Source organism: Poromitra crassiceps (assembly GCF_964638095.1).
Source record: "Poromitra crassiceps genome assembly, chromosome: 23".
Taxonomy (NCBI): domain Eukaryota; kingdom Metazoa; phylum Chordata; class Actinopteri; order Beryciformes; family Melamphaidae; genus Poromitra; species Poromitra crassiceps.
The window spans coordinates 14,787,326-14,857,233 of NC_139639.1; the positions used below are offsets into that span (position 1 = coordinate 14,787,326).

At 44.1% G+C, this 69,908-nt stretch overlaps 7 protein-coding genes, 1 long non-coding RNA gene and 1 pseudogene across 11 annotated transcripts in view; 3 read left to right on the top strand and 6 right to left on the bottom strand.

Moving 5' to 3' along the window:
* Window positions 1–7,670, top strand: part of LOC310796679 (Y+L amino acid transporter 2) — a gene marked incomplete at both ends in the record, with an annotated part of 8,917 nt that extends 1,247 nt beyond the window's left edge. The window contains 8 exons of the mRNA XM_083658924.1: window positions 1–88; window positions 205–349; window positions 1,855–1,978; window positions 2,215–2,318; window positions 2,427–2,523; window positions 3,307–3,456; window positions 4,424–4,607; window positions 7,576–7,670. The exon at window positions 1–88 is cut by the window's left edge and continues 38 nt beyond it. Of these exons, the coding sequence (XP_083515050.1) occupies window positions 1–88; window positions 205–349; window positions 1,855–1,978; window positions 2,215–2,318; window positions 2,427–2,523; window positions 3,307–3,456; window positions 4,424–4,607; window positions 7,576–7,670 (987 nt within the window). The remainder of the gene's footprint in view (window positions 89–204; window positions 350–1,854; window positions 1,979–2,214; window positions 2,319–2,426; window positions 2,524–3,306; window positions 3,457–4,423; window positions 4,608–7,575) is intronic.
* Window positions 7,671–9,294: 1,624 nt separating this feature from the next.
* On the bottom strand, window positions 9,295–10,932 carry LOC310796640 (phosphoacetylglucosamine mutase pseudogene; annotated as a pseudogene). Its single transcript has one exon. The product of its transcript is annotated as a phosphoacetylglucosamine mutase pseudogene (transcript).
* A 3,600-nt stretch (window positions 10,933–14,532) lies between these two features.
* LOC310796759 (next to BRCA1 gene 1 protein-like) lies at window positions 14,533–17,145 on the bottom strand (the record flags this gene model as incomplete). The annotated part of the gene is made up of 2 exons (XM_083658995.1): window positions 14,533–16,100; window positions 16,236–17,145. The coding sequence occupies 2 exons, from the start codon at window positions 17,143–17,145 to the stop codon at window positions 14,533–14,535; spliced, it is 2,478 nt and encodes an 825-aa protein (XP_083515121.1).
* Window positions 17,146–23,512: 6,367 nt separating this feature from the next.
* LOC310796897 lies at window positions 23,513–24,960 on the bottom strand. The gene is made up of 4 exons (XR_014553698.1): window positions 24,879–24,960; window positions 24,144–24,260; window positions 23,966–24,042; window positions 23,513–23,810 (listed from the first exon to the last, which is right to left on the bottom strand). It is a non-coding gene; the product is annotated as an uncharacterized lncRNA (long non-coding RNA).
* Window positions 24,961–26,394: 1,434 nt separating this feature from the next.
* ccdc39 (coiled-coil domain 39 molecular ruler complex subunit) lies at window positions 26,395–39,518 on the bottom strand (the record flags this gene model as incomplete). The annotated part of the gene is made up of 20 exons (XM_083658996.1): window positions 26,395–26,575; window positions 26,719–26,807; window positions 29,655–29,834; window positions 30,702–30,842; window positions 31,062–31,168; window positions 31,737–31,896; window positions 32,023–32,146; window positions 32,712–32,920; window positions 33,115–33,252; window positions 34,088–34,252; window positions 34,514–34,708; window positions 35,175–35,307; window positions 35,539–35,642; window positions 36,193–36,384; window positions 37,127–37,255; window positions 37,380–37,472; window positions 37,912–38,070; window positions 38,558–38,704; window positions 39,168–39,287; window positions 39,429–39,518. 20 exons carry the CDS (start codon window positions 39,516–39,518, stop codon window positions 26,395–26,397), a joined length of 2,856 nt encoding a protein of 951 aa, XP_083515122.1.
* Window positions 39,519–40,180: 662 nt separating this feature from the next.
* Window positions 40,181–46,648, bottom strand: dcun1d1 (DCN1, defective in cullin neddylation 1, domain containing 1). 3 transcript variants are annotated; one of them, XM_083658880.1, is made up of 7 exons: window positions 46,596–46,648; window positions 45,650–45,863; window positions 44,593–44,761; window positions 42,815–42,945; window positions 42,642–42,724; window positions 42,424–42,520; window positions 40,181–40,863 (listed from the first exon to the last, which is right to left on the bottom strand). In XM_083658880.1, exons 1-7 carry the CDS (start codon window positions 46,596–46,598, stop codon window positions 40,787–40,789), a joined length of 774 nt encoding a protein of 257 aa, XP_083515006.1. In that variant the 5' UTR covers window positions 46,599–46,648; the 3' UTR covers window positions 40,181–40,786. The 3 variants fall into 3 exon arrangements, with proteins under 3 accessions (XP_083515006.1, XP_083515007.1, XP_083515005.1); XM_083658881.1 differs by having other exon boundaries at window positions 40,181–41,641; XM_083658879.1 differs by having other exon boundaries at window positions 42,340–42,520.
* Window positions 46,649–47,362: 714 nt separating this feature from the next.
* Window positions 47,363–48,558, top strand: setd9 (SET domain containing 9; the record flags this gene model as incomplete). The annotated part of the gene is made up of 1 exon (XM_083659128.1): window positions 47,363–48,558. One exon carries the CDS (start codon window positions 47,363–47,365, stop codon window positions 48,230–48,232), a length of 870 nt encoding a protein of 289 aa, XP_083515254.1. The 3' UTR covers window positions 48,233–48,558.
* Window positions 48,559–50,533: 1,975 nt separating this feature from the next.
* eif4a2 (eukaryotic translation initiation factor 4A2) lies at window positions 50,534–55,502 on the top strand. Its single transcript, XM_083659344.1, has 11 exons — window positions 50,534–50,576; window positions 51,458–51,509; window positions 51,654–51,786; window positions 52,109–52,248; window positions 52,684–52,852; window positions 52,952–53,061; window positions 53,355–53,498; window positions 53,901–54,038; window positions 54,186–54,275; window positions 54,585–54,664; window positions 54,748–55,502. Exons 1-11 carry the CDS (start codon window positions 50,548–50,550, stop codon window positions 54,890–54,892), a joined length of 1,230 nt encoding a protein of 409 aa, XP_083515470.1. The 5' UTR covers window positions 50,534–50,547; the 3' UTR covers window positions 54,893–55,502.
* A 9,391-nt stretch (window positions 55,503–64,893) lies between these two features.
* Window positions 64,894–69,908, bottom strand: part of LOC310797300 (lactosylceramide 1,3-N-acetyl-beta-D-glucosaminyltransferase A-like) — a 5,983-nt gene continuing 968 nt past the window's right edge. Inside the window, exons 2-3 of the mRNA XM_083659667.1 lie at window positions 67,074–67,702; window positions 64,894–66,623 (exon numbers count right to left, since the gene is read on the bottom strand). Coding sequence (XP_083515793.1) covers window positions 65,794–66,623; window positions 67,074–67,410 — 1,167 coding nt within the window. The 5' untranslated portion in view covers window positions 67,411–67,702 and the 3' untranslated portion in view covers window positions 64,894–65,793. The remainder of the gene's footprint in view (window positions 66,624–67,073; window positions 67,703–69,908) is intronic.

Genomic DNA, 69,908 nt, shown 5'->3' on the forward strand with positions numbered 1-69,908 from the left:
GGCACTCTGGTCCAGGACCTCTTCACTTTCACTAAGCTCATGGCACTCCTCCTCATCATCAGTATAGGAATCCTGAAGATATACAACGGTAAGTTAAAAAAAAGGGCCGTGATATGAGGAACAAAACTAAGGATGCATTATTAGAGTAAACAAGCTTGAATAAATGATAAATATGACTGTGTGTGTATCATGTTCTCTGTCTAGGAGAAACAAAGAACTTCCAGAGTCCGTTTGAAGGCTCGTCCACGGAGCCCGGGGCCATCGCTCTGGCTCTCTACTCGGCTCTCTTCTCCTACTCCGGCTGGGACACACTCAACTTCGTCACTGAGGAGATTCAGAATCCAGAGAGGTAACACACACACACACACACACACACACACACACGGGGACATGCAAAGGCAAATACTGTGGCACAGTTGAAGTGTAGGAATCAGAGGTTATGTTCCAAACTGCGGAACTCTCTCCCACTGAACCTTTGATGAACTTTAAAATATATCTATATATCTAAAACATAATTTATGTTTATTATTGCTTTTAATTAGCCACAGTTTTTTTCTTTTCATTTTGTAACCTGCTAATCTGCTTTTTGTTTCTGTCTCACTGTCTTTTAACGTGTCTTACATTATTTCTAAACTGTTTTAAATGTGTCAGTTTGTTCCTCTCACTGTGTTTGTGTTTTCCTCTATTTGTCGTAAAGCACTTTGAGCTGCATTTTATGTACGAGGGGTGCTATATAAATAAAGTTTTATTATTATATTATATTACATTATATTATATTATAAAAGACAACAAACAGCAAGGGGACCGGTCTTGTCACTATGCAGGTGAGGTGAGGTCAGAGCATCCTCTATTATTGTCTCCTCTTCACTTGTCACTTCCTCTTCCCTCTCCTCTGCTTCCACTTCTCTTTTCGGACAGTGAGGCTGGTAAATGTGGCTGAAGGGTTTTCAGTCCAGAACAGGTTAGACGTGATAGTGCAACTTGTGAAAAAGTGGAAAGCAGGGTTCCCACGGGTCCTTGAAATATACAGTGTGTGTATATGTATGTATGTATGCCTATATATATGTATATATATATATATATATATATATATATATATATATATATATATATACTGTATATATATATATATATATATATATATATATACATATACATACACACACACACACACACCTGTGCGTGCCAATAGGGCAGGCGAGGCTGATATATATATACGGTATATCAATCATGAGAGCCCAGTTGGTCAGATTTAACAAGCGGCTTTATTTAGCAAATGGCAACTACTTTGGCGTATGACTCCATTGTAAGGAGGCGTTCCCTCTTGAGGTGAGAGGAGGGCATCTGTATAGGCTATAGGCTAAAGTCATACCAAAGACTATAAAAATTGGACCCATTGCCTCACTGCTTGGCACTCAGCATCAAAGGGTTGGAATTGGGGGGTTAGATCACCAAATGATTCCCCCCCCGTAAAACCCTTGCTATATGTACTTAGGATGAACTGACGTCATACTTGACTGACGTCACAGGCTGATCAGAATATGGAGGCCTACAGTGATTGAAATTTGGTCTCACCACACACACACACACACACACACACACACACACACACACACACACACACACACACACACTATTGTATACATGTTACAGTATGTGTATATTATACACATACTGTATATGTAATGTAATCTGTTGTCTTCCTCCTACTCAGTACCATAATCTTATTATATCTTATATCTTATATCTTGGATAACCTAATTTACTATATATTGGAATCGGTTGGAATTGTAATTTGTGTAAAATCATGATTTCTATCATAACTATAATTTTGTGTTTGTCTTTCTGTCACAGGAATCTTCCCCTGGCCATTGCCATTTCCATGCCGATAGTGACCATCATCTACCTGCTGACCAATGTGGCGTACTATGTGGTTCTGGACATGCCCTCTCTGCTGGCCAGTGACGCCGTGGCTGTGGTAAGAGCCTGCATGTCACCTGACCTGGACGCTTCACTCTCCACTGTGGCTAAATATAGGAAGGACTGCCCTGCTTGGAGTTTTGCCCTCTTAGACACTGACATAAAAACAACAATGCAGAAACCTCAGTGGAAGTTGATTGATGAATGCGAGGCATTTATATTTGTATTTGTGTCCTCTTTATATTCTCTCTGAAACACAGATCTGATAAAGCTTCTCCAATTTGATCCCCACAGACATTTGGGAACGCAGTCCTGGGGCCGTTCAGGTGGATCATCCCAATTTCAGTAGCTATGTCTTGCTATGGAGGACTCAACGCCTCTGTTATTGCTGCCTCACGGTAATCAAGAAACACACCGTCATTCCCTGTCATATATCACGATGTAACGTCATGATCAAAAGACAGGAGCGTAACCTGTTTATCCTCTCCTCTCCATTGTTGACCCAGGTTGTTTTTCGTGGGGGCCAGAGAGGGCCACCTCCCCAACAGCCTGAGTCTGATCCACATGAAGCGCTTCACACCTATCCCTGCACTCCTATTCAACGTGAGAGGCATTTTACCTTCCTCTCAAACTCATATGCACCTATTTTGATCTCAGACACCTTATGCAGGAACAAATATATTGTGGCCGGCACCATGGGTCCGGCGTTACATCGCTGGCTTGCTAGGGATGCTAAGCGGGTCTGTGGTTAGTCCTGGGATGGGAGACCATCTGGTGCTAGAAGTGGTTTTGGAGCACCAGTAGGAGGTGCTCTTCCCTCTGGTCTCATGAATAATATCCCCATCACCAATGCCCCCAGGGCAGACAGGCACTCTGTCCTGGGAGTGAGCACCGTCCTTCAGATGAGACGTTAAACCGAGGTCCCAACACTCTGTCCGCAGTCAATAAAGAAATTGGCACTCTTCACGAGGGTAGGGGTGTAACCCCGGTGCCCGGGCTAAATTCCCACACAGGCCTTCCTTCCATCATGGCCACCTAATCATCCCTCGATATCTAATTGGCTCTTTCACTCCTCAACTCTCCACCGTGATAGGCTGATGTGTGGTGAGCGTTGTGGCGCAAACTGGCTGTCGTGCATCACCCAGGTGCTACACCTCATCGGTGGTGGATGAGTTGAGTCCCTCCCCATCACACGCACGCACACGCGCACACACACACGCACACACACACACACACACACACACACACACACACACACACGTAAAGCGCTTTGGGTGCCTTGAACAGCGCTATATAAATCCAAAGCCAATCCATTATATGATTCTACTTTGTGCATCATTCTCTATGATAATAAGGAGTAACTTTGTATGTGTTGTGTGCTTGCAGGGTTTAATGGGCCTGATCTTCCTGTGTGTGGAGGACGTGTTCCAGCTCATCAATTACTTCAGCTTCAGCTACTGGCTCTATGTGGGCGTGTCTGTGGCCGGCCTCATCTACCTCCGCTACACGCAGCCAGACAGACACAGGCCTGTCAAGGTACTGCACACACATTTCATATTGTAAAGGAAGTGACGTCAGAGAGCCAACATTCCCAGTACTTTCTCTCTTTGTCCACATGCAAACATGTCCGAATATTTTTCTCTACGTTTTTTTTGCGCTCGTCTTTGTTCTTTTTGTGTTATCGCAGAGTGCCTTGACAGCAGCGTTCTTATCTGTAATCCTGTTTTAAAGAAGCAGATACAATTGTGCACTTTGTGACATTTCATTCTATCCATTACAAAAAGGGAGTCTGACTCAAACCTTTGCCTGCCCCAATAAATCAAAAGATTGAAGACAAATCTATGTGTAATGATTATGTTATGCTTACAAATGCAGGGGCAGACTTAGTGATTTGGGGGCCCTAGTCAAGCATGCCCCCCCCCCCCCCCCCCCCCCCCCTGAATTCAGGCCAGGTTTAATGCACGGGCTTACTGGGGCTAAGCCCCGGGGCCCGCCGTCTAGGGGCCCTAAAAAAACAAAACCTTTTTTTTACAGTGCACCTGAATAGTAAATAATGAGTAAATAATTAATTTGTTTGGTTTTGGATTTATTTAGCTTCAAGAGTGCATTTTTGTTCTTGTGTGACCATTAACACATCGGGGGGGGGGGGGCTTAGAAAATGATTAGCCCCGGGGCCCATGGTAGTATTAATCTGGCCCTGCCTGAATTCCAGCCGTCATCCCTTTCATAAAAGTAAAGGTGGCAGTATGCCTGAAAAGGCAGCTGTCGATAACACTGGAGCTGACACACTCACTCGCCATGCTTCCATGCTTGTTATCACATTATCATCACTATTTCTATGTACTTGCCCTTGGCTCTGAGCATCACTTCGCACGGCAACACATTCACCACCATTGTTGTTGTTGGAGTTAACGTTTGCTCCACTAGAGGCAATGGGAATACTGCTAGTATTGATTTCACAGACTATTAAACTAACCAGAGTTACTGTCTCCCCTGTCCACAGCTGTCCCTGTTCTTCCCCTTCGTCTATTGCCTGTGCAGCCTGTTCCTGGTCATCGTCCCTCTGTACTCGGACACCATCAATTCCCTCATCGGAATCGGCATCGCCTTGTCTGGTGTGCCGGTCTACTATCTGGCCATTTACCTCCCTGACGAGAGGAGGCCCGGATTCCTAAGCAGATTCAACGGTAAGGTTCACACGCTATCCAAATATCACAACAGGCTTGACACGTTTCATATGAATCAGTGCATTAGTACCTAGTTGGAGTTTTGTGAGGCATGTTCAGACATGTTAGGGGACATTCAGACCAAAAGCGTTTTTGGAGCTGCCAGCGTCTTTCTGCAATTCATTCTCTATGTAAGGACGCGCTAGACGTGCTCCTCTTTTAATGAACGCACCTGGCGTTTCAGCGCTGGTGGCGTCTGTTGTTTTTGGAGGAGCGCTGAGGGCTTTTTAAAGATGAAAAAAGTTGAACATTAGAGGAAAAGCGCCCTGCTCGTCTTTTTCACTCATCCTACCTTTTCTCCTCCCGAGGGATTTTCAACCTCCACTGCTGCCAGACTTGGCAATAATCTGGCTTTCATGTTGACAGTGAACAACATCAAACAGACAAAACTAGCTGGCTACCATCCTTGTGGTCCTTGTGTTCTGATCTGTACTGCACAGGGGAAAACAAATGGAGCAGAAAAAAAAACACTCCGTGCGCTGTGTTTTGTGCACAATGGAAGCGCTCTCAACATGATTTTCATAGCGTTCTGACTGAAAAAAAAATGCTTTTGGTGTGAATGTCCCCTTAGCGCATTAAAGTAGCCTGACATCGCAAGACAATTTGCAAATGCCCGCAAAACATGAGCTCGGAGATTTCGTCAGGTTCCCAGGTTAGTAGTATTAAAGAGGAAGTTATATAAACAAAACAGGAAACCACTCTCTTGTGAATTCCTTTCATTGAACCCAATGACCTGGTAAGAGATTAGTGCAGGGACAGATGTAACAGCACTCACAAGTTGTTGGATGTTTTAATAGGGGTAAAAACAGGCCGTTTCAGCCTTAAGCCATCATCAGTGTATCATCAGTGTTGTTGATGTCCTGAAACGGGTTGTTTTTTCCACTATTAAAACCTCAAGAACTACTTCTAATGTGAGTGCTGTTGCATACCTCACATTCGTGTTCGTCTGATCTCCTAGCCTAATATTCCGACCGAATCGTCAAATCGTAAACTAATTTCCTCTTCCACAACTGTGTAGTGGGCGTGGTCTGGAGCCAAGCTAGTGATCTCCCTGCAACCTGCACCAATTAAAGGATGATTTCAGGGTTTTTTTTCAATCTGGACCCTATTTTCCACACTGTATGTGTCTAATAAACTCATCGTAACACTTTTTTAAAATAATTGGTTGAGTACTCGCTGAGATAGCCTTGCTGGAGCAATGTGCTCAAACAACTACACAGAAGGGTAGGAAATTAACTTTTTTAAACAAGGGCTATTTTTCCCCCTCTGAAATATATTTCGGGGGCATTTTGGATCATTTCCAGGGCAATTTTAAATGTTGGAAATTCAATTCATAAACAATCACAGTTAAAGATCCCCATTTCCTATCTCAACAACACCGTTGATTGTCCGGCATGTTTTTTTTTTTTTTTTTTTTTTTTTTTTTACCTTTATTTATACAGGGGGAGTCTCACTGAGAGCAATGCTCTCTTTTTCAGGAGTGCCCTGTTCACATTCACACACACACATTCACACCTGGAAGCAGAGCAGTCCATGGGTCAGAGTCAGTATACCCTGTGAAAAAAGGTAGACTACACCACTGGGTGCGAGGCCATGTGCGAACCTCGCGTGTGAAGCCCTGCTCATCAACATGCACACGCAAGAATCACATGCACGCACATAGCAAATCTAAACCTACTACACAGTGGACAGTGAACACAGTCTCTCAGCCACAGCTGCAGAGCACACAGACACAAACTCAAGCTGAGCGAGGCACCGCGAGGCAGAACATGACTGCTTTGACCTGGTATGACCTGTTTTTTCAAACACCCGTCCCCTAATGCTTACTGTGACGTTGAACTCTATATCACTTCCTAGCCTGGATGGAAAAACCTTGCTCTGAGTTTTCCGGCTATGGGCGGAAGACCGTGCTGTCCTCCAGGAAAAATATTCCGCTCAATTCTTGCGTTCCGTTTAGAAAACATGGGCAACGTGAGTAACTAGCGTTAGCTAAAAAGAAACACTTTGTTTGGTATGTCCATGCTTCTTATTGTTTCTCTAACTCGTAGCGACTGCCTACTGTTGCATTTCTGCGGGGGAACGAAAACACTGCAGCACAGGCCAGCGGAAGACGGGGGCGGGTCTTCTTCTGTCTTCCTGCCTCAGTAACGCATACCAGGCTCTCTCCCCTCGTGACGCGAGGTTAATCACTTCCAAGATGCAACATATCCATCAGCATGGCTTATCAGCGCAAGCTCAAGGCCGGATTAACCATAGGGCAACCTGGGCACGTGCCCAGGGGCCCTCGGTGTGAAGGGGCCCTCCAAATTTATTTATTTTTTCTTTGGTCGGGCTCATGTTGGGCTCCACAGAACTATGACACAAATCTAAGACCAATCAGGACAAAATAAAATTTGTTTCCAAGAAGATTAAGTCTGATGATTTAGTCTCATTGGATGCCTGTGGGCAAGTGGTGGGGAAGTGGGGGTGCTTGTGGTGCTGCGGCACCCTCTGCTGTTTTGTATTGGAAATGTAATGTCAATTAAAATATATATATATATATGATTAAAATGTGTTTTATATGTTTTATACTGCGATATTTAGGGTTTAGTTGAAGACTATAAGCAAAGCATGTTATTTTTGAGGTTTGGTTTATAATAAGATATATTAATTATAAGACTTATAAGAAATATAAGACTAAATCATTTCAGTGTTTCTGCCTCTGTTGCTGTCTGTTGTAGTGTAAAACAACCTAAAGGGAGAGCAGGTGGTGACATGAACGATGGGTAGGGGGGCCCCTGGGAGCTTCAGTGCCCAGGGGCCCCTGGGGGTCTTAATCTGGCTCTGCGCAAGCTAACCGACCTCTCATATAACCTTCCACTCTATCTCTTTCTATTCCTCCTCCTCTCTCCGTACATCTTCCCTTCTTCCACCTCTTTTCCTGCCCCAGCCTTCGCCACCAAATACACCCAGATCCTCTGCTACTGCTGCCTGACCGAACTGGACCTCGAGACAGAACCTCCAGCAGGCGGTAAAACACAGTGAGCTACAACACTCGTCTCAGACGAACCTCCTCCCCACGTGCCTGGAGCGAGGCCCTGCGAGGACAGACTGCCAAGGCACAGGCTCACCCTCGTCCCACTGGGCATTGGTGAGAGGGGTACTCATGCCAGGCTGAGGTTACAAAAAAAAATGCCCCGCCGCCATCTCAAATGTCTTGTGATGAAGAGGTGGGCGCTTGAGAAACTGCACACTGTTGCTTTCTTTCGCGAACATGGAATTCTTCTCTACTCAAATATCGAGTTGGGGAGTATCTTGGAAACAGTGAAGAGGATTTCAATAAAACTAGCGGGGGATATGTAGCTCGTACATTTTTTTTTTAATATTTGTGTGAATAAGTGGATTATTTAATACAGCTCACATTTTACATATTTTGTGATTTTCCTCATTGTACAGTTGGAGATTGTCTCAGTCAGAGTTTCTTTCAGTTTGTCCTCACTGTCAAACGATTATAGACCAACACACAGTATGGTGCCATTTATGTTACAATATGTACCATTTACTGTGTTGTGTTCTTTGTGTCTCTTTTTCTAAATGACTTAGAATACAATCCTATTTAAACACCCAATCAATACTACCTTATTCTCTGCTTCTCTGACCCTTGTGTGTTGTATCTTCTCGGTAGCTTGTCTTTCCCTATCAATCCATCTCCTGCAGGTGTCACAATTTATTAAATCAAATCTCATTTTTATGGGGTGTTTTATGTACTTATAGTCTGCTAACTGAATCACCTCTCAGTCTTCTGCAGTCAGTGTTCTTTTATAGGTTTAGGAACATTTTCTAACCACATTTGGTCTCGAGTGAATGATTTATTATGAATGTTATGTTTGTTTTCTTCATTATTTTGTGCTATCATTAAACTGCATATCTTTATTATGCATCATGTGCCTTTCCCATTTTTTCAGTGACAATTATTTTGTTTTGATTTGAGAGGTTAGAACACGTATTAACAGTGGGACATATATTGTTATTTTTTTGCCAGCTGATTACAGACACGATTTGGCAATTGGCTGGTTGGAGGGTTTGTCCACTCACAGAGCTGACATGGCTCTGGGGCAAGTGTTCGAAATGAGCTAAGGTGTAGAATTCACTGACATGTGTGGACAAGAACACTGGCATTGTGTTATCTTTAGTCTCGGCTCCCGGACGTTTGGTGAGCGGCGCCAACAGCGCCACCTACAGCGACGCGGATAGAGACTGAGAACTGAGTCTATGTTATCTTTAATAGTCATGGCTAAATTAACACAATTTTGCAGTGTACCGCAGTCCCACTCATAAAATAAAAATATGCGTCTTTTTTTGGCCAGGGAAGGCCACTCTAAATTAAACCATCTGCGATCTTACCGCGAGGAGCCTTATTACCACTTGCAACTCAGGTGCCTCAATTCATATCTACTTAGGCTACAGCCAATTCACTACAACTGTTGCTCTCTGTGCCCTGCAATTAAAACAGTGCCTGTGTGCGCCTTCAGGCTGTTAGTGACGCACATGGTTGTAATGCCGCAAAGTCAGGCTTTGCACACTCAGTGGGCCTGTCTGCTGTGTGTGTGTGTGTGTGTGTGTGTGTGTGTGTGTGTGTGTGTGTGTGTGTGTGTGTGTGTGTGTGTTTCTAGTGCAAAGGTTTGGGTTCGTCACCCACTCCCCCAGCAAGGCGATACACTGCCAGGCTGACTTCTTGTGCCAGGTCGTCTGCAATCTGCTGGGTCTCTGCCTCGGCGTACACACGCACCACATCCTCGGTCCCAGAGGGTCTCACGAAGGAACGGGCCGGTCTGTACCGGTTCACCAGGCTGTCGATGGCCTCCTGCAGTCCTGCTGGGCTCACCGCTCGCCTCTCTGCGTCAGTTGTGTCGATCACCCTGCGCTCTGACACCTTGACTTTGAGCTGCCTGTTGGGCAGGTCGGTGTAGACGGAGTCCCACTGCTGGACAGTCATACCCTTGATGGCTAGAATTGCTTCAATCAGCAGCATGTCAGACATGGCGTCACCCACCGTCTGGTTGATGAGGTTGACGGTGTTCTGCAGCAGGAGAGCTGCTCTCTTCCTCCCATCGTTGGAGTCGGGGTCCTTAGCTAGCTGCTGGATCTTCTGCTCAGCTGTCTTACTGAACAACACAGTTCCATGGCCGTTGGCCTCGAAGTACACGCCTATGTCAAACTCCTGGGCTGCACGGTGAAGATGCTTCACTCCAGTCTTAGTACACGTCACTATTACCTTCATAGTGTCCTCCAGATAGTGTGTTGAGCTGCCGTTAGCATACGCTGTTTGCACCACCGCTATGTTGGAGTCTAGGCCAGCCTGTGCGAGCAGCTCCTTGAGGAAGGTGCTGATGAGTGTAGCGATCTTGTCTCCATCCAGCAGATGAAACTGTCCTGCAGAGTCGCTGTAGTAATACACTATGCGGTCGGCATCGCCGTCAAATGAACAGCAACGCTCCCCCGTGTTCATCGTAATACCTGACGGAGCTTTTTGCTGCTCTTTGACGTGGTCGGCCCCGCACAAGTGGTTGAGCTTTCCGCTGGTGCCGTCATTGAAGAGTGATATCTGCAGCTCCCCCTTCAGGTGTCCCTCCATCTCACGCACCTTCAGCGCCCCGACGCCATTGGCACCGTCCACAGAGAGGTGCTTCTGGTCATCTGTACGGTTCGGCACGTTCTTGGTGAGCTGAACGAAGGCTTGAGACAGTTTGTGGTAGTATCCCTCCACTGTGGCCTCCCCATATCGACCCTGTGTGTTCTGACAGCACACCATGTAATGGAGCTGTGGGGTCGTCACCAAGCCATAGTCTTTGCTGTGACCACCGAGTGCGGACACTCCATTCAACACGGCTTCTGACAGCCTGGCACTGCTGCTCCTGGTGTCTTTGCCCACAAAAACATCAGCTTCCTGGTTCATGTTTATGGCCTCCCTCTCGATAATGTCCTTCATAGCAGCGAGCAAATCTTCCTGCTCTGTGTTGGCCAACTGGGTGGCGTAGCCCTCCCATGCCGGGGTCACCATATCACCCATGGGGTCGATCAGCTTAACCCCGTTGTCCTCCTCAGGGTTATGTGATGCGGTGACCATGACTCCGGTGGTGGCTTTGGTCTTTTTGGAGCGGAGTGTGGCCAGCAGTCCCATCCGGAACATGATGTGGTCCAGCTGTTTGGCATTGGTTCTGAAACCAGCGGTACCATACTGCAGAACCAGTCCTGTGGGCTTCGGGTGCAGTGTGGACTTCAGGGACACGTCCTGAAACTCGACCATGTTTTCTATTTTCTTCAGAGGTTCAGTAATACTGACTGATACGCTTCCTGTTCCTCTGCTGACGACGTGGCTGGATGTCCCGTCCGCGTATGTCACATGACACAGTCCGTTGAATTTATCATGCCATAGCATAGGACAAACAAAGGACACAGATGAAAAGAAACAAGACAGAGTCTAATAACGCCATGTTATTGGACTTGGGGCTTGATCGATAGAAACTGTTTTTGTCGCAGGTTAAGGCTTTATTGGCTGGGCTATGAGCAAGACTCATCCAATCTAACCTCAGCAGGGAAGGATTTATGACATGACTGAAGATGTCACAATGTCTAAGACATCATCAATGGGTATGACATCATTATTGATTTATGACATCACTGATGATGTCACTGATTATTGCAAACTTACTGGAAACACTGATAGAGGTTTTCTGTCCTCAAACCGAGAAGTACCTGATTCATCTGGATGTTTGCTGGAAGATGCACAGAGAACCCCTTTTAGCTCCGGCCAGCGTGGCCAGCAGCTTTGTAAGTCCCTCTCTGTTGGTTGGTTGGTCCACAAATCAATGTCAATAGAGTGGATGACATCACAGTGGAGTGGCATATCGTGAATTCTATGTCACTGATGATGTCACACCGATCACATCATCACTGACATCATAATTGCTTGAGTGACATCACTGATGACATCACCGATGACGTCACAATCACTTGGTTTCATCTGTGTCTTTCCTTTGTGGGGACATAGAACTGTATGACATTATCGGCGACCTGGCCTCTTTAGGTGACTTGGCCATTTTCTTTCTGCAGTGATGTCACTCGAGCAATTGTGAGTCATCGGTGATGACATGGCTACAGCAGCTCTATAAGCCACTCTGTTGGTTGGTCAGTCGGTAGGTCCACACACACAAAAATTGGTCCTCAAAATCAATGGTTGGTCAGTCGGTAGGTCCACACACACAAAAATTGGTCCTCAAAATCAATCAATTGACTTCAGTAGTGAAGTCAGACTTTCTGCATTAGTGACTTCATCACCAATCATACCTCCTAGGGCAGTGTTTCTCAACTGGTGGGTCAGGACCCAAAAGTGGGTTGCGGGGCCGTCTTGAGTGGGTCGCGGATGTATGCATGAGAAGAAAAAGAAAAAAAATCTACTCATTGAGGATGCTGCCGTCCGTGGCCAACATTACGGTCTTTCAGAGTCTGTAGTTCATTTTTAAATCCAGAGTGAAGATACTGGTACCATGAAACTAGAAGACCTAAGGCATCCATTGGTAGCAACATGCCATGCTAGTGTTACGGGTACCAGGCACGGGGTGTGCCGTAACAGGTAATTATTCCTGTTTTTAACAGGGAAAAGCAGACGGGAGATATTAGTGGTGTTCGTGTCACGCAGGCTCTTATCTGTCTTTATTAAACAGTTATTTTTCTCATTAAACCATTTGGGTTCTCTTTTCTTTTCTTTTCTTCATCAAAATAATCTTTAACAAAACACATACTAGATACTAATCATTAACTAATGACTACCTACTCATTAACTATGATTAACTAGTGATTGACTAATGACAAATTATTCCTTAGCTACTCATTAACTAACTATTAGTTAATGATTAGTTTACTAGTAACTACTACAGTATTTGTGTACGTTATTGTAAAGTGTTACCCAGTACTCTGATACAGAAAGATTGCATTGTTTAGGGCGGACCGGACAACCCACGACAACCAGGTAAGTGTCAAAAAGTCAACAGTGTTTTATTAATGGATCAAGGTGGGGCACTCCGTGTGCTCAGTGGGGGAACAGGCAAGCAGGCAGAGGATCCTGGGAACACAGAGGAAAGATGGATCAGGCAAGCAGGCCGAGGATCCTGGGAACACAGAGGAAAGATGGATCAGGCAAGCAGGCAGAGGATCCTGGGAACACAGAGGAAAGATGGATCAGGCAGGCAGGCAGAGGATCCTGGGAACACAGAGGAAAGATGGATCAGGCAAGCAGGCAGAGGATCCTGGGAACACAGAGGAAAGATGGATCAGGCAAGCAGGCAGAGGATCCTGGGAACACAGAGGAAAGATGGATCAGGCAAGCAGGCAGAGGATCCTGGGAACACAGAGGAAAGATGGATCAGGCAAGCAGGCAGAGGATCCTGGGAACACAGAGGACAGGCAGGCAGGCAAAACAGGTAGGCAAAAGGATTCTCATCAAAGTGCAAAAGAAGATTAGAAGCTCGTAGCGATGCTCAACTGGCTGGGTACAAACCGTGAATGGCAATGTTCCAGCAAGGACTGACAGGCCGAGGCAGTACTTGAAACAACAGGCCAGTGCTGATTGGTGGTGATTGCACACTGATGCTGGCCAGGTGTGTGGAGCCTGTGGAGCCTCCCACTGGTGGCATCACAGGCAGGGCCGGGCAGTGCACAGAACGGATCCGACCGTAGGTGAGACCTCCGCGGGGAGGTTTCCAGGGGTGTAGGCCCCCTGCACGGAGCTCCAGACGGCCGAGCTCCAGACACGGCCGGCCCAGGGCTCGACTCTGCTGCAGCCCGAGGTCGGGTGCAGGGTGTCGGGCACGGAGCAGAGAGTCACAGGTGGAGTTGTGACACCTAACCTTGATTTGACTAATCAAGTTCATTCAAATCTACAATTGTGTGTAGTAGGGTGAATTCCATCAAATCCTTATACACAAGTTAAAGACAAAGATTGGCGGGACTTATATGTGAACAACACTCTTTCCTCAACAGTGTCCAGCAAAACATTTAGTCGATGTCAATCCATTACTTTCCGTCTTGCATGTCCTTACTCGCTGTCTGTCTGTCTGTCTGTGTCCGTCCATACCATCCATCCATCCATCCATCCATCCATCCATCCATCCATCTATGAGGAGTGCAATGATCCAGTCTATCTTTTTTCTGCCTGGTCCCCACAAGTTGCTAAATTTTAGTGTCATTTTGTGCATGATAAACACCGTTGCAAATTGACGTTTATCAAACGTAGTCACAGAGACCACACCCTTGGAAGTGGCTGGCAAGCATGCACTACGCAGCTAGCTAGGTAATAGCAAACAAACCCACTGTTAGACAGACAGAGAGACATGTTTCATTGCCAGAGGGATAAATCCACTTCATCTTTCAGCAGTCAGTCAGCAAAATTGACTTGCAGTACTGTATTTACATTGATGCATGCTAAACACATTGGGGGAGGCAGAGGGAGGCGAGGGCAGCCAAAGAGTGTTGAAGGCAAAAGTTGACAACATTTGCTTTTTGACAGCACCGCTTCGGCCAATGGGACAACAGCACAGAACCGTGACAGCCAATCAGGTGTGTCTCCTCCAGGTTTGCTGTGTGCTGGTGTTGCAATCGAACGATGGATTAGTTGTCACTTCTGATCAATGTAAGTTCTTTTGTGCAATTTGGCGTGTTCTCTGTACTCTGGAAGTCCCTTGTCGACGGCCTATACCCCATATAAGTAAGTAAAACGTTGACAGTGTTGGGGGCCTTACACTAGCTGCCTAGTGAGCGTACAGGGCGGACTGGCTCTGGGTAGGTTACACGAGTCACATCATTGCCTTCCTGTCAGCCCTCGCAGGCCTCCTTCCCTCAGGGGTGGGATTCAACAGCCTTGCTCTGGCTGTGACATGGCGGAGCTGTACATGGACTCCCCCAGTGGGCGGCTGGTGTCGAAGCAGTCCGGGACGACAATGATGTAATCGTCGCAGGAGTCCGAGGAGGCCTGGCTTATAACCTCATTCCAGTCGTCATCTTCTTTGGCTCCACCCTCTTCTTTATCTTCTTCAGTATTGTTGATCTCTTCCATCTCAGCCAAGACTATCAGCTCTTCCTCCTCGTTTATATGCGAGTGGATATGCAGGTTTTCATTGTCTGAGGCCATCAGAAGAATTTCTGGTCCTGTCTCTTCTTCCTGGGTGATCTGGGTGAGGCCTGGGTGGGCAGGTGGGGCAAAACTCTCAACTTTCATAGCAGTGACCTCCACATTTTCTCCTAAAACGCTCTCCCCTTTGTCAACCTCGACCCAGGAAACAGAACAAACAGAACAAAATGCCTGTGGCTTGTGGCTGCTGTGTTGTGGCCCGCATTGGGGCTTGTGGTCAGGAGCCTCCTCCAGGATGAGGGAGCAGTTGACCGTCTCACAGATCGTCTGGGCTCTGCTGATCTCCTCTTCCCTCTCCTCCTTGTGGGCCACAGGCTCCAACAGCTCCTTCTGATGCCCCAATTTCACTCCAAAAAGTTTTCTGACCCCTTTGAGCACTGTGTCTTCTTTTATCTGTGAAGTGCAGGCGTTCTCCACCGCTGGTACATCATGGGGCAGAGGGGATACGCAGGGTGTCAAATCAACTGGAGTGTTGTTAGGAACCTTCTCCAAGTCTTGCACAATGTTTATATCCAGAAACTCTTGCACAGTGTTTATATCCAGAAACTCAAATGACACCAGATCCTGTGCAGTAAGCAGGTCTACTGAGGGGAAGTAGTATTCTCTGTGGCTGAGGTCTACAGGCAAGGCAGTGCCACCGTCCCTGCACCTTTCCTCATCGACCTCCTCCTCAACCTCCTCCTCCACTGGCTTCACCTCCTCCTTCAGTCTTTTGCTCTGATGATAAAATGTGTTGCTGTGGTTACCGGGGTCAACCATGATGCTGCACGAGACACACGGGCCAAACGGACCCCCGCAGTGCATCAGCGTCCAGTGGGAGGTGTACGTCCCGTCCATCACCGGGGCCACTAAAGCCACACCGACCATGCCCACCTGCCCTGGCTGCAACAGGGGGACTGGCACCTCCCTCTTCTCCTCCAACGCCAGGCTGAGGTTGCCCCACATGAACTTCAGCTTAGTCTCTGAGGTCCAGCTGATAGTGCCCGAGTTCCTCATCTTCCAGTATTTCATGAACTTGGTACCAGGCTTCAGACCGGTGCCGTCGGGCAGATTTTCATCCAGAAACATGGCAGCCATAGTGGGCACCAAGGAGGTGTGCGGGCCCTCTGGACTGGAGACCTGGGGGTCAGGGATGGGACATTGGGCTGGGGCTGGACCTGATGAGGTTTCTGAGGCAGCAGCGGGGGGCAGAGGAACCTGGGTGGAGACAGAGGTCATGTTTGTCAGGTTGGCTCTGCCTGAGGAAGAGGGCCCACACCACTGCAGCCCCCTCTTCTGTCTCATAAGAACTGCAGCACCTTTGAGGTGCTTCAGCTTTTTCTTGATGTCCTTAACTTCGGGTATCAGCTGCCTCCTTTCAGCTTTGAGGTGCTTAAGCTTTTTCTTGATGTCCTTAACTTCTGGTATCAGCTGCCTCCTTTCACCTTTGAGGTGCTTCAGTTTTTTCTTGACATCCTTAACTTCGGCTCTCAGCTGCCTCCTTTCAGCTTTGAGGCGCTGTCGCTCAGCCTTGTGTACTGTCGTGTCCCCTTGCCTTGGGAACCTAAATTCTCCAGACATTCCATGCTCAGGGATGCAGAGAGGTGTCTTGGTTCTCAGAAGGTTGTGGCTGGGGTCGTGGCACATCTCAGACAGGATGCAGGATGGACATACACTGCATTTGTAGGCACCTTCAGAGGTGAGTTTGTTGCAGCTGCTGCAGTTTCGGGTGAAGCCAACGGACCCATTAGAGGTGGAGGGGCCAGGCTTGGGCCCCTGCCGGGCATCGCCACGAGCCCCGGTGGCCTCAGGGGGCCTGTCAGTGGATTTATGGGTAGAGCATTGGCCGGAAAAGTCATTGCACATTCTCTCCACTACTTCTTTCACCACCTCATCCTTGAACTTCTCCATGTATGATCTGAACCAAACAGGAGGGCGTTCATCTTCTGGTTTGTTCCCCTTGCTGTCCTTTACAGTGACAGCCTCTCTTGAGGGGGTGGCCTTTGTGCCCTTGTCCACACTCGTGGCCCTGGAGGGGTACGGAGGAGCAGGTTGCAGGTCCTCCTTCAGGCCCTTCACCTCTTTCTTCAGCGGGCCACCGCAGGCCTGCCCCTTCATATTGTAAACATGCATGTGCAACTGGTCCCCCTGCTTCTCTGCACTCTTGATGGATTTATATTCATCTTGACTGTTGATGCAAATCTCTTCATTATCCTCATCAAAGTATTTAACTTTAAAGTGGTTGAACCCGACTGATGCTTTAATCCAGGCTTTCACCGATTCCCATCCCAATTTGTCCAAATCTTTATCCAGGAATGTTTTCACATTACAGCAGAATTTGATTTTAAGCCCCATGGCAGCCTTTTAGTACAATGTAGTGGTTTCTTCTTCTTCTTCTAATGGCTTTCCGGCAGGATGCTGAGTAGTGACATCATCAGTGATGTCATAAATCACTGATGATGTCACAATGTCAAAAGTGACATCATCAGTGATGATATCACAATGTCCAGTGAACTGATGTCAACTGAAAGAAAGATTCCCTGTCAGGTGCTTATTTGCGGCGGGACGGCCACAAAGGTGCCCACTCCAAGGCCAATCAGGCTGGCCGGTTCCCTGGAGCTACTGCAAATAGTGACATCATCAATGTTGTATGACATCGGGGAGCCACAAGCGATTGACAGTGATGACATCACAATAGAGTGATGATGATGATGTCACACTGGGATTGACACCGACAGCGATGACATCACAATGAGAATGATGATGATGATGTCACACAGTGATGACACCACCAGTTAAAATTGCGTTACAGATATGTGTGAGAATAAGATAAGAGCCACTCCTGTCTTGCTTTGAACTGTTGTGATCTGTACAGGACTCGGTAAGCCTTCTGTAAGAAAAATGTCAGAACTTTGAGTTCTGACTCCATTCTCAGCCAGGATGCTGCGGTTACATGGCAGTTAGCCTAGTTTCTCATTGCGACTTCTCCCCCTCATGAATTCCATTCATGAAGTCCATTCATGAGGGAGAGAAGTCGACTGATAGAAAACCAATACCACCAGACTGATTGTTATGCTTTGGTTTAGCCATAGCCTAACAGACAAAGTCCTTTCCTTCAGCTGTCGGGCTGTTAAAAGCCGACAGTAGCCATTTTAAATGAATGTTCTTTTTTGTGTGTGTGTGTGTGTGAACACGTGTTCTGTATCCAGTTAGTGCTGAATACTTTAGGCCAGTGGTTCTCAATGTGGGGTCTGGGGACCACCAGGGGTCCTTGAGGGGTTTCCAGTGGGTCCCCAACAAATTGATGAAGTGCTAAACTTCACCATTAATTCATTTAGGCCTTTTATTTTATTTTTTTGCATGTTTTTAGCAGGGGGTTCCTATCTGGAGGAAACCCCAGGGCAGCACATGCAAACTCTGCACAGAAAACCATTGTGACGAGCCCACCCTCAGCATCCCAGGCGGGAATTGAACCCAGAACCTTCTTGCTGTGAGGCGACAGTGCTACCACCGTGCCACCGTGCCACCATGCCCCCTAATTAATTTAGGCCTACAAGAAGTTAGCAATTAGAGAATGTAGAAGAATGACTATTTTGATTCACTGATATCTCTCTACAGATAGTCGTAGAATTCGAAGACAAAATAATCTAATAAAAATAAAATAAATAAATGTCAGATTTGAGTCCAAGAGACAAAATCTCATCAAATGGGGGTCCATGGTTCTAATGTGGACTAAATTAGGCGTCCTTGATATATGCAAAAGGTAGAGAATCACTGCTTGAGGCTTGTTCATTTTAACTTCTCATCCAGCTTCTAGCGTAAGCGCTGCGCTGTTCTCTCTGCCATGTCATGTTATGCTATGTCATGTTGTCATGTCATGTCATGTCATGTCATGTCACTGTTGTTGCTTGCTGCTTGCCTGTGAGCGTTTCTTTTTGTCGGTAGACTGGGTAGGCTGTAAAACTGAATTGCCCTACTGGGATAAATAAATAAAGTAGTCTGAGTCTGAATTTGGATCTGACTGTGGGATTTTATTTTATTTTATTTTTGTGGTGGTGAAACTCGTGTCTGTTGTGCGTTCACTTACACGCTGATGATCCTTCATTCAAAATTGATTGATGATTCTTCATTCAATATTGAAAAGAAAAGATATGCACATCCACCGGATTCCTCAAAAAACTGGTGCTGGATCACAAAATACAAAGATTTAAAGAAAAAAGAAGTCTGCACACAGTATAATGCTATCACGTGCTTTAATTAATCCCTCCAACGACAAACAACGTTTCGCCCAGCAAGGGCTTCGCCAGGTTTTATTCAACATTAACACAAAAATGATCTAGAAACACAGAAACAGCTTTCAAATCTAAACCATCTTGCATTATACAATTTTAACAAAAGAATAAACATGATACATGAAAACATGAAAACATGAAAACATGATCCACATAGGAACAAAGTAGGCTACTACTCTGTTCCTATGTATTTACCCTCCTCCTGCAACAAACCAAACAGTGTCAGACAATGCTGCAGTTGGCGGTAGCAAACGCCGGGCAAATCCACTTGTTGGTGAAGGGCTTGTATCCTGCAGCCATTGACAGTCCACTGCCTGGCAGGAGAAACACACGTGAACATGGTCATGTAACTGAACATCAAAAGATTTGACACAGCAGGGGGCCGGACATCTGACACCAGTGATCCAAAGCAAAGAGAGACCTGCTCACTCACCTTCCACCAGGTTCTGGAGGCTGCAGTAGCTGGTGGTGTTGTCGGCTGGGTCCACGGCCTCTGACACCGAATCTCCCTGCACAGTAAATCATAGGAGGGAGGGGTTGGCTTTCATCATAGACTTCAGGTCAGAGAGAGTATGACAGTGTTTTTGCTGCTTCACATAAGAGGCACTTACTGACAGTTTGCAGGCAGTGGCCTCGGCTGCAGCCAGAGCAAACTGAAGATCGTCCACATGCTTACTCTCTGGGGCGATGTGCCGCGCTTTGATCAAGTCAGGAGTCGCGGACAAAAGCTGCAGCATATTGGATAACATTCAGTGAAATATAACAGGATCCTGCATACTACTTTTTGCAATTTAGTGTGAAAAATTGTTCATTCAAACTCCCCAAGGCCTTTCTATTATGTTTAGAGATGTTTCTATAGTACCTGATACGAACAGTTCGCTCCTACAGATCGACAGCTGCCAATCTGCCAAGCCTTGATCTGGGTCACCAGATCCTCATAGACCTCAGAACATGAGATACCGATTGACCTACAGACCAAAACAGTGAATATTGATCACAGAAATGATGCATTGCATTACACAGTTTTCCAAAAGAGCAGAGGAAATCCAGGGAATGAAAGGAGTAATATATATATTGTGGGACTCTGCATATCCAACATAACAAGCCTGAGAAATTAGTCTGCACATAACGTTAAAGTCACAAGCACCTTGTCTAACACACATTTGACCCTCTGACACGGTCTGGACAGCAGATGTCATGCAAATCCAAATAGCATCATAAAGCATTCTCTTGTCTTGTCTAGCTGGTCACAGATGCAATGTCTAAAGTATGAAAATGAACAACATGAACAACTACAGTGATTGTATACAAATAGCTATTTATCCGATACAGTTACTTTTATTTTGATGGTGTTTAGTTAGACACAGGTGACAGGTTTAACATAAAAGGTGCACACAAATAAATGAAAATCAACATTATTATCACCATCCACGTCCACAAATACTCTCCGATAACAAAACTTGAATACGTACCACTTGACTTTGCATTGCTCATTGAGGGCGGGAGGCAGAGAGATGGTCATGGTGGCCCCCAGGATCACAGCAGACACTATAAGCAGCGACTTGATGTACATGGTGAAGGGAGGTGGCTCTGTGTCCAGTGTGTTGTTGGGCGTCTGGGCTTCTTATGAATGTCTGCTTATTTCGTGCTGAGGGTTTATAAGGCACATGTCATGTGAAAAAGTGGAAAAGAGGGCAGTGCAAAATTGATTGACATGGCCCACAACAGAGAGAGAAAGAAGGGAGAAAAATGGCTGAAGATGACTATCCCCAGATAGCAATGACACGTTGACACAGCGGTGGCTCAACGGTGGCTTTTAATGGTGGCAGAACGTTGGGAGCCAATGATAATACAATTATCTCAACCTTAACCTCAAGGTTACATACCTTTTAAGGTTGAGATAATTGTATTATCATTATACGGTCCAAATATTTCAGTAAAGCACTTGAAACACTTGAAATATTCTTGCTTGGCTGGTATCATTCTACCTGAAATGATGGTAAAATGCATTATTTTTAGTAAAATAACGTCAAATTTTTCCTTCGGCCGGGCATCTGCACCCCTTCCTGGGGGGGGGGCACCCAAATGCCAATCTCGCCTGGTGCACCAAAATGTGTAGGGCCGGCCCTGTGGATAGGTCTTCAGGTCCAGGATGATAGGTAGGCTATCAGTAGTATATTCACTCTACCTTTAGAAATGAGCCCGCTACAGCGACAGTAATGTCGGTCGACGGGTTACACTTTGTCAGACCCCTCTGTCAGTCAGGACTTCCTGGAATGTCATCGTGTCACTCCAATAACTTGCCAAGTCATAAACATCTGTCAACCAACATTGCAATGTGATTAGAATTGCTTCATCAGTTGTAATTATTTACATACTGAATGTAATCAGATACACATTGTTTCACTGACTGTTATCAATGCACATTTGTCTGCAACTCCTGAACTTGGTCAAAGACACTTCTCTCAGGAAGAAAGTGGGATAATCCTGAGGTTATTCTAGTAGCAGCAGAGGGCGCTATGTGCAAAGTGTCTGCAGTGCATCTATTTTTAACCTCAAATCTGATCTTCAATATGTTTTAGACTGAAAGCATAATCATCATTTTTGTGATGAAATCACCCTGCCGAATCTCAGGGTTCATAAGAGTTTTTCAGTCGTCTCCTTAGATCACTGTTATGTCAATGTTGACTGAAGAATAATCAGCTTGTACTGTCAGGAATGAGTTTGATTTACCTCTACAGATGACTGGCTTAAAGGATCTTACTTGGTAGACGCTGTTCAAGTGAATGCACAACAGGCGGTAGTTTCACCACCATTAGAAAAAAAAAAAGATCCCACAGTGCTGTTAGGCTATGACTCAGTAAACCAAAATGTAATCAGACGGGTGGTGTGGTTTACCATTGTTGTTTGCACCCAACCACTGCGCTGCTGTGTGACATGCAATCAGAAACTGTATGAAAACTGCCAATCTGTTAAACGATCACTCGCAAAACGCACAAATGACATCACTGGTCTACAACTTCACTCAAATCAACTCTCAATAACTGTCAAACTAAATTAATTACTGCAAAACAGTTATCGGATATAGCTCCTGATTTTGTAATGATACAAAGCTGGTTGAAAATCGGCAGAGTGATACTTTGCCCTGAATCCTGTGAAGATCACAGGAGTTCAAAGCAAAATAAGTGGTTCTTGGAGTGTGTGTGCTCAACCTGACACCACTGTATTTTATTACAAATATGATTTTATTGAGACACTGAACGTATATTATCATTCAACATTCACGTCAAGATGAAATCAGATATTGTGAGCAGAATTTCAGAATTAATACACTTATTGGAACTAACTTTAGCATATAAAATTCGTATATAAGTATAAAGTAGTGTACAGTAAATTTTACATCTACATTATGCATAATCTTACAATTACAATAGGTCCAAATCCTTTCAAAAATTACTCCAAAGGGCTCATACATGCATACATGCATACATGCATACATACATACATACATACATACATACATACATACATACATTTAATAGAAAAAGTTGATTTGTCACTCAGTAATGTTGTCATGTATGTATGACAACATGTGTCATGACATGTATATCCATGTTGGATATAATAAGGTGATTACATTGCAACCAAATATATCAATAATGCAAATATAGTAATAAGTTTACTTTTCTATTCTTTTTTTACTCTTGCAAAATTAGGCAATTATTTGTTTTTCATCGTGGAATCTACACAAACACTTAATTCTATTCAAATGAAAATGTAAAAATATCTATAAATAATACCTAGCATGCAATTTGATGCAAAACACCACTGCCTTGTTCCTTAAATTAAAAACTAAATTGCACAACTGGCAAATGACAGAATGTCAGTCAGCCTTCAAGTTTACATTGCAGCACATCATTAATTCCCATTGAAAAGTGCTTTGAGTCAGCAATATTATAAAATAAAATAAAAATAAAATAAACCTAAAACAGTTCCCTTCAGTATCTCTGTGGGGTGTTAGGGTTCATTTCAGAAATCAACAGCATATGGGATGTGGTGCAGCTTGGCATGGCTATGAGGCTGGGTGTGGTTAAAAATGCTTTGATACCAATTAACTTCAATTAACCACTTAACCATTTAACTTCAAATTTCACATGTGTCTCTATTTTCTTCAGTACACCATAATACCATAAATTAGTTTCTGTTGAACATTTCCACATGGCACCTGGTGTCCTTTATCAAATCAAACAATGCTCAGTTGCTTTCCTCAAATAAAATGCCCATAAATAAGCCCAGAGTCGTTATTGTGAGACTAACACGTTCAAGCCTCTAATACCTTCAGACACCCCCCCCCCCCCCCCCCCCAAAAAAAAAACCCCAGTATCAAATGGTACCAGGTACCATAGAATTTATTAACAGTTCCTGGGGGTTCAAAGAGAGAAGAATCACCAGCAAATGTGAAAATACACATGCAGTGTGGAGTTTCAGTGGCGTCTCCCCTGTCCAAAAGTCAAATTAGACAAAGGAAATGTCACCGAAACTGTTGACTCTCCTCTCAGTACAATCAATTTCACAAGCTTCCTCATTCCAGCTCACAAGTCTTTCAGAACAAGTTAGTAAAAACTTGTATGAAGTGGTGTGGTGAGAAAGGTTTCAGACCTTGGTGATGTTCTTCACTGTGAGGCTTAAGTTCTCGATGGATTGGTTCTGCTGGACAATCTCAGAGAGCTGAAAGAAAGAAGTGTATCATCTCAAAACTCGATGTATTCACTTTCTGGTCGACTAAACAGAAAATCATCATGATAAAGAAAGATGTATTGTGCAGATATATGTCCTGTAGATAAGAAAATCATTTAGCAAAGATAGTAAACAAAGGGAATTACCCAGTTCAAGACTGGAGCCATTGTCGTTGCGTTTAGCTCACGAGAAGACTGGACAGCTATGTGAAGGATTGCCACAACTGTGAAGAATAAGAAAGTGAATGAATTTAATATCTTTGACATGGTTTTAGAGTTGATAGCAGATTCTAATGTGTTGGAAAGCCTTATGAAATGCATTCACCGCTCTCTGCTGACCCAGTGGCTGGAGCAGAGATGGGAGCAGCAGTTGCCATAGTTGACTGTGAGTCGGGAGTAGTTGTCATGGTTGACGTCTCCATGGTACTGGAGCCATGTGTTGCTGGGGAAACATTTGAACTCAACTTTACCAGATTTCAAGTCCAATAAACAGTAAACTCATCCATTCATTTATTTCACTCACTGTAAGCCAGTCTTTCAGCTGTATGGAATAGCAATTACAAACCAAATCAAACAAAAACAAGTCAAAGCTCTTGTGGTGAATGACGGGGTTCCCACACCTTCTTAAAGATCAAAGTCAAGGACTTTCCAGAACCAATTCCATCAAATTCAAGGACCCAACACGACATAGTTTGAGAACACAGATCAAGGTTAATTATACTGTTACAACACAGATTTTTTTTATAATGAGAACTAGCAGGCTCACAGCCTCCTCACAGAGGCTTGAATGTGTGAACACTTCTCAACTGTGCTGTGTTAGATGTAACAAAAAAAACAACCAAATAGCTAAAGAACTTTAATTTCTATTCTTGCACAAAATATATCAATTCAAGCACTTTCAAGACCCATGTCTATTTATGTCTGTTTTCAAAAGCCTTCAAGGCCTTGATTTTTCCTCTAAAATTCACAAACTCAAGTATTTCGAGGAGCCGTGGGAACCCTGTGTAGATGATTCCAATGAAAAAAGTAAAGAAATCAAGGTGGTGTCATTGTTCCTTACTTGATTGCCCAGCAGCCGAGGCCAGACAGGCAGCACACAGGAGCAGCAGCAGCATGCTAGAGGTTCGCTCTGAGAGGGACTGGGAAGGTTTTCCTCCCGTTCTCTTGTCTGCCTGCTATTGTCCTGGAGGAAGGAGGAAGTGACGCCCTTACTCAAAGGCTGTTGGTGCAGAAAGAATTGGGCGGTCCCTGAGAAGTGCCTGGAGGAGCAAGGGAAAAAAAGGTCAAAGCAAATCTGTTCCACTGTTCTATGTGTTCAATGAAATATGAGGAAATAACCTTCCTTTCATCCTACCTGGCTACAGCCAAATTTCCCCGAGTGCGATAGTGACACTTTTGTTGTTGGATAAGTTCCTAAAAAAATCTTTTATGATTATATTTTTTGCCTTTATTGGATAGGACAGTATTGACAGGAAAGGTGGGGAGAGAGAGAGGGTATGACATGTGGAAAGGACCACAGTTCGGATTCGAACCCCGGTCGGCCATGTGAAGGACTTAAGCCTTATTAGTGGTACGCGTTCTACCAGGTGAACCCCCTCCAAGTTTTTTTTGTCTTTTTTCATGAATTGACCACATTTGTTGTTGGATGGCAAAGTTGAACAGCTATTAGCTAAAGTCTTTCCCAGCCAAATAGTTCATTGAAATAGAAAGGAATCCAGAGAATGATGGTGTGTCATCTCATCTTTTCAAAGGAGATATTCGCACATCCAATTCTCTCTGGTGCAGGTGCGTTGGAAAGTACCACTTGAGTCTTGAAGAAAGAATATTCCGCACACTGCTCCTGCTCAGCATCACGTCAAGTGTTTTACACTTTACACGTCTTGACGAAGGTCCAGGGGCACCGAAACGTTGTGATGATCAATAAATGGTGATGCTGAGCAAGAGCAGTGTGCGAAATCTTTTTTCTTCAAGTCTCATGTAGAAGGAAAGCAGACCAGCCACAGCAACAATTTACCAATTTAATTGTTATTTGTCCATAGTATTTGTCTTTGTATATATATATATATATATATATATATATATAATAACGATAATAATAATCCTTTTCCACATTGCTTTTGCATCCATCACACCTACAGTATGTCTGTCTAAAGAATGAAAATACTATGGTAAACATTTCCCAGTGGGATCAAAAGTGGGTCATTACTGTTATGGCCTCAATTTATGTTTATGTTGTTTAGGATTGATGAAATCATACTTTAATGCATTAAAGGGTATTCAACTTAAAATAAACACAGTGGAACATGAACAAAGTCAACATACAACTCCATTTGTGAATAATTTACTTAAAAAGAAAATCACATCAAAATACATTACGACACAAGTTATGACATAAGTTATCCAGAGCAAAACTCCTTAAAAATACAACACGTTTTTTTGAATGGCCTCACTCACATGCAATGAAACGCCATTTCTCAGTTCCCTGAACAACAACACTTCCTCTCCTGATGCCAGAGGTATTTACAAAGACAACAAGTGAATGTTGTGAGGTAGCCGTTAGATGGAAGCTTAGCGTGCTAAGGGCTTTTGACCCGGCTGCGACTGCTGCTGCCGCTGCTGCTGGCGGGGCTGGTCAGGCGCGGAGAAGTGGTCCGAGGAGGGGAGGTGACAGTGAGACCCAGACCCAGATCCACACTCCTGGATGTGGACTGAACTACAGAGAGCCTGGGGCTGCTGCTGGCTGAAGACCCAGCTGACCTACAGCACAGAGGACAACACCTTGATACACACACTGACACAGAACAGCAACATACTAAAATCTCTAATTAGATGGGGAGATGTGATGCACAGTGGAGAGCTGGAGTCACCTGTGAGAGGCGGAGCTGTGGGGGGAGTCTAACCTGTGAGAGGCGGAGCTGCGGGGGGAGTTTGTCTTGGAGCTCTGGCGGCTGGCTGGAGTGGAAGCAGGAGACGGAAGAGGCAGGTTGGCCTGCAAGAAATGGCAGAGCAAACATCAGAACGACAACATTTTTGTCAATGGAAACCGTTTTTATTTTCACTCGATCTTTCTGAAAGCACAGCAACAAATTTTCTACAGAGGAATTACAAGATGGATACTTCGGACTGTTGCGTTAAAAGCCTTATAAGACTTGATAAAGGCATATCTGTCACCACATGACAAGTTAAATATTGATGTGTGACAGTAGCCGTTTTCCCACATGCGTACCGGAAAATTACCTGTAAGTCAATATCGGACATTTCCCGGAATTTCCCTTCACACCTGGGCGCTCGCATGTGGGAATATAGCAGCGAAATTGCCTGTATGTTGGGGGGCGGGGCGGCACTGCAGAGCGGGTGGGGAGTGACGTGTCGGCAAAACTCCGATGGTGAAATAAGTTTGCTTGTCACACAATAAATCACACTCGTTTGTCTTAACACATTCAGTGCCAAGGACGTCTGTGCACGTCCTAAAAAAAAGTAACGTTCAGTGCCAAGGACGTCTGTGGACGTCCTAAAATCATAATTCATATTATTCCATAATTCTGCTGTTTAAGGTCGTACCCAGCCAGTGAGCATGAATCCCTTCAAGGGATCACACGGCGCCACCTTAAACATCGTCACAGGAGCTGCTCCACCCACCTCAGATCCTTTACTTTGTACAGGAGACAGCGGAGAAAGCCGTGGAAACCGATGCATGCTTTCTGCTAGAGCCGTATATATTGCTCCGTCTACAGCGAGAGTGGGCTCGGCTGCATCCGCGCTCACAACTGAGCTCTTATGCTTCTATCTATCTCCACACGATCCGAAGCCGAACGGGCCAAGCCTTTTCGTTCAGTCGCGTTTGCCAGCGCGCATCATTTCCTTGATGCCCATCAAGGAAATGATGCGCGCAGCAAAGCTGGGATCTGTCCGGGGCAAAAACGAGTCGAGAAAGCAAACTCTGTGCGTGTGGGAGGAGCCCGCAGCTCAGAGGTGGAGAGGGGGGGGGGGGGGGGGGGGGGGGGGAAGAGGGGTGTGTGGCTGCACAGAAACCACACCACACGCCACCACATCAGAAAACACCAGCCAGAGTCAGTGAATGTGCTCGAAATTAGAGTGCAAAAGGTATTCATAAAAGGGGCTATATCTTGGAAAGAAAAAAAAAACGACAGAAAACCCTTGAAAGTGCACTTTTTTGAGAGGCTGTAATTTCATAATGGAACTGTCTAGAAACAAAATTTCAGGATCAGGAAGTGTTCAATCTTTCATTAAAGTCCAGCCCCGTTAGTATAGCCATAATAGAAAAAATTCTATAGCTGTTTTCAACTGAATGGAAGTGAATCTGGCACAGGCTCCAGACAATTTTACTGAAGCGCTGTGGCACTGAATGTGTTAAGAGGGCATGTATGTTGTATCATTCACATTCGCTAACCAGTCTTTGAACTGAAATATTTGAAGAAGTTCGGATCCCTGTCTGAGAGAAATAGCCTGGCTGGTTTGATGTTTATCCGTTCACCTGCGTCGCGTTGAAGCACTTTTTACAGACTGGCTTCGTTTGATGTGTCCGGGCTTGCCTTCGCTGTCGGCAACGTAAGCAAAATACTTCCACATTTCGCTTCGTGCATTTGCTTTCTCTACAAGCGTTGGGCGGCTTGCAAGACTCTCAGAGCTGTCTGTGTCCCTGTCGGGCTGCTGACTGAAGGAGGAGGACTGAAGGACTGGCCAGAGAGCGAGCAGGCAGCAGAGAGGGGAGAGGGGGAAATCGGCACGCCCACACATGAAGCTGACATACCGCTCTTATTATCACAAGATCATTTCGCCAGTTTGCTTTAATGTGCGCGAATGATTAGATTATGCCCGCTGGAACATTAAGCAACGTGTGTACACCTCGCCCATGAGAAGGACCGGTGTCGCGGCAAATGACTTGACACGTTTCACACTTGTGTCCCTGATCGCGCATACCGCTCTTCTGACTGGCTCGAAACTGGTGAAATGTCCGCGATGACGGGGTCGCTCTTATAGCGGAAAACAACTTTCACACATGAAGGCATTAGACCACGTTCCGGTCATTTAGCGGGAAAAAGCGCATGTGGGAAAACGGCTAGTGTTTCCCACAGAATCCGAATGTATTTGTGGTGGTAGGTGGGAAAATCAGCTCAAGAATTACATCATTAGAATATAATAATTAAAAATAAAAATAAAATTGTACTTGGCCAATTCCCTGTCCCGGTCATTGCTCCACCCCCTCTGCCAATCTGGGGAGAGTTGACTAGCACATTCTTCCTCTGATACATCTGTAGTCGCTTCTTTTCACCTGACAGTGAGGAGTTTCCCTGGCAGGACGTAGCACTATTACCCCCCAGCTCCTCTCTCCCCCGAACAGGTGCCCCGACCGACCAGAGGAGGCACTAGACTAGTAGTGCAGCGACCAGGAAACATACCGCAATGGCTTCCCACCCGCAGACACGGCTAATTGACGCTGTATAGACGCCCGAGCACGGAGGATCCAACCCATGATGCTAATATTGGTAGGCAGGGAATCTACCACTGCACTACCTGGACGCCCAAAAATAAAAGATGTATTGAACATTTCCATTCTTGTCTATTACAATGGTGTATTACTCCATCCACACATCATGCCCGACTCTTACCAATCTATAATTAGATATCAATTATAATTATCTAGTGCTCTCTTATGTGTTTTCTTGTTTCCTTTGTTAATTGTGTGTATGCGTTTTCTATGGAATATGCGCCTGCCAATAAAAGTTGATTATAAATTACAGTATGGCATGGCCTCATCTCATGAATAATTGGTTATGTTGGTGTTCAGAATATAAAAAAACACAGTGAGTTGTACCAGCAGGAAGTGTTTCTCAAGCGCTGATCTGAGGTCAGGGCTGTCCTCCATGGCCTCAAGCAGCATCCGGTTGACAGACTTGTTGAACTCCTTCATCTCCCTCAGCTTAATGTCTCTCTCCTCAAACGTCTCCGCCCTGGTCTTATTCACCGAGCGGATCTCTTTGGTCAGCTTGGAGCACTGGCAAACAGCAAGGTAGTTGAAAAATATAAAAAAAAAAATGTTTTTTACCTTTATTTATACAGGGGGGGTCTTACTGAGAACATTCATCTCTTTTTCAGGAGCGCCCTGTTCACATTCACACACACATTCATACCTGGAAGCTGACCAGTACAACCACAGTCTCATCTGCTGGCCACTGATCAGCTCCACTGGAGCGGTTGGGGTTAAGGGCTTTGCTCGAGGGCACCTCAGTGGTGGTAATGAGGGAAGGGCAAGCGCAGCCTTTTCGCTTTCCCCACCCAGATTTATCCTGCCGGTCCTGGGGATTGAACCGACGACCTTCTGGTCACAAGCTCGCTTCTCTAACCTTTAGGCCACCACTGCCCTAAATGATAAGTTCTGATAAATAAATTTGCTCCAACCCCTCTGCGGAGAGCCGTAGACTAGCACATGCTTCCTCCGATACATGTGCAGTCGCCAGCCGTTTCTTTTCACCTGACGTAGCGCATGGGAGGATCACGCTATTCGCCCCAGTTGCCCTCCCCCCCGAACTGGTGCCGCCCAACCTACCAGGGGAGGCGCTAGTGCAGCAACCCGAACTCAAACCCCACGGTACCGCTGCCGGGTATTGAACCCAGGTCGTTTACCTCTACACTACCCAGAAACCCAATGCTAATAAATGTTTGTATTCACATAACACACGCAACATTCTTCCTGGAGCACTGAGAGCGGTTTATTTAGCAGCCACTGCCAGCGAATACTGTACTGTATACTGGGCTGTGCTAAATAAAACAAAAGAAAATCTGGTGGATATCCAAGCTAGTTAAATATGACACCATTCCAGTACTGTGGAAGGCTATTACAGTGGCATGCTGCACATCAAACCTGTTTTGTGGCTCTGTCAAGCTTCTCCTTCTGGGAAGCCAACTCTTTGTTTAGTTGGATGATGAGTGACTGAGTCTGCTCCGTTTTCTCACTCTGCACCTGCTCCTCTTGCAGAAGACTGTGCAGGGTATTGTTCATGCCCTGGAAATGGAGAAGAGAGCAGAGCAGAGCTGTTGAGCAAGTTTGTTTTGACCTACTACAGAGAGGCAGCGAGATAATGTCTTGGGGGGGGGGGGGGGGGGGATGAGTAAATCGAAAAAAGGGGGAATTCAAATAAATAAAATGTATAAAATAAAAGTAGTGAAGATTGATTTAATTTGTAGGCATGTTGTTTAGAGATAGTCTGTGAATAGAAATAACCTGCATGTCTTCTTGCAGCTCTCGGATCTGTCTTTTCTTGTACTTGTGCTTTTCTTCAGCTGCCCTCTTCTGCTCTTCCAGTTTCAGTTTCCCCTGGTACTCTGCACCTAAAACACAAGTGGACATAACTAACACATGAAGACTGAGGTGTTTCATACCTCTGCTCCCATTTGGGGGTTTATGTTTTCTTTCAAAATAGATGGATGAGTGAGTGAGTGAATGACCAGAGGATGATTTGATGGACGGCTAAATAGCTGATATAACATAAAATCTTCCTGTTGATAAGAGATCTGTGCTGATAACAGGGTTCCCTTTAGCCTGATAACAGACTGAATTGTCAACTCGTTACACTCCATTTCCAAGCAGCCAAAACTGGAGTGGGCGGATTCGAAGGTCTGGACCCAGGCAAGGTTCCCAAACATTTTTCCCAATGAATTTTCAAAACTTTTCCACAATAGTTTACCCCGTTTCCATGACTGTATTCATGTAGTTTAAAATAGTTATATTCAATAGGTATATTCAAAACTTTTCCAAAACATTCGGTTAATTCCAAACCATTTCCAGGCCTTTTTTTTCTCTCATTTCATAACTTTTCCAGGAATTTCATGATCGTGGGAACCCTGTGATGGGTACTGGGTTATTTTCTATGACTCTATTTCCTAACACTGTACATACTGGATTTGTCCACTTTGTTGAGGGATTTACGATACATGGAGTTGCAGTCATTGACTAATTGAATGGTGTTCTCAAGCGCTCGGTTTTCCATCTCCATCTTGCGGATTTTGGCATCCAGATCGTCTCCCTTCCGCTTGAGCTCCTCTTTCTCTTGGGCAGCCTAGGGAAAAAGCCACACCTCGGTGATTCAAAGCGCTCGTGTACATCGGATGAGCAGAAATTAACCAGCTCCTGCTCCAACAAACTCTGTGTGTGGTGTGACGATGTGTTTGAGAGGACCTTTCACCTTTATGATATAGTAAGCCTGCGATTTCTCCTCTTCCCCCTCGGGAGCAGCCATTGAAATAGTCAAGATCTCGTATCGCTTCCTCATCATGTCGATCTTGGACAGCCTCTCATGCAGCTCGGCGCTGGAACGGAATGAGTGGCTAAATTATGCAATCCTTACAATTATCTGATATGGATTTGAAAGTACTGAATATCGGGCGTCTGGGTCATGTAGCGGTAGATTCTCTGCCTACCAACACCAGGGTCGTAGGTTCGAGCCCCCGTGTTACTTCCGGCTTGGTCGGGCGTCCACACAGGCACAATTGGCTGTGTCTGTGGATGGGATTAAGGATTAAGGGTATATGTCCAAATCACTGCACTAGCACCTCCTCTGGTCAGTTGGGGCATCTGTTCCATGTGCTACATCCTGCCAGTGAAACTCCTCGCTGTCAGGTAAAAATAAGTGGCTGGCGACTGCACATGTATTGGAGGAAGCATGTGCTCGTCTACGACTCTCCCCAGGTCGGCAGAGGGGGTGGAGCAACAGGGACAGGGAGGGACAGGGAATTGGATGAGTACAATTGGAGAGAAAAATGGTGGGCAAATCTGAAAAAACTTGATAAAAAAGAAAGTACTAAATGTGGACCCAAGCCTCAGTGAATAAGTTGTGATTTGTGACACAGGCTGTCACACCAGGAGGTTTTTTACCTGAGCACCTGTCTCTCCTGCTCACTGATCTTGACCTGCTTGCCGAACATTTCTCTGTGGACCTTGATCTCCTCCTCCCTCTCCCTCATGGCCGTCTGCAGCTCCAGCTTCCTCCTCTCCAGGGACAGCACGCTGTCCGCCTTGTTGTACAGCAGATCCCTCAAGCGCTTCACCTCCAGCTTCAAGAGTTTGTCCTCCACCATGGTGTCCTGATGAGGAACAAAATGAAGATGTTCTTCTAAAGTGAGACACCGCTTCAAATCAAGCAACAATGACTGGTCCCATCTCAATAAAAGCAACACTTATGTCATATCTCCTACTTATCCGAGGAGAGGAAGTCCTTCAGCCACTATAAGCAGTTCAAGTGAATTGCAGATACCTGGCTGTAACAACTGTTAATCACCTGTTTCTTGAGACTGAGCTTCTTCAGCTCCTTTTCTGTGGTGTCATTGAACAGTTGGAGCTCCTCTATCTTGGTGGTCAGATCTGTCTTCTGTGCTCCGCTCCTCTCTGTCTCTTTCTTCACACAGCGGATATCATCCTGTCAGAGGGAGAGACACCCCACACACACACACACACACACACACACACACACACACACACACACACACACACACACACACACACACACACACACACACACACACACACACACACACACACACACACACAGAGTGAAAATGCTAATATCAGCCATGATTCATGTCAGAAAGGGTTGTGAATTGTGACCGAAATGTCATACATTTTGATAGATATGTACTTCCAATAGTATACATAAAAAAAGAAAAAAGAAAGGGAAAGAACAAAATTGATTCTTCCTCAGGTGTTGACAGTCAAAGACAGAGTAGATGGAGTTATCATTTCTTAGTGCAAGAAGATGATTGTGGGAATTCTGTTAAAATTCACAGTTATGGGGCCTCACCTGGTAGTACCACTAAAGCCTTAGTCCTTCATGTGACCAACCCGGGTTCGAATCCGACCGGTGGTCCTTTGCCACATGTCATTCCCTCTCTTGCCCCCACCTTTCCTGTCTATCTACTGTCCTATCCAATAAAGGCAAAAATGCCCCCCCCCCCCAAACAACAACAACAACAACAAACACAGTTATGGTGTGAAGATGATTAGATTTAGATTTATCTTAACCTCTCACAATAATAGCACAACTGGCAAAGTTATTTTCTCAAGTGCTGTAAACCGTGGTGAAGTTTGACAGCTCACAGGCAGAGAGCAGTGAAGTGTTGCCTGGTTAACCTGAATCTACATCCTTGCTCAGACAAAGGAGGAACTGCTTCACCAATGAACTAGAGAGGCAAAGTGAACGTCACTTCCTGCTTGGCTCTGGACACCACAGTGCTGTAATGAGCAGACAGGCTGACCTCGAGCTGCTTGAGCTGGATGGTGAGCATGCTGGCCGTCTTCTTCTTCTCCTCTAGGACATTGGTCAGCTCAGTCATCTTCTGCTCTAACATCTGCTTCTCCTCTGGGTTGACCTCACCTTGCAGCCGAGCCAGTTTGCTCTCCAGCTGCAGGATCTGAAAGTCCTACGTTAAGGAGAGAAGAGGATGACAAGTGACACCTGGCATTGGCAATATGTTGTGGCACTGCAGAAGCTATGTGTGAGCCATGTGTGCAGCCTGACATGGAACAACTGGAGCAAATTCTGGAAGCATGTTAACCTATAGTAAATTAAATAATGGAGAAGTTTAACAATTCAGAAAGTTGCTGGGGACCCCCTGGAATCCCCTCAAGGACCCCCGGTGGTCCCCGGACCCCACGTAGAGAGCCAATGAGGTAAGCCATGCCTGGTTGAACATGATCTCCTGCTGATTGGCTGCGTTCTGGTCCAGCTTGCTGAGGTGGCTGTCCAGGCTGGAGATGGCGACCTTGCTCCCCGAAAGCTGGGCGAGGGAATCCTTCTCTTTCATCCTGAGGGCCTGAAGGTCTTGTTTCTGACGAAACAGTGCCTCCCTGTGGCCTTGCAGCTGGAAATCCAACTCCTAGTGCACAGCAAAGGGCAAAACAGGGATATAGAGTATACATGACAGCATAAAGCAATGTGCTCTCATATTCCATACAAGTGACCACAAGTCACCCCACACAAAGGTTTGATGCGGTCGATTCAATATAGTTTGTCTGTGTTCTTCCCTTCAATCCAGTTTCTTGGTTTACTGACTTCACCTTACATGTTCTGAAGTCTTCTTAATTCAAACAGTTGCCCCCCTCACTGTCATTTGAGGCCACCAATGTGAAAAGTTGCCCAACATCTTTGATATGTTTTGATACTGTGTACACAAGCTAGAAGCAACATCGAAAATAATAGTGAAAGTGTGCTGAGATGAAAGAAAAAAATCTGAGATGAAAAACTGAAAATAACAAAGGTAAACTTGACAAGTGTACAGAAAAGTGCTGAACAAAAGGCAAACATTTCATGCTGTTAACACGGTGGAGTGTGAGGCTGCTCACTTTGATGGTCTGTTCCTCGTCCTTGAGCAGCTGGTCCATCTGGCTGGCTCTCTCCTCCACCGTGAGGGCCGTCTGTGTCACTGCCTTCAGCTTATCCTCCAGTGCCGCATTGTGGAGCCTGGCCTCACTCAGTCTACAACACACAGATTGATACACGACGCACACGTGTGCGCACACACACACACACACACACACACACACACACACACACACACACACACGCACACACACACACACACACACACACACACGCACACACACACACACACACACACACACACACACACGCACAGCTTGTGATAAAAGCACCAGAGTAGATTAACTACTGCTGTTGATGAACAACAACTGAACAGGTTTCACAGACTTTTCAGTTTTGTCCTGGGCGTCCTTCTTGATGCTGGCTATGTGGGATCTCACAGACTCCACGTCGGTGGCGGTTCTGTCCACTGTGCCCTTGAGACTGTCCAACTGCAAAGACATGAACATCAATCAGACACGTTCACCCTTACAACACAGAGATCAATAAGCGAAATTGCCAGCGCAGGGCAAGTTACTCGGGAAGTGTATTAAATCACGTATTACTTATTACTCCTTTAAAAAGTAATACAATCACTTTACTTATTACTTGGTATAAAAAGTAATTAGTTACATTCTCAGAGCCAGACCTATCTCCACACTTCGTTTTACCCCTTGCGCCAGTGCTGGACAAAGTAATGCAGTAGCCTGAAGTTACTTGGATTAGTAACTGTAATCTCATTGTAATCCCTTACACTACAAATTACTGTGAAAAGTAATACAATTACAGTAACCAAGTTACTGTAACTACGTTACTGCCCAACACTATAAATTGCAAATCAGGGTTCAGATTCATGGTGTGGTTTCTTGAACACAGGTTCCCACGATTGGCCATTTTTATCAATGGGATTCTTCCCTGACAAAACTTTAGTGAAGAACCAGTGAAGAACTTCCAGTGAATATTTCTCTAGTGGTTAGTGACAGCTGCTTTAAAGATGCTGACCTCATCCTGCAGCCTGCCGCGGTTACTCTCCTGCTCCTTCAGATCTTGCCGCAGTTTTGCCACCTGCCGGTTGCCCATGTCGATCTTACTCTCGTATTCCTGGTTGTTCTTTATCTCGTTCTCCAGAAATTGCTGCTTCTCTTTAATCATGGCATTCCTTTGCCTGATTTCTTGGTTGACCTGGGCAAGTTGCTGGAAGGATCACACAATGTGTCTTTAAATTCAACATACCTGTTATTACAATCATCGTGGAACCTATATTGTTAACTAATCTGATTATCAAGAACTAACAGGAGGAATTATGTAAAAGAGTTCACTGGAAGTGACAGCCTATTGTCAAAATTATGCATAACAAGGAAGTTGATGTTACACGAGTGCATTGTTCTGCGTGCGTTCAAATTCTGTCCTGCAATGAGGACTTATGCTGCGTTCAAGACACCTTGGAACTCAGAAAGAAATTAGCACCGATTTGTAAACAATTTTAATCGAACAGTTGTCGAGGTCGGAATTACAGGTTGGAAATTGGGCTATCATTTCAGTGCTCCGGTTTGTGCAAGTTGACCGTAATCAAACATGGTGGCCTCCATACTAATGGATTATAAAATTGTTTGTTGACCTAATTTAATGCATTTTTATGCAATGTGTTTATATTGTTTATATTTCACTCTGATTATAGTAGCATGTTGAATTTAACAGCTATTTTACCAATGAAATTAAGTAGCCAATATTTTTAGCTATAGAGCTAGCAACGTTAGCTGTGTATGTTTTTTTTAACCCCGAGTTAAAAACAGCGTCAATGGAATGACGTCGGAAATCTCGAGATGAAACTTTCAAGCTCCGACTTGTCTTGAACGCAGCATTAATATGCTTTGCTGTGTGCCAGCAGGTCGTGCTGGTCGTAGTGTAAGGCCACACGCGGCCACGTAACATTTACCAGCGCACACTGCTGCATGTCAGCGTCTCGTCTCCTCATCTGCTCGATGGTGTTCTCCCACTGGCGGATGAGCTCCTGTCTCTCCAGGTGGGCCTGCCGGAAGTTCTCCGCAGTCTTGTCCAAAGCAATCTGTGGACGACACAGAAGAAGAAACCCCATTCTCATAGACACCAGCAAGGGAAACGCTTCTGTTTTCTACCATCATCACAGTTCCCATGAGAATGAGAATGAAAGAGTGCTGCTGATATTGTACCTGTGCTGATATTGTCTCGGTCAATTCGTTGTCCAGTGCTTTGCGCTTTTGGTTGGCCTCCAGCGTCTTCTTCTCTATAGCCACAGTGAGCGACTGTTTCAGGACAGATAAGAAAAGCTGTTGGCTGCATAAGACACCACAGTACTTAACAACTGGGTTTGTATAGAACTACTGCTGTACATGGAATGAACAGGCGACTGGTATTTATCATCAATTAACTGTGAAACTTGATTGTATTATGGACAGTATGTTACTTCTAATCTTGTTTCTAATGTTTGGCTGTTTCTTATTGATTGATTGTAAACCACTTTTCTATCAATCTGGGAATCCATTGCTTAAAATATTTTTTCTTTCTTTCATGCAAATCAAAAATCTGTCTTGAGAGATTACTTTTCTATAAGCATTTCCCAATGTTGAACTGCTTTCTTTATATTTTCTATTTATATTGTCTTTCTTTATATTTTCCCTTCCATATGAGCCCAGCAGTGCCACTGGCAGGACAGCAGTGGAACAACAGGCCTTTGCATCGTACCTTGATCCTGCGCTCATCTTGCTGGGCGTACTTGACGATGGCCATGGTGTCCTCGTCTTTGTGTGCCGACTCCTCCAACCAGGCATCCAGGGTCTGCTGGTCCCAGTTCAGCTGGTCCCTGAGCTCCTCCAGCTTCTGTTTGGCCTTGAAGACATTGTTCTGAGGATTTGAACACAAGTAGGACTTAGTTCTGACCAAAGTTAGAATTTTGTATCGTCTGTATGAAGATGTAAGTACATGGTAATGTTTGTTGACATGTAGTTATCTCATTATTTTTTGGTTACTTTGTAACATGCATGAATGAATTATTTTATTTGATGATTAAAAAAACATAACACTACAATGCAGTCATTACATACAAATAAATCACCGAGGATGAAGACACAATAAAGCCCGAAAGGCTTATGTCCATTGTGGTTGTCTAGTAAACCACTAAACCACAACAAGAGATAAAAACGACAAGACAGCAAACTAAGACAATGCAATCAACATATAAATAGCAGGCTGCAAGTCAATTTCTCTCCTTTCCATGTTGTGTGTGTGTGTGTGTGTGTGTGTGTGTGTGTGTGTGTGTGTGTGTGTGTGTGTGTGTGTGTGTGTTGTTTTATTTTAGAATTGTGATCGATGTAATGTTGACGAAAAGGACCTCCTGTGCGTTCTTCTTCTCTCTGAGAAATCCAAGCTCACTCTCCAGCTTTTCAAACTCCTGCCGCAGGCGACCGTCCTCTCTCTCTGCAAGGGCTCGGAAGTGTTTCTCCGACTCCATCTCCCTTTCCTTGGCCTTGCACAGAGCCTATACCGAAAGGAAAGGAAAGGAAAGGAAAGGAAAGGAAAGGAAAGGAAAGGAAAGGAAAGGAAAGGAAAGGAAAGGAAAGGAAAGGAAAGGAAAGGAAAAATTTAACCCAGCAACATCAGCAGTATCATTCTGGTTTAAACACTAACCACTGAAAAGAGTCATGCACCCGTTATATGACAGATATAATAAAATGCTGTTTATGTTGTATAAACATGTGTGCCTGTATTATATACTTTATGATGTCAAGTTGAAATGGTCTATAAGACCGTGTCAAGTTGAAACTGTCTATAATGACAACATAAACATTTTAAATGTGCCCTAGCTGTTGCAGTGTTTGCTGATACAATAGCTGAGAGGAAATAAGCTAGCTAGATTTCAAACTGTTCCCTAGCAACAGAATTCCAGTTAAATGTAGGCTATTCTTAAAGGCAATGTGTCTGCTACAGTACAACCATCTTACCTGAGTGTGTGAGAGCTCTTGTGCAACATTTTTGAAATGTTCAGACAAGGCGTGAATGTTGTCCTTATATTCCTCAAGTTTGTTTTCCAGCTGCATCTTCTTCTTCTCCTTCTCACAAATCTGTTTATGGGGGAGAATGCATGACTTGGACTGAGACCATACCATGGACCATACCCTACTGGGTCTAACAGGTTCTACTATTTGACTCGATAATTGTATCAATGTTGTGATTAATAATAAACTAAAGACAGTGACACTCACCTCATTTTGCAACGCCTTGTTTTCAGCATTGGCCACGGGGATAGCAAGGTCGTCACCCCAGCCTAAATCAGCTAAAAGTGCGCTCGACATGTTCCTACACGCTAAACAAGTGGCCTAGACCACAAGCTAATTCACTACACTGTTATCAAATACAGCTGGATGTAGGCTATTCTAGCTATCAGTTTTCAAAATGTGAGTGGCACTGCCGTGTTTGATCAGTTGCCCTTAGCAACCACGCAGTCTGGTTTGTAGGCGGCGATCTGCCCTCGTCCCCGGATGTCGAAGGCATGTGCCGCCCTACATTGCGTCTCATTGGCTTACCCTATTTCACCCACCAATCGCCCTATCCATCATGCCTAAAACCAACCAATTATCACTCCTCATGCCTAAACATTCCTTTTGCTTTTTAATCAGGTTATTACCCCCTATTTAATCAACCCCCTGATGTAGCTTATGTTCTTTTATGGGGTTATTTTTTTAATGAAAAGTGCATTACAAATTAAACATATTATTGTTGCAGCCTGACCTCCAACTGGACATGCTATATGGTCGTATTGCAATATTACGACCTCATTGGGCGTATAAATTGGAGGACATGTTGCAACTTAAACCATACTTTGGACATTAAACTATTATTCAACAACAAACCAGTAAGATTGAATGGTATCAACAAAGGACATCCATGAACAATTATCAAAAATAAATAAAAATTGTATAGAAACACAAAGAGGCTTGGAAACATTAAAGAGATACCAAATTGAAACATTTATTTTATCTTTATACATTTGTGTGTGTGGAACAGCATTATGCTTAAAACAAAACAAAAAATATTACAATCATTTTTTTATACTGATCTGTCACACAAATGTTTCATAAAACAAAAAAAATCATAGCAGGAATGCACACAAAAGTATTAAAATTCATTATTTTAAAGAACGACATTCCCTCATTACGATTCAAAAGTATGTCTATCTAGGTGCTTCTGAGCAAAGCCCAACCACATCAACTAAACACTGGGACAGGAACCGCATGGTCCAAGATGGTGACTCATCTCCAGTTGGCTTGAGTACACACAAAAAGCCCAATACTTTAGATAAAAGCCCCAAACCACCACAAGTCGACCGACGAAGAGATATGCCTTTTTATATATATACATACACACATATATATATATATAGTATATATATATATATATAAAGTCTCTGTTGTGTAAAACATCTCAGTCCTGAGGGTTGAAAAGGCAACGTAGATCTCAGCTCAGTGCGGTCCCCCTGTTCTCCATTCACCTTTGTTGTGTGTTTTGTTTTTGTTGCGTAGAATCCTCATAATTATGGACGTTCCTTCAGCGAGGTCGGCCGTTAGACCGCCGTGCTTTTGGTCCCGATGTGTGGCCGCGCAAACTCCACAAAGTCATCAATAAGGACTGGCCATGCTCCTTAACAAAAAATGGAAAGAGGAAAAATTACAAAATTGGAGTTTTCACAACCTGGATGAAGTCAATCATGCTTCTTTTTGTTGTTAACAGACCATAACACTGTGTGACGCTATATTCGGGGAGGAAGCACTTCACCTAAAAGCTTGTTTATAAAGGGAAGGGGAATAATTATGGCTCACAGATGGGACAATAGTTAGGCCAGATTCACAAAGACTCAGGCTTCTTCGGTGAAAACGCCAGTTCTCCCATTCACTTTAATAGGAGTAGTGCGTTTAGGCTGCTGTGACGCCAGCGCGGTCCTGCAGCGAAAAGTTGAATCAACTTTTGGAGAAACACTTTCAACACGGGCTTCCTTGCTCAAATAAAAAGTTCCTGGGAGGTGAATCTAGGTACTGAACTTCCAGAAGAACAGTGGAACCACATTCTTGACCTGGTGCACTCATCTTCAATCTGTGCAAGGCATGGTCTGTTACAGTTAAACATTTTGCACAGAATCCACTACACACCAATGCTAATTTAGCAACATGTAAACACTCACCTGCTAACCTCATGCACATGTTGTGGTCCTGTCCCAGACTACTAGATTAACTGGGCAAAAAAATTGAAACCTTGCAGGATGCCTGAAACATGCCTATTGCTCCTAACCCACTTACAGCAATATTTGGCATTCCACCCGGAAAAAAACTTCCCAGTACCATTGCAAAGGTTTACCAAGAAATTATGAAGATGGGAGTGAGACTGATTGCCGCCGTGATGACCTTTCCAGTGCTGTACAACCCTGCCATGAGTACAAAGGCGTTAATTGCAGTGCAGTCTCTTGGGATTATATCGCTCTCACCTTCTGGATTGGGTGGGGTTAAAGTTCACTATATGATGTCAGAAAAATGGCTACGTAGCGACACTCCCACAGCTGCGCAACACTCCGCTAATCACCGCAGTGCCTGATCCTGTGTGAATACTAGAGATGGGCATTTTAAGTAATTTCAATATTCGAGTACTCTCATTAACTAATGAACGAGTAATCGAGTACTCGTTTATTAATGTAATTAATATTAGCGTCCTTTTTTACATGTCAGAGGGGAAACAAGCAGAACCAAAGTGTGGCTACGTTAAAGTATCGTAGGCTATAGGCCTGTAAGAATATATATTACTATGGTAACGATAGAGCAGGGGTAATCTGCTGTGTAGGGCCTGTTCACACATAGACCTGCATTATGAAGATGTGTGTCTGTCTCATTTGCATCAGGGATTTCCCCGTGTTGTTACACTGTGAGTACTCGAATGGTAGAAACGTTACTCGAATAGTTGTCTAACAAGTACTCCTGCCCATCCCTAGTGAATACGCCCTTATTGGGAGACCCCTTGTCATGCACCCAAACCGTGACAAATGGATTACTCTTCAGCCTAGGGTAAACAGTAACACAGTAACACTAGGATAAACAATAACACTAGGGTAAACAGTAACACAGTACAAACCTTCCTCATCATAATTGGACATGTCATCTGTAGGGTAAACAGTAACAGCAGGGTAAACAGGGTAAACAGTAACACAGTACAAACCTTCCTCATCATAATTGGACATGTCATCTGTGATCATTGTGCTGAAGTCTAATAAGAGGTTCCATGTGTCCTTGGGAATTGATCTTTTATGATGCTCCTGCAAAACACGAGGAGTAGAGAGAGAGAAGTCACCGCAGCATCAAGAGAAACATGTGTGCATATTTAGAGAACTCGCTTACTCAAGTGTAAAAACAGTGAGCTATTAACACTTAACTTACAACTAAAAATTTGTTCCACAGGTCCAGGAACTTGAATCTTCCGGCCAGTACTAAATTCCAATATGCAATTGCCATTTCTAGGTCTAACAGAAACAAAAACATGGATTAAGTCAATATAGTTTGTCTAACAGACAACGCATAAATGGGGGCAAAGACACATGAAATATCCTTACCCAAACCTTTCTGGCCAGGATTCTTAGCAAAGTTAAATGTAAACTGGTAAAAGTCCTTAAATTTCCCTTGCTCCTTTAACTCTTGCTCCATTTTTGGTAGTTGAGCTTTTAGCTTCTCTATACTGTCACACCTGAGGAAATATAGAGAGCAGGTTTCAGGAAAATGTAGAAACATATATACAGTATAGAGTGCCTAAGTCACGCCCTCTTCTGGGTTTGACATGGGACCTAAGGGATTTCAGTCTCTATTTATTTTCCCAGACGTTTAGAAAAATCCTTATGAAAATGTGTTACTTGGTCAAACAAAGCGATTCAGCTATATTCAGAATCAGGAGAGACCATAGATTCAAACATTTCACCTGGACCAAAAGGAAAAAACAAAGCTCACAAACCCAGCCCACATCAGCTGATGGCTCAGCTGGTTTCTTTCTAGGCATTCAATTGGCAAATCTCATACAGGGCGATCTATTTAAAGCTGCTTAATTTCCACCTTCTTTTTTCAGCTTTCTCTGCAAGCCGTTTGTAACCCACCTCCACCTTTCATGCTGTGTCTGACTTAAAACAATGTCATTTTCTGTTGTCATTGTTGCTTGCTCTGTTCTGTACCTGGGGGTCTTTGCTGCTGCTCTTCCTGCCTCAGGCTTTCCACACATGGAAGAGCAGGAAGCTCCCAGAAGCTGCTGCTGCTGCTGCTCGTCCTGCCTTAAGGCCGAGACATAGTCGAGCGCGGCACCGTGAGGCAGACCTCCGCAGATCGTGCACGATCTGGCACCGAGGCGTTATGGTCAGAGCTGCAGCCAAGTGATGCTCATGTTACATTGCACAGTGATAAGTGAGAAACTGCCCATGAAAAGGGACAATGAAAAGCCATTATGTGCAGTACTGCGGTTTCACTCTGAAACGACCGTATCAGCAACATGAATAGAATCACCAAACTTGTTTTTACTGAATGTAAAATAGGCGTTTCCATTCTCAGCCCTATAGCCTACTACTTTGTGCTGCTTTATCTCTCTCAACACAGCACATTAACTTGAAATGACAAAAAATGAACAGTTACAAATCAAAGTTTTACCACATGGGCCAGGAAATGTGGTCAAGACACAGCTCTGTGGACTTACTTCTTCCATTTCATTTCTCTCAGTGCGCCCTGGGAGCTGCACGCTGATAGAAAAATCTTCAGGTACGCGCGAGCGATTGCAGAGGCCTCGCCCCCGACGCGCGATGACGCCGTGTTTGGCTTGCGCCTGGCTCACTACAGTGATCATGTAAGCACATGGAAGGGCAGGGAGCTCCCAGAACAGATTGTCCAACCTCACCAGTAGCAAGCACATTCAAAGAATCGATAAACACTCAGGTGCAAGGCAAAAGCAATGTCTAAAAGCAAGAAAAATCCAGCACACTAAATGTCCTTTCACAGGTTTGTGTCTCAACGCTGAAGAAGGCCTGTCGGCTGAAACGTCCGTTGTTTCTCGCTTTTAGCTCCCAGAACAGAGCCATACCACCAAATATAAATATTGCATATATGATAGCCTAATATTTTTTTTTTTTTTTTTTTTGCTATAGTGGACCTGACAGAACTTATTTTTATTTTCTTTGGGGGGGGGGGGGGGGGGGGGGGGGGCTCTCCTGATTCTGAATATACAGTAGCTGAATTGCTTGGTTAGATCAAGTAAAACTCTTTTTATTAGGATTTTTCTAGATGTCTGAAAAAATGAATGGGGGAGGTCCCAGGGAGTGTTGTCTTTCTTGTTTCTAGCATTTTGAAATTGCATGCTCACCCCTGCTCTGTCATGCCATCCATGAACTCCTGTTTGGAGAACTCGCACTGTGTTGCTGCACGGAACTTCCACGCTATGAGGAGCACACTTATACTGGCTGGGTCCAAGCCCAGGTCATCACAGAACTGCTGGATCCCATCAATACCGATTTTGTTGTCATCTTGAGGATCTAAGGGTAACAGTGAGAAGAGCACATTGATTGATAATTGGATTAGAAAAAAGAGGAAAGCATGCACCATAAAAAAGTGCATTTATTTTCTTTTTTCCAATAATACACGCTGATTTATTCCTGCATTATAACAAATTGCAGGGACGTATTACCCAACAGGACTACGTACCAGGCCCATGTGCCCATAACCCAAAGCCTCTTCGCAGAGCCACCACATATCTTGCCCAGGCCTGGGGCGAAATGATCCCTCAGGGCCCCAAGCCGTTATTTTTGACAAAATGTTCCATACATTTATGGACAATTAGACTGTAAATCCTGTGTTATTGAGACAGGGTCCAAAATTAGCACCAGGCCAGCCACCAGCCAAATGCTGGTAGTGGTAAAATGTCAGTGGTTGCTAGATTTGCTTCACTCACCAGACAGAAAAACAATGGCAATCTATTGAGCAGCTGGTAAAATTTTAACATTCACTGGCCATTTGGCTGGTTGACAAAAAAGTTAATTTTGGACTCTGTATCGAGATACAGGTACCGTAAATGTATTTGTTATTGTGCTGTTGGCTTTGAGTGTTCAGTTGGCTGTGGTGTAAATCCTGTTGAGATGTAGGGGCATGCACGTCTTAGTTTCTATTCTGACCTTAATTATATGTGTGTGTGTGTGTGTGTGTGTGTGTGTGTGTGTGTGTGTGTGTGTGTGTGTGTGTGCGCGTGTGCGTGCGTGCGTGTGTGTGTGTGTGTGAGTGTGAGATGTCGGGGGAAGAGGCTTTTATGCATCCAGGTCCAGGGGCACATCATGTCATAATTCTCCTATGACAAATTGACATGACAAATGGAATGAGTATTGTAATAATATCATATTTAATAACATTGTATTTATGTGAATACCTACCTCTGTATCTGTTGTACAGCTGCTCAAGCTTCTTCTTGTCTAAGGCTCCCTTTAGATTTGAAACATAGAGCTCTGGATTTTGGAAAAAGTTGTCAGTGGCAACGTCTAATTTCCAGTCATTCTGTGACAAACAGGCCAACGCAGTCTTCTCATTGGATTGTGTGAAGATCATGAACTGACGAACTTTATCCTTCTGTGAGGACTTCAGCTTGTTCTGTACAAAGACAAGCACAACATAACTCAAATAATGTTTGTGCATAAGGATCTCAGACTAGTTTGAAAGAGAACAGCCTCAGCAGAAAGAAACCCCCTTGACAAGTGTGAGTCCAGCACCTACCCAGTTGCCAAATTGGGTGAAAGCATAGCTTGAATGATATTTCAACAGAAATCTGCATGTCACTACGTGGCTCTGACCAGATAAAATGTGCAACTTTGCTGATAAGTAATAAGTACCAGTTATGGCTAGGTGCAACAAACAGGTAAGTGTTATATAACCTGCAGAAGGGTGAAACTCGCCTCAAAACATCACCCACTCAACCTAGCATCAGCGTGCTATCATGACAACTAGCTTGTGTCATTGACCGATTAGCATAGGTGTCTGACTGTCTGTCAGCTGGCGGGCTGGCATCATACAACAATTCTGATAACATTCAACTAGCAATCGCAATCCAGTCAACAGCTGTTAATGGCTGACGTTACTGCAGTGTAATCCTGCTGGTCAGTTTATTTGCTAACTAGCAAGCTAGGCTAGCTAGCTAGTTTTACTGTTAGCTAGTTAGCTAATGTTGGCTAGAGAGCTACCTTTGTTTTTATTATTTAGCGAGGATATAAGGTCATTTGAGCTAGTTCTTGATGATATTAATCACCAATAAGTATTAGCTCAAGTAACTGTAATCAGTATGTACATGTGCATCTCCCCAAAAGAATAAACGCATCTATTTCTTACCATGTTTGTATTTGCCCGACTCCCTTTTTTCCCATCCAGCTGGCTAACGCGTGTAAAGCTCACAAGGGTTTTGTAGAACAATCATTCCGGTTTTAGCATTGCTCTTCAAAATAAAAGCTAAAATAATCTCCTAATCTTCTTCTCTTTTGAGTTAAAATTGGCTATTGGTGTCTGTGGTGGCAATGCATGTCACAATTGTGATGTCATCAGTGAGGATGTCATCAGTGATGTCACTTGGCAGTTGTGATTGCATCAGTGATGTCACTTGAGTAATTGTGATGTCATCAGTGATGTCACTCGAGCAATTCTCAAGATCAACTGGGGGCTGAGGTGATAAGTGGTAAGCTCTCGGTAGGGAAACAGTGGTTAACATTATGGTTACCAACTGCCATAAAACACCAAAAAGAAGAAGAGAAGTGGTGGGAGTAGGGAGAAGAGAACAAGTGGCGCATCATCTCCAGAGTAAGTGGAGGGAGTATACTAGGGGAGAAGAGGAAGTGGCACATCATCTTTAGAGTGTCCACCATGGGATAGTAATGTAAATTATTTATATTAATTTGCAGAACAAGTCTTTTCAGAAACTCAAAAACGTTTTTATCACATATTGGCAGGTTTGATTTTGGGAGGTAATAATGACCCTTGTGTAGGCTATAAAATGTGCTTTTATTTTAATACAACTAACCGGACGTGACTCCGGTGTAATACTGCTAGAGCTGCTTACTGCTAGCTGTATGTAGGCTACTCTCTCCTATCAAACGTCGCACTGGATGTTCAGAACCGCTCTCAAAAGATTTCAGAACAAATGGAAGTCCTACCGACACAGATTTGTGCCGTGGCTTGTACTGAACCTCGGTAAAAATGAGAGGACTCTTCGGCAAGTGACAGAGCGCTCCAAGGACAAGCTGCTCCCAGATGACGAGGTGTCGCACAGCTTGCTGCGGCTCTTCAGAGTCCTGCTCGGGACAGACATCACACCGCAGCACGGAGAGGCCCTGGGTCTGAATCATGGAACCCACTATCCCAGAAGAGCAAGGGACAAAGAGGAGAAATATGGAGGAAGACCAGTGGGCGGCCTGGATGCCATGTTACAATCTATGGAATTCTGCCTCGAACGGAGGCCTAGCACGTTGCCATTTGCAGGAACGGGCGTGTTTGTCACCAGGGGCGTTGTACCTAAAGGAACTACAGTTGCCATGTATCCAGGCACGGTCTATCGGGTGTATGAGCCCATTTTCTTCCAGTCCATCAGAAACCCGTTTGTGTTTCGGTGCATTGACGGTGTCTTGATTGACGGCAATGATAAAGGCATCTCCAAAATAGTCTACAAGTCGTGCAGTGGAAGGGACCGCCTGGGTCCTTTCATGCTTAGTGACACCAGCTGGCTGACCACAGAGCCACACAACCCGCTGGCCGTGGGTCAGTACGTGAACAACTGCTCCAACGAGCGTTCTGCTAACGTGTGCTACCAGGAGTACGACGTGCCTGACGCCTTTCCCCTGGAGTTCCGCCGGTACCTTCCTAACGTCAACTACAGCCATGACACGGGGAGACCCGTGCGGTGTGTGGTGCTGGTGTCTCTCAGAGACATCGCAGCAGGGGAGGAACTCTTCTCCAACTACTACACCATTGTGCACTAATTTGTTTTAGATCAACTGCTGGAAAACACTACTATTATATTATTTGGTTTCAGAAACTAGGCTACTGTAGGCCTATGTATTGTGCAATTTCTGAGTAGAATGTTCTTGTACAGTACATTTTGAAGTTCTAGCCATGTTTTCAAGAGTTGCTTTATCTCACTATGAAAATTTGCACTGAATTGTCTGCTGACTTGACAATCTACTTTGTCTATGCTGGATGATAATAAGGTGAAATCCATATGCTTATAGGCAAGTGGTAGGAGTTAATCTTTAAAAACATTTGATTTATTATTGCATCTGTACACCCAATAATAAAAGTAAAAACAGTCAGGTAAAATGAATTGTATTTTTGTATACTGTACAGTGAACAATAAACTATTTTAAGATTAAATAAATCTTGCTCTCACCTACCTCTTTCCGTATGCTCTTTCCCCATAATACTTATTGTTATTCATGTGAATGTAGCCTACAGTAATACATGTACAGTCTTCTTGTGCTGGAAAACAATTGGCTATGGCAGGGGTGTCAAACTAGTATGTGCTGTGGGGTGGGGTAGAGTCCACAGGTTTTCATTTCAACCAAAGACTACATACATAGTTCCTCCTTTCTGGTTTGATCAGATGCTGTAAAATCACATGTAGTAGTAGCCTACAGTAATAATGTGGGTCAACCTCTCACTAATTGCAACATAACCAAACTCAATGGATTTTGTGTCCTAAATATGTTCCCAGGTAGGAGTCTTGAGGAATCATAGAGAAAGTTTTCAAAATTACTTAAATATGATCCAAAACAGACACTACAGGGGAATATGGGTAACATTACATCACTATGAAACGTCTCCAGTTGATTAGACAATTATTAAAATTGTCTGAAATTGTACTTTTAATTGTGGAAATTAGGCATAAATATGCAGTAATTTGCATACATTTCCAATAATATATAAATAAAATGTGCTTTTATTTTAATAGAACTAACCGGGCGTGACTCCGGTGTAATACTGCTAGCTGTATGTAGGCTACTCTCTCCTATCAAACATCGCACTGGATGTTCAGAACCAACCTTGCTTGCAAGATGGATAACCTCGCGAGATCAAAAGAGATTCTCTCGACGTAATCGACTGGTTTAGTGAAATGTAATGTGAAAACCGTCCATCTGGCAGCGTCAGGTTAGTTCAGAACCACTCTCAAAAGATTTCAGAACAAATGGAAGTCCTACCGACACAGATTTGTGCCGTGGCTTGTACTGAACCTCGGTAAAAATGAGAGGACACTTCGGCAAGTGACAGACTGTGAAGCAAATGTTAACATACATTATGTAAAATATATTTCTGCATCATCATATAAGTAGCCTACCATGGTTAAAAACATAATCATAGCCATTGAAGTCGCAATAAAGCTATATATATTCACCATGCTAAATTAAATTGCAATGAACAAATAGCTCAGTGGGTAAGGCACCTCTGCTTCCACGTCGGAGATATCAGGCTCGAATCTTTGCTGATGTTTTTTTTTCAATCTCACATAAATAGTTAAATTTGGACATAACACTGCCATATACGGTTTAAAGAAGTTTCAGTAAGTAATATTAACATACAAATAATTAAATTGCGTGCAGTGGACTGTTTACAGTACACTGTAAGTGTAAGCCAACCTGTTTCCAACGTTGTGGGAACGTGATGCCACCTGCCATAATGACGTGCGCCCGTGGTTGGCTCCCAACGTTCTGCCACCTACCCGTTGAGCCACCGCTGTGCCAACGTGCCATTGCTATCTGTGTACTCTATGTATGTATGACTGTAGTTCACTGTTGACAGTATGGAGTGATATAAAGGATGTCCAAAATTCCCTCTGTAAACCTCTATGTCAACAAAATGAAATGATGTTGCTTAAATTAACCATCTAATGATGAGCAATTGATTGCACCCTTCCTTTTGTCAGTCTCAACTTTCTCTGTAACAAGTTATTAATTAGAGAGCAGTAAATGTTGCCTACTACACAAAATTTGCCACAACCCTGTCAGGCCTCATTTTGACCTGTCAGAGACTCTGTAGCAGCCCAAGCACCCGTTATTACGGCAATATCCTTCCGCTAATGTAGTCTGAATTAATTTCCACATGTATCGGTTATTGAAATGTACATGTGGCAGATAATAAATAACATAAAATAAGTTTAAAACAGTTTTGATCAGTACAGTCACAACATATTGTTGACCAAATTGACTGTAAGTTCAGCGGTGAAAATAGTGCGGCTATATAAAAGCAGTTGGCATCGCCTTCACGGATCTTTCCAGTCGCATGCCGAAGTTGGGAACGGATCATGTCTAGCGATTCTGCTGATTACAACAGGTAGCCCCCTTTTTTTGGTTATTTTACTAATCAATTTACAGATTGCAGGTATAAATTAACGTTTTGCTCGAATATGAATTATGTACCATGCTGGTTTTTAATGGTGGCTTAGCCTTATTTAGCTAGGCCCCAGCCACGGTGAGCTGGATGGATGTTAACGATAGCTGTGCAACTAGCGTTAGCTACGTGTCCTGGCTAATCCTCATGTGGAAATCAAAGTTGTTTAGCTGAGATGCGTTTACTTCAACATACATTGTTAGATAACAACACCGCAATGCAATCTTTAACCCGCATCTAACGCCATCTAATCCCGGTCGGAATCAAAGGTAACGTTACCAATATTGGCAATAGCACCAGGCCAGAGCAGTGCATGGCCGAACGTTAGCTAGCTAAGCTAGTTGTTGAGACCTCCGTTGGCTGCACAGGCCCGAGTCCGACTGGCCGACATATTGGCTAACAGTGAAGCACAGCTCCATGTTGGGACATGCTGGAAATGTTAATGCCGATTGATTGCTTGATACTAGGATTTAAACGAATGTAGGCGTGTTAGTAACGTTAGGTCCGAAAACCTTTCGGGGTTACATAAGGAGGCTTGTTCCAAGGACCCGTTACTCAACCCCCGAGTTTGGAATTTGACACGTGCGCTCTGCGAGCACCCTGTAACGGCATGCTTTGGGCGTAACCTCGGTGCTTTCACTTCACGTTCCGAGTAAACGTGAAATGGTGGCATTTAGGCCTACTGTTTGACCGCATCCTTCTCAACTTGACACGTGGTACGATTGACTGCATGTTGAAGGCGAAATGCCAGGCCCCTTCCTCTGTTTTGAAGTGAATATGATTTCAATAAAAGCTGACCAATCTTTTTCTTTTAACACTTCAAGAGATAGAGACCATGGGGGGCCAGAGGGAATGGAGCCTGATGGTGTCATCGAGGTGAGCACAACGCCAAAAGTGACAATGTCACTGAATTTCCTTCCCTGAGCTGTAAATGGAAAAATTAATCGCTGATTCAATATGGAGTTTGTACATGCGTTTACTCAACGCTTTGACTCACTAGTTTGCGTCTCTTTTCTTCAGAGCAACTGGAACGAGATTACAGATAACTTTGATGACATGAACCTGAAGGAGACTCTTCTCAGGGGAATATATGCGTATGGTTTTGAAAAGCCATCTGCCATTCAACAGAGGGCAATCATTCCTTGCATCAAAGGTATGGACACCAACGTGTATTCAGGATATAGGTTTCATGCTTTGAGTGAAATGATGCTTTACCATCTTTCGGGACTTACCCAACCATGGGGATAATATATTTTTTCCACTGATCACTCAAACTGTTCATAACCCAACTTAGTAGCATATGAAAATATAGTGAATGGATTTCTTGCTCAGATGCCAAAGTGCAACCTTAATGCACCGCAAACTGGAGGTTGGCTGGCGTTTGTACATTTCTCATATTTCCATTCAACACTGATTTTTTTAGTTGGAAATTCTAACACGTTTCACTCCTAATCGCAATCTTTGTTTCTTTGTAGGCTATGATGTCATTGCCCAAGCCCAGTCAGGCACTGGTAAGACAGCCACTTTTGCCATCTCTATCTTGCAACAGCTGGACATAGAGCAGAAGGAGACCCAGGCTCTGGTGCTGGCTCCCACCAGAGAGCTGGCACAGCAGGTATGCTGTTCCTGAGGTCACGATTAACTTAACTGTGTCTCAGACCTAAGCGGCATATTGGGGACAGTGACTCAAAAACTAAGGTACCGTTTTCAAAACTTACTTCAATATTCTGAAAATGTGAAAGGCAAAACCCAAAAGGATCCTATTAAGATTGGTGTAGTCCCTGTCCATGGCTGCATTGGTCTGAAAAGGTGACCTGGCTTCACTATTGTGTTTTTGAATGACGTATTAAATGATTTATGTTGTGGTGTGGAAAACTTGAGTGAAATGATGGCATACCATCTTTCGGGACTGACAATGCAATGGAGAGTTCTACATATTTCTTACTGATCACTCAATGTTTTAATGTTTTGCATGTCATGTTACACTATCTAATACTGAACATTGCCCTTAACTAGTGTTTATTTCCCCCCTCCTCTGCCCACCAATTAGATCCAGAAGGTAATTCTGGCTCTGGGTGACTATATGGGGGCAACCTGCCATGCCTGCATAGGAGGGACCAATGTCCGTAACGAAATGCAGAAGCTCCAGGCCGAGGCCCCTCACATAGTGGTGGGGACTCCAGGACGTGTGTTTGACATGCTGAACAGGAGATACCTCTGTAAGTATGGTGTTCAGTGCAGTGGGAGCGCATTTATTTGGATCATGGAACTTATTTATTAGTGGATGTTTATGTCTTAACGGCTGCGTTTCTGCACAGCACCGAAATGGATCAAGATGTTTGTTCTGGATGAAGCTGATGAGATGTTGAGCCGAGGTTTCAAAGATCAGATCTATGAAATCTTCCAGAAGTTGAGCACAAACATTCAAGTAAGCATCGTGTTGTTTTTGGGGCGCAGACATGACGATAAGTCTTTAATTTTAATTCTTAAACTGCTCTTCTGCATTAACAGAACTCTGCTATAATTGTGTGATCTGGACTTTTCTGTTTCACGCAATGATGCTAGCAGAGTATTTGCGCGGAATGGGATGTGGTCGAACCTCTTTCTTAATGTTCGTTGACTTCTGTCTCAAGGCTCAGTGCCACAAATCTGGTCTGGACTTGAATGTGAGGCATTCGTGTTTTTGTGAAGTTCTAAGATTCAGTCTCCTGTCTGTTTCAGGTGGTCCTGCTCTCTGCCACCATGCCAGCAGATGTGCTGGAGGTGACCAAGAAGTTCATGCGAGACCCCATTCGCATCTTGGTGAAGAAGGAAGAGCTTACCCTCGAGGGTATTAAGCAGTTCTACATAAATGTGGAGCGGGAGGTGGGTGCTTCTTATCAAGCGCACCACTCGACACACTAATTATGTTCACATATGGGACCAACAAGCATACAATTTATACTCTTTGTCACTGCAGTGACGGCCGTACGTTTCCCTTCTTTCTAAAGCACCCTGCTAAAACTGCAGGAGCCGGGCCTCCGGGTTCAGCTCTTGCGGCCGTGTAAGCATGGGTACACCAGAGAAGGAGATCAAAGGCACAGCGTCGCAAATGAGACCAGGAGGGACCGCTTTCTTAATGTCCAGTCTCCTTCGTCTCGAGATTCTGTGTTATACTTGAGCTGCTGTTTTTAGTCGTCATACCGGAGAGAGCAGACTTGTTTTTGCTCTGTTCATCTCAAGACTGTACATCACTTGACTTAATTTTTTGCTTTTGGCCATCTCCAGGAGTGGAAGCTGGACACTCTGTGTGATCTGTATGAAACCCTGACCATCACCCAGGCGGTCATCTTCCTCAACACCAGGAGAAAAGTGGACTGGCTGACGGAGAAGATGCATGCTAGGGACTTCACAGTCTCTGCTCTAGTAAGATCTGTTCTCTTGCTGGGTTTGCTCTGCAGATGGATCTTGGAATGCGGTCTGTCTGTCGTGCTTAACAACATTTGTATCTGTAATTTCTGCACATTGTGCTTAACCGAAACATGTCCCCCCCCCCCCACACACCTTTCCCAGCATGGTGATATGGACCAAAAAGAGCGTGACGTGATCATGAGGGAGTTCAGATCTGGCTCAAGTCGAGTGTTGATCACTACTGACCTTCTGGTGAGTATTGAGGGAGAAATGTCACAAACAAGCTGTAAAGTGGCTGCTGTTTTCCTTTTTGAGATGCTTTTAGATGTGAAAGTTGAGACCCCAAAATGTTTTCATTCTGCAACAGTCTTGAAAATGACCAAGCAGTCACACTTTTTGGGAGATTAGGGCCTGTGCTCCACAATGGGTTTCTCTAAATGTAGGAATCTGTTACTTATTCACCGGCGACATTTACAAACTAATAGTAATATTGTGTGTTCTACGCTGACGTGTCAATTAATTAAGAGTTAAGTATAACTGGAACGTCTTTGCGCTTCTCAGGCTCGAGGGATTGACGTGCAGCAGGTTTCCCTAGTCATAAACTATGACCTTCCTACAAACCGAGAGAATTACATTCACAGGTAAGTTGCGGCACGCATTGCACCTAAATCTGCACATTGATATGGTGTGAAAATCTCATCTGCTCACCTCTGCTCCTCCCCAGAATCGGTCGTGGCGGCCGATTCGGCCGAAAAGGAGTCGCTATCAACTTTGTCACTGAGGAGGACAAGCGGATCCTTCGGGACATCGAGACGTTTTACAATACAACCGTGGAGGAGATGCCTATGAATGTGGCCGACCTGATTTGAGACCTGAGATATATATATTTTTACGCAGTGATAGCGATCGTCCACTTGCATTGTGCTTATATTATTCGAGGGCGGAGGGGGGGCAGCGCTTCTCAAATGCTAAACCTTGGATCAGGAATTCGATATGTTAAAAAAAGCGAGGTGACTTCAATGGTGGTCCTTCTCGGACAGTTGTAGATTCTATTCGACAGTTGGCTGGTTGGAGCTACAAAGCCATGGAGTCTGTAAACATTATGGTCCTTATCAGGTATTTCTTTCCATGTTCAATTAAGATGCTTGTATTAGATGTTCTCTACCATTTGGTCATTTACTTGTGGACTAAAAGGTATAAGTGCTGTATAAAGTCTGCAAATTATGTTATGCTAACATATGTGCGATGTATTGTGGATCTGCTAAATGGAGGCACTTATGTTATACTGTAGATTCACTTGCTTTTTTATCTTTTGTGAATGTGTTAATTTATATGTATCATTTTTTTTTATCCCACTTTATCAGAATTTCTCATTTGGTTGGCCATATTTTGCTGACGTGGTTTTACCCTTACCAGAGTATATTGCTATTCTCCTGTACTTTTCATGTTTTCTCATAAGAATTATGAATGTCTTAATAAAACTAAAATTGCTGTATTAAAGCCCCTTGTCCTTTATTGTGCAGTAATATTCATAGTTGGTCTTGATGGGACCCACAGGGTGTCGAGTGATCCTATAATTTGAAGCCTGGAAATGTAAAGGATGGGATGTTCTCAGGAATACAAACCAGTCACCTTTTTCATCCAAAAATAGTATTTCTGAGTGGTTTTGTCTGCCCTGGCATCTCATCTTTTTCACTATCCATGAGTTTGCATCCCTGTACATTAGATTTGAGAATCCTGCAAACATGGCTATCTGCCCCTTTTCTGTCATTAAATGTGGCTTTAGGTCAGTGTCCAGGCATTGCTCTTACTTTGTGATCAATGCTCTTGAAGCAATGAGGGTCGTGCATGGAGAAGAGGTGGGCTCTTACATCTCAATCATAGTTTTACTTTTAGACAACATCACCACCTACTGGCCAACAGTCGGACCATGCACTGTTTATTCCATTTCAATAGCACTCAACCTGATGATGCATTTTGTAAGGGGGAAAATGTTAATGTGACTGAGGAATAACTTCAGTGGTGTGAGTGAGAACACAAACTTGCCTTTTGAAAACAATCATTCTGCTGCTTGGTATGCAATTTATTTTAATTACTTATGCTGTAGTCCAGTGATACTCAACTTGCGGCTCGGGGGCCAGATGCTGCCCATGATAGGGTGCTGACTGGCCCCCCTTCTACCCTGTGTGCACAACTTAGAGATGTTTGGTTTGTTTTCTTTTTGGAGAGAGCCTTTATTTGTTTATGAAGAGGATTTACTCTGAACATATTTGATAACTGATTTGAAGTGAGGAAACAATTTCAACTTTTGTTTATTGTTATTGGGGGGGGGGGACTACAAACCACTGAAGATTATGTTTGTTTATTAACTGGCTCCTGGCCTGTCATTTTGCAGAAGTGGCCCCTGGTCAAAGCAAGTTGAGTATCCCTGCTGTAGCCTATGAACACATTTGAAAGTTGAACACAATTCATGTTTAAGAAAGACTTTAATAGCAATCATTGATATTTTTATGTTTGAGGAAATCCGTTTTCACAAATGATCAATCTCAATAACTTTCCAAATGAATTCAAACTTACGGTAATTAATAATTTTTACTTGTCAATAGAAAGATAGGCTATAAAAGATATGACATTTTCAGCTGACAGCTTAATGGAAAATTTGCACATGAAAGAAAATCTGTTTCCTGTCTTTACCTTGTGAACCAGCACAGGACTGTTTTCAGTTCCTCCAGACTCATGAGTCTTTATTAAGAGACATACAATAATTTCAATCATGAGAGACCAGTGGGTAAAATTTAACAAGCAAGCTTTATTCACAAATGGCATAGCGACTAATTTTGGCATAATGACTCTGTGGTAAGTTGACGCTCCTCTTGTGGTGAGAGAGGAGGGCATCTGCTCGGTCTAGAATAGAGAATCCTCCAATTGATTGTTATTATTGCCCGAATGATATAAAAAAAATGCAAAGAAAAAAATGCTCTTGATTTTTTCTTAGTGAGAGTGAGTATATCTGCCACTTTGTATCAAGACAATATGGGGTAGATTATTCACAGAGCTGGCCTGATGATAGTAAATCATTATTTAACTTCCAACTCCCAAGAGGAGAGTGAGAAAACAGGAAAGAAGGAAAAGAAATCCTGACAATGTGATAAATTCACAGAGAATTCTTGTGCGAATTAGGGTTGTCATTAGAGATATAATGATATTAACATTGCTGTTATGGCCGATAACTGATATTTACCTATGTCGATATGATCTGTATAAAAACAAGTTCCTTTGATAATCAAATTTTGTACATAGCCTACTGAAACACTGTGAATTTGAAAACTTTTTTATTTTCAAAACATTTGGAAAAGCCCATAAATCATAGATTTACCACATTGTTTCCTCTCAAAATGAAAATATTTGGCTGATACCAATAACCAATAGCCTATTAATATTGCTGCTACTTTGCTCATCAGACCGATACCGATATATAAATTACTAACATCAGCTGATACCAATATGATTGCTGATACTGTATATCGTGCATCCTGTTCATCACTCACACTCAGTCACTGTATGGATAGATGTAAGACACATGCATGTTCCTGCCTCATCTGCAGGCAGGCTGCACTGAGCATTGACTTCATACTTGTTGTGAGACTCGCAAACTCGGATGTGGTGAAAGTTTGCAGAGTTTGTGCACAAAGGCAAAGCTGTCAGGTCGCCATTGTAAGAATTTGTTCTTAATGACTTGCCTGGTTAAATAAAGGTTAAATAAAATAAATAAAAAAGCACAAAGTCTTTTGTGTATGTTTTTTTTGTATCAATAAGACTTATCATAATTCAATCATGTTGCCAGTTGGTAAGATTGAACGAGCTTCATTTAGCAAATAGCATGCATGGCAACTACTTTGGCGTATGACTCCATTGTAAGGTGGCGCTCCTCTCTTGAGGTGAGAGTTCATACAGCTCAAAGGTTCACAAAATGCAATGGAATAAAACAACCAGGACATTTACTGCACAAGAACGCTTCCATCCAAATAGTTAAACAGGCCCAGATTAACACAAAGTGGTGCCCTAGGTGACGTCACTTGAAGTGCCCCCCTCGTCAACTTGATGACCATATTCGTGTTTAATGTATATATTCTCTGTTTCACTTAAATTATCATGATGCACTACCACTACATGATACACTACCCTTTTCTTTTCTTTACCTCTCTTCTCTTCTGACAGGGATTTTCAGTCAGGAAAGATCGACAAAATGTGGTGGCATCACAAATGATTGCACAGGCTTCCAGTTATGTGGGGGCAATGGAGACTGAGCTCTCATAAGGAGTCTTGAGACCCCATGAACACTGCTGGCCTGTATGTAAGTCATGCCTTTCCCTCTCCGACTCATTGCTTGAGAAAGATCCTGGATCGAAATGTTGCACAAATAAAATAAAATAAACTTTGATTGGATCCTCGCAGTGTGTGGACTTCCCTCTGTTTTATAGTTACTCTTTGGCCCAGCAACTGTAAGCTTTTCTCTTGGATGTGCGCACGTTGTTTTTTCCTAAAAAAGCAAAGGTCCACATTTCAGGATATTTAATACTAAATGGGCTGCTTTTAACGATGACAATATCAGTGACATTCTTAGGGTTAAGTCCTGTTTGTATGTTTCATAGGTTTGTCTATGATAATTCCTTATTTTGAAGATGTGGTTGTAGTTGTTATGTTTGGCTCGCACCACCACTCTCACGCGGCAGAAATGCTTCTATCTGTAGTTGTGGGTGTTCACACCATCAGAACCTCTCACGCAGCAGAAGTGCTTCTATCTGTAGTTGTGGGTGTCGGCTTGTCGCGGCCGAAAATGACCACAGATGTCACAAAAAAGTAACTGTTTAAAGCGATGAGCAGTTTGAGCTTCAGTTTGTTCGCTTTCTTTCTTAGCTAACTCATACTGTATGTAGCCCACTAAATTACATCTTCAGAATAATCTTCCCTTTGTTTCAAAATGTATATTGCTTAGCCTAATCTAAAATTAATAACAATAAACGACCAACTTTCGGGAGTTGGGAAACGACACACTAACAATATTTCATTAACAGAGTTAATTTCCTAACAGTCTTCTTTCCCTTACAGTCTAATTTGTCGACCCACGCTACTTTTCCTACAGCATGCCTGTGGAAAGAGTGAGGTCAGGTGTGTGTTGGGAGGCAGAGAGAAGTGAGGACCGGCCCTCCATAATCTGTATTATGTGTGTCTACGCCCCAGATTAGACTAGGCCTAGATAGAGCGGCCCACCGGGAAGACTCCCGGTAGTCCCAATGACCAGTCCACCCCTGAATATATTGCAATGCGTAGGCTATTCAAAATAATGGTTGTTATAAGCCTCACAAACCATGCATCCAGTTAAGAGAAAACCTTTCCACAAGCATCAACTCCAGCACTTTGTTCTTCACTTGTTTGAAAAGATCTCTCACCCTCACAGTTAATAACAGTCAGGGTTAAGAAAAGCCTGACTGTGGCGAACACGTACTATGTTAACTATGTACTATGTTAGTAACAGGGTGAGAGATATTTAAGTTGTGTTCAAAGATCTCTCAACCAACAGGCAAGTTATTAAAGACATGACTGCGGCGAACACATTTGGGGAAGTAGTTTTCAGCATATCTTCAGTTCGGAGGAATTAGTTTTCTCTTCCGACACAAAATGCGTGAACTGCACCTTTACCAATCATGATTATATTGTCTTTATGCATTTTCTTCAATCACAGGTTCATTTTGGCAGCGTAAGCATTCGCCCCGGGGCGGCTGTGGCTCAGGAGGTAGAGCAGGTCGTCCACTAATCGGAAGGTTGGTGGTTCGATCCCCGGCTCCTCCAGTCCGCATGTCTAAGTGTCCTTGGGCAAGACACTGAACCCCAAATTGCTCCCGATGGCTGTGCCAGCACCCTGCGTGGCAGCTGGCCCCCCTCGGTGTGTGAATGGGTGAATGTAGGCACATTGTAAAGCGCTTTGGATAAAAGCGCTATATAAATGCAGTCCACTTACCATTTATGCACCAGAGAGTAGGGCTAATAAAGAAAATATGACACAGCTTATAAAGGTATAATTGTGGTTTGAATGTGTGGTCCTCCTCCACCAAACAAGACAAATTGGCTTGTGCCCCCGGGCACTTACCCGATGAGATATATGGATAATCCGGCCCAGACCATAAACACATCATATTTGCACATTGATCCATTAAGTTTGACGTAGGCTCTACTTTTACCTCACTTTAGTTAACCTTACTTAACCTCTCTGTTTATTTGTTTTTATGGGGTGTATTTTCCCCTCTTTTATGAGCCACGTGTCAAAGACAATCTCCTGTCATGTTTTATGATAGACAATAAGATTTCAGAATCTGAATCTGGAAAAAGACAGGTCAAACAAAAAGAAAATACACAATATATTTAAGAGTAGAATAAAATGTGTGGAAAATAAACAATACATATCAGATTAAATTAAATTAGACACAAACAAGGAACACTATAGGCTAAACGGTTGTATTTTAATTTTCCATTTAAAAGTGTCCACATTTTCTGTAATGTATAACGAATAACAGAATAGTTGGGGGGGAGCTTGAAAATGTGTGTGAAAGTATAAAGTAGTCTGACCAATTCAGCACTGTTTAGCATTTCAAGGAATAGTCCACCCAAAAATGAAAATTCTGTTGTCATCATCTACTCACCCTCATACCAATTGAAACACAGGTGAAGTTTGACTTCAGTGCAGTACAACTGAAGTCAATGGTGACTGGTTTTCTCTCGACTTAGCTGGCAACCTCCCTGGGTGTTATATGGAAAAACCTCGCCACGTGTTTCAACTGGCATAATGTTGAGCGGATGATGTCAGAATCATTTTTGGGTGAACTGTTCCTTTAACCTGTCATCATTTACAAGGTTTGACCCATTTGAGTTGATTCTTTCTTTCCGTGTGTGGTGGTTGTTATGTTGAAATATTCCAGGCTCACCTGCATGGTGACAGTTGGAGGTTAACCGTAGCCTACTTTTTGAACGGGGTGGCTCTACTCTCCCTATGGGGCCCTATGCTGAGTTTATGTATGAGTGAGTGACCATGATGCAGTAGGTGAAACTATATTTAGCGTCTCAGCTCTGTGCGCAGAAGTCAACGCAATTATTCTGTGAAGCCACCCAAGGGAAGGAAGGAGAGAAGAGGACATTCAATTATACCTCTCTGTTCTGATGAATACAGAGAGCGGGTGATCATGTCATGCTCCGGTTCTCTCTAACTCTGAAATCTAAAACGAATAAACCAGTCTGAGTTCATGGCAAAAAAAAATCAGGTAAATGCCAATCAAATGAACTCGACTGTATTATTTGTTATTCCCACTAGGATGTTTCAATATGAAGCCACAGACCATTTCGGCCATGTTTTGAGCCCCATCTAAAGCCTTTGTGTGAATTATTCTCTTTTTGGGGGTTGCCATGGAAACAGAGCAGCTGTTTGGAGAACAGCTAATCCTGTCCACATCACATTTCAGGATGAGGTACCATCAATATACATAATATAGAAAAAGTCACAGCGGGCTGTGGTGAAATAAGGAGAGCGTGGCATTTTTTGGTCTCAGTGTCTAAGACACTGAGATGTAACTTCAGTAGTCCCTGGGAGGAAATTGAGCTGTTGCTACAACAGAGAAGAGGATTATATTGAAGATAATACAAGAAGTAATGACAATAAAAGGACATAATGAGAATACTGGTACAACAGATAAATAAGTGAAGATAAACATCCCCAAAATGTTGTAGCTTTTGGTTAGAAGTGTAGCCTACTACATCATTCCCTGTTCTCATTAGTTAACTTGGTTATTGTTGATCAAAACGCTTTCACTAGTCACGTGTGGTCTGCAGATTGAATTTCAGGCCATAAAGACCAGACCTCCACATTCTCATATCTGATCAGCCCGTGACATCAGTCAAGTATGACGTCAATTATGATGTCAGTTGTCGCCAGTTCATCCTAGTTCCTAGTTCACCCTAGCGAGGGTTTTAGCTCACCTTCCTCCCTGGCCGAATCATAGCAGCAGCCGGCATCTCGGCTGTTTGTCTCCACTGAGTTGTCGTTTCGCCCCACCCACCTCCCCAGTCCGCCACCAACGAGTCTTGACTCCTGAAGAATTCCCCAGGGGGAAGGGGGGGTATTCTCTATCCTAGTTAATCAGATGCCCCCCTCTCACCACAAGAGGGGCGTCATCATGGAGTCGTATGCCAAAGTAGTTGCCATGCCATGCCACTTGCTGAATAAAGCTGCTTGTTAAATCTTACCAACTGGTCTCTCATGATTGAAATGCAGTTCAGGGGCTGCTTTAGCCTACTACTTTTTTCAGTATTTTTATAGTCACTATCTTTACGTATTGTACTTTAGGGGGGACAACATTCTCTTTTCTAAAAAAAAGAAACTCAAACTCAGCAACATTTACTCACATTCTAAATGAGCTAATGTTACTTTTTACTTTGAAGTAGATTTGTACACCAGTACCTTTACTTTAATATGAGCAAAGGAACAGTACTTCTATTTGCATAGAACAGTGATTCTCAACGTGGGGTCCAGGGACAACCAGCGGTCCTTGAGGGGGTTCTAGGGGGTCCCCAGCAAATTGACTAATTGTGAAACTTCAGAATTATTTCATTTACAAGAAGTGAACACAATTCAACGTAGAAGAATGACTTTTCCGACCATTGTTTCACTCTCTACAGATAATCATGGAATTCTGGACAAAATCATATCTAACAATAAAAAATCTTCTCAGATTTGGGTTCCATACACAAAACCTCATCGGATGGGCGACTGTTGCTCTAATGTGGAATAAATTAGGGGTTGACGATATCAAAAATAAGTTGAGAATCACTGGCGTAGGACATTGTAGTACTCCCTCCACCACTGAGTACATGGGAACAGAGTGTGGTGCTCTGTGAAGGTTCAGGTCAGTTCAGGCCAGGGCCAGCTTCCCCTGGGGTTGTTAGAGTTTCAGCAGGGGGAGAGACTATCCCTACCATCGTGGCCTGCATACCCAGAATACCTTGCAGCCCGAAGATCGTATAGGGCTCGTCTCTCCCTTTCAGCAGGGGCTCTGGGAGGCATGTGTGACGTCACAGCGCCGGCAGGCAGCAATGTGCCAGATGCCTCTCTCTGGATCACACACACTCGGATGACACCGACTCTCTCAGCAATGCCTCTTCAGGGCATTGCATTTCAGATGGAAAATACCTAGACCAAAATAATAATAATAATATAGGCTAATATACATCAGAATGAACTAGTCGGAGGGCAAAATCCATACCTGCAGCCATTTGCTAGGTAGTAAATTGTGCACCGAGTTCATACAAGACGTGTGCAGTTCAACATTAACGAAGCTTGTGTATCGCTGTCAGTCACCCACTCTCTATAGGTGCTCAGCAAACTGTTGCTATGGAGAGGAAGCGACAACACTGGAGGGGTTGAATGCTTGTAGCTATGTATAGTACGAAAGCTTCAGCCCGTTATTCTAGGTGCATTCATCTGCACTGCACCCAAAATTGAGGGGGTGATGAAAGTAAGGAACTTGCAAAAGAGGATGAAGGCTGTCTCAATGATGATGGGGACTATGGCTGCAACATGGTTTCACAGAAGTTCCTGGTGGCAGTCACGAAAATCTAATCTAGATGTTTGTGTACATGGACACAATTTTGACATTTCTTTGTCAAATGAACACGACCTAAAAACGTGTCTCCACCACAAATTTGAAAATATCAAATGAGCACGACCTAAAAAATGTTAACAACTTGTGTTATGTTGTATTTAGGCACCTAAAGCAACTTGGTTAAGCTTAGGGATATGGTTTGGGTTAGGCTTAAAAAACAAAAAGTGAAATGTAACTTATGGTTGAAATGTAGGGTAGACTTGCTAGACATGGCTCTCCAGTGTGAAAGATAAGGGTTTGACATGAGGGTTTTGTTCCCCCACCCTACCCTGGCCTATTCGAATGTCAAACAACGTATAGTGCATGTGACTTTCAACTGAAATACATGAGTTTGAAAGTCGTCCGTGTCCATGTACATCATTCAATACATCAAACAATGTGATTGCCAACACAAACTGTTGTGAGACTGGGTTGGATATAGTGTGCAGGAAGCTTCTTCAGTTATCCGTTAGAGTAATGTCAGTGCTAGTTTCTGTTGTGGTTATGAGTAGGCGACGCTGTTGGAAACTACTCCGATTATTCATGTTAGTGTCTAACCACGTTTCTTGTGGCTTTGCCGCGCTGAACGACACCACCAGGAAGAAATGCATTGTGGGATGTTTTTTCATTTCCTCTACCCGCAATTTTCAGGGTCACAGCATGGACCACATGCACAGCATGCATGGAGTTTGCTTTTTAGACAAATATAAATAGTGAAATTGATGCCTATCAACTTCACTATTTCTTTCCAAAGCCTTTGAAAATCTCAAAAAAGAATGTTTGCGGCCCATATATGACTGTAAACAGTACGGAGGCCAAATAATGCATTCTTAGGGAACTTTTTTATTTTAATGATAAAAGGAGCTGTCCATTAGCACCACAGAAACTAAAAGTGAGGGGCTGTCTGCAATAGGCTAATTAACAAATAATTGATTGATTACAAATTAATCTACGGTACCATTCAACAATGGAGAAAATTGTAATGTTTTGCAAATGATTAGGCGGCCCACTTGCAATACCTTCACGGCGCAGCCACGGAATGGCTGGTCTAGGAGAATGCTGAAACGGTGTTTTGCTGTGAAACTCCAGCTACTGCTGCTATACTACTAGTGAAGGTCTCAATGTCACAACTCTTTTAGATAGAGAACTTGTCGTTAAATAATGACACAGAGAAATGGTTATTTCATAAAAACAAAAAATTTATTTTTCAGAAATTCAGTTACAAAAAAAAGATAAAGTGTAATACAACAAAACTGTTCAAATAATTGAATCCACACACAGAACATTGCTGTTCTGCTGTATTGACAGCATCGTTATTTTCAGAATAGCAAGTTATTGTAAAGTCTTCTGCGTTATATAACTTGCTTTACTTCCCTGTGTGGAATTTGCCACTTCATGACACTTAGACATTTTTGGCATTGACACTTAACCAGCCCATGCCCAAAGAGGATTCACGCATAAGGCACACGCAAATGTACCATTACTCATCTGAACACCACCGTAGAACCACAGAGCTCCTAAAGGTCCAGCAGTCATTACTAAATAGTCCTACCTTTGATGATTGCTGTTGATGCCAATGAGAGTGGCTGCCCTATGGAAAACATGATGTTTTATCAGAGTAACACAGCTTCGCTTGTGGCAACGCTTTTGCAAATCGCAGGAGTGGAGGGGTGCAAAAATCTAGAGGAAGATACTCACCCAATCACTGAAAGGAATAGACGGTAGCTGCTATTATTTGTCACAATATCACATCTGGACAGCATCTCTTTAGGATCCAGCTGTTGCTCAACACATTCAGTCGCTGCTGTCCATGGGAAGCCAATCTTATGAGATCATTAAGCACACGTGACATGGGCCGTTCCCCCGTGATCTCACGTTTACAGTAACAGAAATGACGTGTCTGGTCTCCTTGTCTCAAGCAACACTGAAATCAGCTCCACTATTTCATTTGATCGGGTGTCCGACTGAACGGACTGAGGTAATGGTCTCTGTCTCTCTCTCTCTCTCTCAATCACTCATCACTCTCTCTCTCTCTCTCTGTAATACACGCACAGTTGCACACACAGATATAACCTCAAGTAGTTCTACAAAAGGGCTGCTTTGCAAGGGTACGTGTTGAAATGGTAGGGTTTACAAAGGAGAGCCAGTTTCACCACGGTGCAGTACAGCCTCCCTATGAGTCCGGAGGTCCTCTGTTTGACCCGTGGGTGTGTTGCTGCCTTCCAGAGGTCGTGGATGTCCTCCACATGACCGTGTGAGGTCATCATCTGGTCATAGATACACAGGTGGTAGGGCGCCTTGCCTTCCCCTGAGAAATACACGTGCTCCTGCGGGGACACGCCCATGGCGTTGGCACAGATGCCCATGAAGACGTCGTCTATGTAGATGGAGGCATTCAGCGTCAGAGTGGCCTGGTAGATCTTCTCCGCCACGTCCCTGGAGACCACGTACCCCGCCCCGGCCGTGTAGTCGGGGTAAGACGGCCACTGGTACATCTCGACCGGCACGTAGTACTTGCTGGCCCTCTTGCGGACGGGCGGCGCCCCTCTGTGCACGCGACCGATCCAAAAGTCGGTGACGCCTCTCCTGCTCACGTCCTGCAGGTAGCTCACCAGATTGGGCATGTGGACGAAGACGTCGTCGTCGGCGGTCATGAGGAAGCGGGCGTGGGCGCAGCGGGCGTGCGCCCAGCGGAACTGCAGGATGAGCTTCAGGGTCAGGTTGTGGAATGAGTCCACGAAGTCCTGCTGGACCAAGTCGCGGTGCAGACGGTCCTCGCGGACGAGCTCCTGCTGCAGGCCCGCTCCGCTCCTCTTGCTCCAGGAGGGCTCGTCCCTCTTGGTCCGAGGCGCTCCTAAGACGAACACCACCTTGACGGTCACTCCCAGGGTGCCGCGGATGTAGGTCTCATTACCTGATGTGAACAATTGAACCATTAGGCGTTTAATCATTCACTTAAATACATACGCACAATATATACTTTTATACTTCCATGAGCACATCTCACTTTTTCAACTCTGTACACTATTGATCTCACATGTCCAAACACAGGAATCCTAATCTATCACTAACTATCCGGATGTCCTGCCATGTCTCATCACACATGTCATATCTGTACTTACTCTGTGCTTCCTGTACTGTACAATGCCTCTCTATCAGCGCTAACCTATCTAATGATGTCAGTTGTCTTTATGTCATAGCGCCACATAAGACTGTATCAATCTCTTCAAATAACTGTATCCATGCACCCTTGATGCTTGTTACACCTCTTCCTCTCATCACACCTTAAATCATATTCAATATATTCAAGTAAGCCGAACATCTGACTCAAATAACTTTTACTTTAATTATTTGACATCGTTACCCCAGGTGGATCTGATGGCTTTCCGCCTCTCAGTGTTCTCCGGGGAGGTTTTGACAAAGAGCAGGAGCAGGACGTCCTGGCCGGCACACTTCTGCGGGTGGTCCAACAGGTAACGGAAGTTGCTGAAGCTCCAGGCCTCCTCGCGCGGGATGGTGAAGCTCTTGTTGATGAAGGTGAAGCGGTTGACCAGGTAGCGGTAGGAGTAGGACTTGACATGGCTGACTACATTGTGGTCCAGCTGCTCCCAGCAAACCATCACCACCGACGACAGCACCAGGCACGTGGTCATCAGCTGCACAAATTGGCACTTGCGGATGCGGCGGAAATTCACAAACATCCTGGAAATCTTCTCGCCCGGCCTCTCTGCCAGCGGTGGGTCTCTGTCAGGTCCTGGGGCCGGCGCTGGAGACGGAGAAGTGACGGCGGAGGTTGAAAATGTTGTTCCAGGGGCTCAGAGCTGGGTCTTCCATCCTAGGTTTCCCCACATGCAGCGGAAGGCACGGGCGCCGTTGGGGTTCACAGGTCCTGCTGGGAGGCAGAGTCGCTCAAACGTTGACCGTCACGGCACTGCACGGCATCGCTGTAGCAGGAGAGTCGACGGTCAGCCACGGCACTGTGGTCCCATCGCTCTGAAATGGGACAAGGCACATGTTTACTGTGGTGATGGGATGTGTAATAAAGCCTAGGACAGTAGGCACACAGGGAAGGTGCGGAGAGAGAGAGAGGGGATGACACGCGGCAAGGGACCACAGGTCGGATTCGAACCCGGGTCGGCCGCAGCCTACTTCTGTCTGTAGGAGGATATGAGGAAAGGAGGAAATGAGGAAAACAATGCAGTACTTCCTTCTATTAAAGTAAACGTTTGTGGTTAGACTGTAGTTGCTCTTCCTTTTTGTTTTGCCACCTCTTTTAGAGTGTAGGCCTCACTCCCCGTCAGTACCTTGTAATTTCCTGGAACTTATGGTGTAACTTCCTTGAATCAGTACTTAACGGTTCTTATTGGTACATACAGTAAATGTACGTACAGTGGAAGGGAAAAAAAGACGAGTAACAATTGGGCGTTTAGAGTGTAACTTCCCGACAGGTGGGCTGTTTTATAAAGTGTTACCGTAATGGCCATAATATAGATTACAGTCCCTGTAACTCAATGACTCAATTAAAGGAACACTCCACCATTTTTAACCTTATGTCCATAATATTGGTCCTACCTAGCACATGCTATGAGGCGGCACTGTGTATGTCTACTTGATCTGTGTCTCAGAGAAGAGGGGTGGGAAGTCCCAAAATTCACCTGCCGATGACATATGGAGATAAGGTAAAAAAAAAGAAAAAGGCAACATGTTCCTTAAAGGATGTCATCAAATAAAACCAATACATGCATTTGAATTCAGTAATAAAATGTGACCACATTAAAATGACTGCACTATATTAACAGACACTAAATAGCAGGGATGTAAATTGAGGGTTCTGGCTGCACCTGATCTCACTGACTACACCCACTTGTTCCACAGTGTTGTTGCTATGCCAGAGCGGTAACACGAGCTGAAAAGTCAAACGTTAGCTATTGAATGCAAAAGCCAACACAGCAAATGTGGCGATTTAGGGCCGTCCATAATGGAGGGGTTTAAGGAGCGGACCCACTGAAATCGCTGAGAGCCATGGAAAACGTTTGGGACACAATGGGGAGCGTCAGAATAGCTCCGGAGCACAAAGCGGGATGAGAATAGCCTGCTTCCGCCCGGGCCCGGCCTCAAACCAAGGGGGGATCATGATGGGCCCCGGGCCTGGGACTCCCAGCGCACTCCCAGAGCTTTTTAAACATCACTTGATGGCCCGCGCCTAATGGGGTCACCATGGCTTAGAATGGCTCTCTTTGCTCTGCGCCTGATAATGAGAGCAGAAGCACTACCTAACCCCTGGTTCACATCGACCTTCCATCCCCTACACACGACTCAACACCTTGTTATACAATAGGTAGTTTGTTCCACACCGGGCTGACTACCGTACTATGCCGTTTGTCTGTCATAAAAATCAATAAAATCGTGGCTTGTCTGAGGTTGTTTTATAAGCTTCTACAGCAGGTAAGGCCTTTTTACAGTGCAACAAGGGTGATAAAGAAAGATGAGCTACCCTATATAGGACAGCATCTGAGGGGAAAGATTGAAATGGCGTGCCACGCCTAATTTGAGGAAGCATTTGTGTTGTGGGGTGGGGCAACTGACAATGGATCTACACTCACCCGTGATCTAATCTCATGTGGTTACACTTACACATCACATAAACGATCCCACCCCAACGGTCAGAACACAGCAGCTAATCACATTTTTTCATGATTAGTTCATCAAGCTGTGGGACACTTGAATAGCATTGAAATCAATGTGTATTATAGTGGGCTAGTGGGAAGAAGAAATGATAACTCCCTTAAAAACTGGGAAATGTGTGAGATACCATGATAACAAATACACCTTCTTTTTTTACATTTGAATGATACATTTTTGAAAAGCTTTATGTTGGTCTATATTTAGACACGTAACAACTGTTTGAGAGACTGACTATTTCCTTGATATGGTTATGTATGTGGTAAATAGAAATAGCTGCCTTTCTATCGTGAGAACATGACATAAATGTACGCTACACATCTGTATGTGGACTATACTGAGTCTGTAACTTAAGCCTTGAGCACGGACGGTAAGCCTTGAGCACGGACGGTAAGCTGGGTTTTGTGCGTGCAGTGCGTGCTGTATATCTTCATATCAATCAACTCAAGCTGATCTCATGAAGGGCCCACATATCACTGAATCATTCGTTTGCTTGACTTGAAAATCAAGACGAGAG

Excerpts from the sequence above, each read along its gene's own strand:
- dcun1d1 (XM_083658879.1), bottom strand. Across the intron at positions 42,946-44,592 it reads GATGGCATGACAGAGCAGGG|GTGTGACAGTATAGAGAAGC; the intron begins GTGAGCATGCAA and ends ATATTTCCTCAG. Across the intron at positions 42,521-42,641 it reads TGTGGAACAAATTTTTAGTT|GAGCATCATAAAAGATCAAT; the intron begins GTAAGTTAAGTG and ends CGTGTTTTGCAG.
- eif4a2 (XM_083659344.1), top strand. The coding sequence starts at position 50,548 with ATGTCTAGCGATTCTGCTGATTACAACAG. Across the intron at positions 51,787-52,108 it reads AATCATTCCTTGCATCAAAG|GCTATGATGTCATTGCCCAA; the intron begins GTATGGACACCA and ends GTTTCTTTGTAG. Across the intron at positions 53,062-53,354 it reads AGTTGAGCACAAACATTCAA|GTGGTCCTGCTCTCTGCCAC; the intron begins GTAAGCATCGTG and ends TGTCTGTTTCAG.